Source organism: Hyperolius riggenbachi, chromosome 4, assembly GCF_040937935.1.
Source record: "Hyperolius riggenbachi isolate aHypRig1 chromosome 4, aHypRig1.pri, whole genome shotgun sequence".
In the NCBI taxonomy this organism is placed as follows: domain Eukaryota; kingdom Metazoa; phylum Chordata; class Amphibia; order Anura; family Hyperoliidae; genus Hyperolius; species Hyperolius riggenbachi.
This window is the reverse complement of record NC_090649.1, coordinates 495,065,082-495,137,170: the sequence shown is the minus strand read 5'-3', so window position 1 is coordinate 495,137,170 and position 72,089 is coordinate 495,065,082. Positions and strand designations below refer to the sequence as shown.

The following is a 72,089-nucleotide window of genomic DNA, read 5'->3' as shown; positions in this document are numbered from 1 at the left end:
ATCACCCGAACAGGGTGATGTTCTGCAGAACCTGAACAGTGGCGAACACTGTTCGCCCAACACTAGTCCAAACACAAGACCTGGCCAATCAATATTTGATTAACAATTATTGACAATATTTATCTCAGGTCCTTAGCTTTTAATAGCTTTTTGCAAGATTCAATGTTTTTATTAAATCTAAGGTTTATTAGGTAAAAACCATCTAAGGGCTCATTCACACCTACGGCGTTTTGCGTTTTTCTTTTTTGAGCGCTGGCGATTTAAAATAAATAAATAAAATCGCTAGTGCAATGAATCCTTATGGGATAGTTCATATCAGCGCATTTCGTCTGCTTTCTGCTCATCAAAGCGCTGCCTGTTCCATTTTTAGGGTGTTTTTGCTACAATGGAAGGTATAGCAAAACCGCAAAATGCTCACAAAATCGCTTTGAGTGGTGATTGCGTTTGCGCTTTTGAGAATAAATATATTGTATTTATTATTTTCCGGGTCAAAGACTTCACTTCGTGACTTGTGTCAGAAAGTGAAAAAACAAATCGCTCTGCAAAAGCGCTTTGCACAAAATCGTAGAGCACAGTGGAGCGCCAGGAGGCAGGGGTGTAACAATAGGGGCTGCAGCCCTTGCTCCCATGGAGGGGGGCGGACCTCCACTGGATCCTGTTCAGGGCCGTTTTGGGGGCCTGGAGGGGTTGCAGCATGAGAGGAAAGCCATGGCCACTCATCGGCGGGGAGGGGGGACGGTCCTCCCCCTTCCTCACCTCGGGCTCTCCTCTGTGCGCTCCCCTCTGGCATCAATCAGTGTCTGTGCAGGCGACGGGCAGCGGCAGGAACACATACCTTCCTGCGTTCCACCACGGATGTTCCCCGTTCTAGTGTCTGATGCTACTTCCTGGAAGTACAGGAAGTAGCGTCAGACAGACACTAGAGCGAGGAACATCCGTGGTGGAACGCAGGAAGGTATGTGGATCTGCCGCTGCCCGTCGTTTGCACAGAGACTGATATTGATGCTGGAGGGGAGCGCAGAGAGGAGAGCCCGAGGTGAGGGAGGAGGAGGACCGTCCCCCCTCCCCGCCGATGAGTGGCCATGGCTTTCCTCTCATGCTGCAACCCCTCCAAGCCCCCAACATGGCCCTGAGTGGGCCCGGGAAAGGGGGTCAGGTTGGCCTGTCAGAATTTCTGCAGGGGGCCAGGAAGTTCCTAGTTACACCCATGCCAGGAGGCGGGAAAAAAAACAAGCAAAAAAAAATCAAAAATCGTGGGCGTCAACTATTTCGATTCTATATGTCAACTAATCCTAACAGTGCAGCTATCCTCTATAATAATAGGCAACTGTCCCTGCGTAGCGTCTCAGTGTAGCTGGGTCCGTGCTTTTTGCTACTGCGCATGTGCGCAGTACGGACCCAGCCTCACACAGGGAGGACAAGAGGGACGCAGCCAGGCGGGCGGGCAGCCAGGTGTGCGGTGGGTGCGCGATGGGCGGGAGCGTGCATGCGTGCGACAGGTACGCGGAGACAGACCTAGCCCATTTTTAAGTGGGCTAAGGTCACTAGTATATATATATATATATAACCACCATATCCCTGTCGGGAGTACAAGGCAGAAGTGATCTGCTTGAAGCTTATTTTCTTTGATACAGCTCTATACTTAGAAAATCAATTCTCTCCTATTCCAGAACGGGTTTGTTTGTTCACATTCTTCCCACGGTACGAGATCTCTGTCACAGGAACCAGGACAGGAGAAAGTCTGTGAGCTAATCCAATCGCACCATTCGCTGTATCAGTAACGAGGAAACAAACAGAAAACAGCGATGCGGACAGAAGGCGGGGAGAAGCGACGGATCTCCTATCATGTGTATCCTCTCTGCTCACACACATCAGTCCACACACAAATCACTCTATTTTATGCACTTGAGAAAAGGGCAAAATGACCTGATATACAAAATCATTTATCCCTGAGGTCCGGGTCAAGTGACTGCAGCAGGCAACGCAGAATGTTCAGCGACTGATCTTTCTTTTTCAGTTTTCAATTTTCTTAATTCAGTCATGCCTTGTTCACATTATAAATCGCCAGCGATATTGCAAGCGCTAAAAGATTCATGGAGCGATTTTGAAAGCGCTTTTCTAAGTGCTTTCGTTTAGCGATGTTTTTTTCACTTCCTGACGTCAGTCAGGAAGTGAACTCTTTGCCCCGGAAATTAATAAAAACAATGTATTTATTCATTAAACGCTTGCCGACCGCGTCACGCCAATGGGCGTGGCTGAGGCAGCAGCCCCAGGACCGCTTAAAGAGAACCAGAGACGAAGCACCCTCATGTATTTTACTACATTTATCAGTAGGAACATGACAGTAAACACCTACCCTGCTTTTAGTTTCATTCTTATCTGCTTAATTAGTCTATTAGCAGCTGTGATAAGAATCCCCGACTGGCTCAGTCTAGGTTTGACCTGGAATCATTATAGCGGAGTCACTCTTCTGTGGAGTCTTTTCAAGCCGAAGCCTGCCACCTCCTGGCTCAGCTTTCCTGCTTTGCATACTGAGAGCTCTGATGACATGGGAGGGGCTGCTGCTGCTGAGATAGAATCTCTGAAACAGACAAGTGTGGCTGCAATATGATCTGTGTGCTCTGTCTGCATAGATAATGATGATGACTGCAGTTTTATTCCTATGAGAGACACTTCCTACAGGCAGCTGGACATCATACCAAAATGAAAGCACACAGATGAAAGGCTGCAGCAGCCTTTCTCATATAGCCTAGACAGCACATCCAGAACAACTCATAACCCGGAAGGAGAAGGGATATGAGCCGGCGGCCATATTGGATTATTCCTGGAGCAATAATGGATAAAAAACACTAAAAAAGGCACACCAGAGCGGCGAAATTATCAGGTAGAGCATTTATTCTTTACAAGCTATCGACTGATATGTTTATTTTGTGTGAAACGTTTATCTTTGGTTCCCTTTAACGCTGATTGGCGTAAGGTCCTTGGGACGTGGTTTGCGGAAGATCACGCACACCGATGCGCGCGCATCCCGGCTCTGATGACGGAGCGATCGCCGCTAGGAGACTGTTAGACGGCGAAACCGCCGTCTTTTATTGCTGTACAGCGCTGCAATCTACTGCAGTGCTGTTGCTGTACTGGGGACAGCCGTGTCACACGGCTGTCCCCCTGGGAGGCCCCACAGTGATCCGCTGCCATAGGCTGAGGCCTATGACAACCGATCGCACTGATTATCTGGCGGGGGGAATACAAAATAAATACTCAATTGTATTTAAAAAAAAATAACATAAATTGTTATAAAAAAAAAAAAAAAATAAACACTGGGGGAGCGATCAGACCCCACCAGCAGAAAGCTCTGTTGATGGGGAGAAAAGGAGGGGGGGGGGGGGGAAATCACTTGTGTGCTGAACTGTTTGTTGCTTTAAGTTAAGTACTGTAAATCTTCTGGTGTACAGAGGAGGCAGAAATACATCATTCCTTCTACCTACTCCTATCTGGCACAGTGAAGGGTGATTGGCGAATAAGTAGAATTAACACTGCGAGAATTTACCTTCATGAGAACAGCAGCCCGTATGTCTCTTCCCAGCGCTCACCCCGACCCTGTCAGGTTCCACTTATGACCTTTTTCTTAACACATCTGCGTCTGAACAGTTATAAAATAACCACCATTAGGCGGTTCGCGGTAATTGCTTATCAACAAGTCCCAGGAACGCTGGCATTTTATTTGTTACATACGTCTCTCAAGGCCTCCACTTAGGCATAACTCGATGTACGGTACAGTTAGGAAAATTTGTTCCGCGAAAAATATTGCCCAAATTAATTTGTCAAGGGAAATAGGAACACGAAGATGAAAGTTCAGTTGCGGCTGTCTCCAATCGTTCTTATTTTTATGGATAAGGTACAGAGCGTTTTTCTGATTTGGGGCGAAGTTAAGTGACTACATGTCAAGATAAAAATCTGTTGTATTGAATGATGGTTAAAAAAATCATATTTCAGAGATTTCCCTTCCTTTGCTTACCAGAAGGTGGCGCTGCACCACAGACATCTCTGGACAAGGAAAATCCCAGCCGTGCCCAATAAGGTGAGATATACTCTGTTGCTGTAACAATAAGTGAAATGAAAGAAAATGGCCACAAAATGCTTTCTTAATCAATCGTGCAATTATAATACATGAATGATTTTATCCACTATCCTCCTGCAGTTCATGTGCTCAGTCCGTTTACTCGCAGTCCTTACATCAGTGGCATAGCAGATATAGGGCTTGATTCACAAAGTGGTGCTAAGTGTTGGTACGCTTGTGAAAAGCCCTTCAGCACGACTAAAGTGCCTGTGCGCGCGGTAAGAGTTTTTGCGCGCGCTGTGCAGTGCGGCGAAAACATTGTGTGGTGCGACATTAACCACGCACCGCGCAATATTTTTGGTGCACCGCACGGCGCGCGATCCATAGTCGTGCTAAGTGCTTAGCACCCTAGTTAGCATGCCCAAACCCTTTAGTGAATCAAGCCCATAGAGTATATGACTGCACCAGGGCCCCTGAACCTGAAGGGCCTGCATGAGGGTCCTCCTTCACTCACTGCGTTGGCTCTTTAGTGCTGCTGTAGTGATAATGATCACATCTATATGTAATCTGACATTTAAAGTGTATCCGAGACAAAAACTCTGGTCAAAAGTCAAATACTCACCTAAGAAGAGAGAAATCTCTGGATCCTGCAGAGGCTTTCCACGCTGTCCTCCGTTTCACCGCTGTGGAGCGCAGACCAACCAAAGATTTCTGCCCAGCTCTTGTCAGATTCCAAGCTCGCAACCATGCTTCTCTCTCTCAGCACAAGCAGTAAGCTGGAGGCGCTCATGCACATGGCCAGATTTCAGGCAAGGCCTCAAAGGCCATGGCCCAGGGCGCCAGCACAGCAAGGGGCGGGCTGTGGGCAGCAGGGTGGCAGTAGCAGCTAGCCTGCCGACCATTCGTCCTGCTACACAGAGTTTGTACCTAGCGTATACATACAGCCAGATCTGGCACTCTGGCACTCACGGGCACTTACAGTGATCTCTGAGGTGCCTGTCACTCACTGAATGTGCCATTTGCCAAGGAGCTTACAATCTAATCCCTGCCATCATGTCACCAACTGTCCTCAAAGGAACTTATAAATCTCTGATTTGTTGAGGGGAGAGTGGGAGTTTAGGATGGTGTCGGTCCGGGGTAAGAGTGAGGCTTGGGAGGTAAAAAGTACAAATCCGGCCCTGCTCTTGCATGAAGAGAAGAGTGTGTGCAATGCAGCGGTGCAACAGTATGAGCAGGAACATGCGTGGTGGCGCTTGTGCATAAAGAGGAGCATGCATGTGTCATGCTTGTGAATGAAGAGGAGTGTGTGTGTGGCGCGGGCGCGCTCCAGTATGAACAGGAGCATGCGTGGTGGCGCTTGTGCATAAAGAGGAGCATGCATGCGTCGCGCCTGTGAATGGGGGCGTGTGTGTGTGGCGCGGGCGCGCTCCAGTATGAACAGGAGCATGCGTGGTGGTGCTTGTGCATAAAGAGGAGCATGCATGTGTCATGCTTGTGAATGAAGAGGAGTGTGTGTGTGGCGCAGGCGCGCTCCAGTATGAACAGGAGCATGCGTGGTGGCGCTTGTGCATAAAGAGGAGCATGCATGCGTCATGCTTGTGCATGGAGGAGTGTGTGTGCAGCACAGGGGCGCTCCTGCATGAGCAGGACTGTACAGGCAGCACTCACACATGAAGAGGAGTTTTCTTGCGTTGTGGCGGCGCTCGTGCATGAAGAGGAGTGTGCGCATGCGGTCCGTCGGCACTCGTGTGGTGCTTGTGCGGTGCTCACTGCTACCACCACAATCTTGTTCTCAGTGCCATTGACTCCAGTAGAGTCGTGTGCCCCTCGACAGTGGTGGGCCGAAATTTCACATATGCGAAATTTCGCATCGAAATTCGTAATCACGCATCATAATTAACTTCGTAATTAACTTCGTATGTAATAGTAATATTATTTGTGCCAATTTTAGCGGTTAATAGCAAAGCCCTCATACAAGCTATTGCTACCAAAATTACTACATATGTTAAGGAGAATACTGGGAACAAGTCAAAAAAATAATTTTCCTAAAAGACTTTGAAGTTTTTGAGAAAATCGATTTTAAAAGTGCGAAGAAAAAATGGTTTTTAAACTGACATTTTTCTGAGTTTAAAAACCATTTTTTCTTCGCACTTTTAAAATCGATTTTCTCAAAAACTTCAAAGTCTTTTAGGAAAATTATTTTTTTGACTTGTTCCCAGTATTCTCCTTAACATATGTAGTAATTTTGGTAGCAATAGCTTGTATGAGGGCTTTGCTATTAACCACTAAAGTCATCACGAAATTATGGGAAAATTACGCAAAATTTTATGTGAAATTACGAATGACTACAAAATCAATTGCATTTACAAATCGTAATTACGTATAGGCAGGGGCGGCACCAGGGGGGTGCAAGGGGGTGCTCAAGCACCCACTAGAATTGTCCAAGCACCCCCAAAGCACCCCCTGGCGTGAACTGACTTCAGGCGTCTAAGAGACGCCGAATCAGTTCACAGCGGCAGCCCGAAGCAGCAGAGCAGGGCTACGATAAGATGGCTTCCGAAAGCCTTGCTCTGCAGACTTCGAGTCTGCAGTGCAGGGTTTCGGGCGGCCATTTTCCTGCAGCCCTGCTCGCCGGGTAATGCAGGCTGCAGGCAGGAAGTCACGTGAAAGAAGAGGATCGTGGGAACTGCGCGCCGCAAGGAGGTCGGGACAGGAGGTCTTCTGACTGTAGGTGAGTAAATGGGTTTTTCTTTTCTTTTTCAGATGGTGCTGCTGATTGGGGGTCAGATCTGCTGAGGATTGTGCATATTGTGGTCAGATCTGCTGAGGATTGTGCATGTCGGGGTCAGATCTGCTGAGCATTGTGTATATTGGGGTCAGATCTGCTGAGAATTGTGCATATTGGGGTCAGATCTGCTGAGGATTGTGCATATTGGGGTCAGATCTGCTGAGGATTGTGCATATTGGGGTCAGATCTGCTGAGGATTGTGCATATTGGGGTCAGATCTGCTGAGGATTGTGCATATTGGGGTCAGAACTGCTGAGAATTGTGCATATTGGGGTCAGATCTGCTGAGGATTGTGCATATTGTGGTCAGATCTGCTGAGGGTTGTGCATATTGGGGTCATATCTGCTGAGGATTGTGCATATCGTGGTCAGATCTGCTGAGGATTGTGCATATTGGGGTCATATCTGCTGAGGATTGTGCATATTGGGGTCATATTTGCTGAGAATTGTGCATTTTGTGTCATATCTGATAACGATTGTGCATATTGGGGTCAGATCTGCTGAGGATTGTGCATATTGGGGTCAGATCTGCTGAGGATTGTGAATATTGGGGTCAGTTCTGCTGAGGATTGTGCATATTGGGGTCAGATCTGCTGAGGATTGTGCATATTGGGGTCAGATCTGCTGAGGATTGTGCATATTGGGGTCAGAACTGCTGAGGATTGTGCATATTGGGGTCAGATCTGCTGAGGATTGTGAATATTGGGGTCAGATCTGCTGAGGATTGTGCATATTGGGGTCAGATCTGCTGAGGATTGTGCATATTGGGGTCAGAACTGCTGAGAATTGTGCATATTGGGGTCAGATCTGCTGAGGATTGTGCATATTGTTGTCAGATCTGCTGAGGGTTGTGCATATTGGGGTCAGCTCTGCTGAGGATTGTGCATATTGTGGTCAGATCTGCTGAGGATTGTGCATATTGGGGTCATATCTGCTGAGGATTGTGCATATTGGGGTCATATCTGCTGAGAATTGTGCATTTTGTGTCATATCTGATAACGATTGTGCATATTGGGGTCAGATCTGCTGAGGATTGTGCATATTGGGGTCAGATCTGCTGAGGATTGTGAATATTGGGGTCAGTTCTGCTGAGGATTGTGCATATTGGGGTCAGATCTGCTGAGGATTGTGCATATTGGGGTCAGATCTGCTGAGGATTGTGCATATTGGGGTCAGAACTGCTGAGGATTGTGCATATTGGGGTCAGATCTGCTGAGGATTGTGAATATTGGGGTCAGATCTGCTGAGGATTGTGCATATTGGGGTCAGATCTGCTGAGGATTGTGCATATTGGGGTCAGCTCTGCTGAGGATTGTGCATATTGGGGTCAGAACTGCTGCGGATTGTGCATATTGGGGTCAGATCTGCTGAGGATTGTGCATATTATGGTCAGATCTGCTGAGGAATGTGAATATTGGGGTCAGATCTGCTGAGGATTGTGCATATTGTGGTCAGATCTGCTGAGGATTGTGCATATTGGGGTCATATCTGCTGAGGATTGTGCATATTGGGGTCATATATGTTGAGAATTGTGCATTTTGTGTCATATCTGATAACGATTGTGCATATTGGGGTCATATCTGATAACGATTGTGCATATTGGGGTTATTGAACGTGTTTTTTGTTCAAATCTGCTCACATTACGTGTATTTTCTTGAGAAAACCTGCACAATTATGTGAATTTTCTGGGGAAAGGGTCACCAAAACTTGAGCCCACTGTCTTTGCGTTGCACTTTTAAAGGGAACCCTAGGTGAGAATAATATTTATCTCCTTTTAAGCAATACCAGTTGCCTGGCTGCCGTGTTGGTCCTCTGCCTCTAATTCTTTCAACCATAGACCCTGAACAAGCATGCAGCAGGTCAGGGGTTTCTGACATTATTGTCAGAACTGACAAGATTAGCTGCATGGCTTGTTTCTGGTGTGATTCAATTCACTACTACAGCCAAATAGATCAGCAGGGCTGCCAGGCAACTAGAATTGTTTAAAAGGAAATAAATATGGCAGCCTCCATATCACTCTCACCCCGGGTTCACTTTAAATTACAGTTTGCCCCGCCCTCATCCGGTCATGACCACGCTTTGCGCACCGCAGGTTGTAGCCACACCCATTTTTTGCTGCGCATCAGCTACCCCAGAAATTGGTCCAGCACCTGCATAGCACCCCCTAAAAAAAATTCTTGGAGCTGCCACTGCATATAGGTATAATTGCGAAAATTTATGCGAAATTTAGCATAATCGTGATTAGCTTATTACGATCATCACTACCCCTTGGTACACACGCACGGCTCCGCAATGCATTGCAGCTTCTCCATTGGTCAGATCACTTCTGTCGCATTGTGTCACACTGCAGGTACTGTGGTCTGTCTCATGGACAGTAATGACCCCTGTGACGAGCTGCGGAGGGGGAGCGGCCTGTGACGAGCTGCGGAGGGGGAGTGGCCTGTGACGAGCTGCGGAGGGGGAGCACCCTGTGACGAGCTGCGGAGGGGGAACGGCCTGTGACGAGCTGCGGAGGGGGAGCACCCTGTGACGAGCTGCGGAGGGGGAACGGCCTGTGACGAGCTGCGGAAGGGGGGCGACCTGTGACAAGCTGCGGAGGGGGAGCGGCCTGTGACGAGCTGCGGAGGGGGAGTGGCCTGTGATGAGCTGCTGAGGGGGAGCGACCTGTGACGAGCTGCGGAGGGGGAGTGGCCTGTGACGAGCTGCGGAGAGGGAGCGGCCTGTAACGAGCTGTGGAGGGGGAACGGCCCGTGAAGAGCTGCGGAGGGGGAGCGATCTGTGACGAGCTGCGGAGGGGGAGCGCCCTGTGACGAGCTGCGGAGGGGGAGTGGCCTGTGACGAGACTACGTCAGCATGAAAAGGGCCTCAACAAGCTTAACTGTTATCTCAATTCCTGGAATAGCAAACATGAGTGTTCTGTATAAAATGGGTATATTACTTGTCCACAAGCAATCATGAGCAGAGATAGGTAAATCATTCCAAGTTCAGGCTGTGTGCTCACATCGCAGAAGTGCTAGCGTTTTACAGTATGCGTTTTTAGAATGCTGGTTTTGTGGCATATTATGCAGGAACGCTGCCAAAACCCACATAACCAAAGTCTATGGTGAAGCAGATGCATAGCGTTTTAATGCATTTTCCATGCATTTTTATATGCGTTTTTTTTCTAAAAAAAATAATTTTTCTTTGCTGTATTTCCACTTCATGGTGTCTTCCAAGTGATTTGCATAAATGGATATATAAAAACGCACAGAAAAGCACACAAAACGTATATGCATTTCGTATATGCAAACCAAAAACGCATTAAAACACATGCCAAACGCATGCAAAATGCATGAAAAACGCGCCAAAAATGCACACAACATTAACATAAAAAAATGACATAATACGCAGCCTTTCACGCTATGTCGTATATGAACCCTGCCTCATGCAGGAGTATGCAAATTAAGTAAATGTATGCAGCTATGAATTGATTTCTACCTTGGTGGGATTTGATTGGGCCTGTTTCATGCTGCATACATTTGCATACAAAATTTGGCTAACCAACTTGGATTTTTGTTTGCATCTCATTGACCAATCCTAATCATGAGTAAATCTAAAATACAATACAACCTTGCAAAACCTTACCCACTGCTGAAAACTGAGTGGGCTGTTGCCGCCAATTTAGGGCCTGTTCAGACTATCTGCGTATGAAGAATGCGTTTAAAATAAAAAAACGCAAGTTCAAAAACGCATGCGTTTTCTTGCGTTCTAATGCGTATTCTATTGCGTTTTGCACACACACGTGACCCAGGGGGGAAAAAAGAATTATGGGAACCGCAGAGGAAAACGGACGCTAAAAACGCAATAGTACGCGTTTTTGATACGCGTCCATAGACTTTCATTGCGTCCGTTTCTATGCGTGACGCACAGAACTGCATGCAGCAATGCGGATGAGAAACGTATGCGTCTTATACGCATACATGTGAACTAGCCCATTCAAAAGCATTAGGAGCCGTTTCTATGCGTTTTTGGTACCCAGACACGTTCCCTGAAAACGGCTAGGAACGCGCGGCGCATAGTCTGAACAGGCCCTCAGGCTACCACCATCTAAAAACACAAACACAAATGTATCAAACATGCAAGTGCAACACAAATGCATGCAGTAGCTGTCCCAACATGCAGTTGTGCTAGACCTAACCCTATTCCCCATGAGCCCTCTCTCTACTGAAGCCTAGACCCTCCCCCGCTCCCACCCCCGATGCGTAACCCTAACCACCTCCCCATCACTGATCCCTAACCTCCCACATGCCTAGCATGCAGAAACAAGCATGCAAATAATTTTGTCAGATCTGACAATAATGTTAGAAACACCTGATCTGCTGCATGCTTGTTCAGGGCCCAGGGCTATGGCTAATGCTGGGCATACACGATGCAATTCTGGCTCGATGCCGGCATGTCCCCGCTCGTCCGCGCGGGTGCGTGAATCGATACACACTTGAGATAAAAGTCTTTGGAAAATGAAAGATCACAGACCAATTTTACCCCCTTCCATGTAGTATGAGAGCCATACTCTACACAGTCTATTCTATGGAGCTGAACTCCCCATCAGATAGAAATCTTACCCCCTTCCATGTAGTATGAGAGCCACACCTACACAGTCTATTCTATGGAGCTGCACTCCCCATCAGACAGAAATCTTACCCCCTTCCATGTAGTATGAGAGCCATACTCTACACTGTCTTTTCTATGGAGCTGCACTCCCCATCAGACAGAGATCTTACCCCCTTCCATGTAGTATGAGAGCCATACTCTACACAGTCTATTCTATGGAGCTGCACTCCCCATCAGACAGAGATCTTACCCCCCTCCATGTAGTATGAGAGCCACACCTACACAGTCTATTCTATGGAGCTACACTCCCCATCAGACAGAAATCTTACCCCCTTCCATGTAGTATGAGAGCCACACCTACACAGTCTATTCTATGGAGCTGCACTCCCCATCAGACAGAAATCTTACCCCCTTCCATGTAGTATGAGAGCCATACCTACACAGTCTATTCTATGGAGCTGCACTCCCCATCAGACAGAAATCTTACCCCCTTCCATGTAGTATGAGAGCCACACCTACACAGTCTATTCTATGGAGCTGCACTCCCCATCAGACAGAAATCTTACCCCCTTCCATGTAGTATGAGAGCCATACTCTACACAGTCTAGTCTATTGAGCTGCACTCCCCATCAGACAGAAATCTTACCACCCTTCCATGTAGTATGAGAGCCACACCTACACAGTCTATTCTATGGAGCTGAACTCCCCATCAGACAGAAATCTTTGCAAGATGCTGCACACAAAGATGCTGTACACATGCAACAGATCAGTATCTGCAAAAGATCTGTTCCTGCAAGAGATCCGTTCTTGCAAAATGCATTCACATCCTGGTGGATCTGATCTGCAGATGATTGTCCATTAAACAAGGTGTGTATCAGGGGTATAACTAGGCCCCACCAGGCCCCCCTGCAGATTTTCAGAGCGCCCCCCCCCCCCCCCCCCGGGACCCGCTCGTGGCCGTTTTGTGGGGGCTGGAGGGGTGGCAGCATGAGGGGAAAGCCATAGCCACAGTCGGCAAGGAGAGGGGAAGTCCCCCCCCCCTTTCTCTCACCTCAGGGCTCTCCCCTCTGCGCTCCCCTCCAGCTTAAAGAAGTGTCCATGGGCAGCGCAAACAGTGGCGAGCAGCGGCGGGCAGCAAACAGATACATACCTTCCGTGTGCTCCAGCCAGTGCGTTCCTCTCACTAGCCTCTGACGCGACTTCCTGTTATACCGGAAGTTGTGTCAGAGGCTAGCGAGAGGAACGCAGGCTGGAGCACACGGAAGGTATGTATCTGTTTGCTGCCTGCCGCTGCCCATGGACACACATTTAAGCTGGAGGGGAGAGCTCCGAGGTGAGGGAGAGGGGGGGAACTTCCCCTCTCCCCGCCGACTGTGGCCAAGGCTTTACCCTCATGCTGCTACCCCTCCAGTCCCCACAAAACGGCCCCGTGCGGGCCCCAGGGGGGAGGCCCGGGCCCCCCGCAGGAGCAGGGCCTGCAGGTACTATTGTTACACCAGTGGTGTGTATGAGGATCTGCAGATATCATAGACTATGAATGCATTTTGCAGGAACGGATCTGTTGCATGTGTACAGCATCTTTGTGTGCAGCATCTTGCAAAGATTTTTATCTGATGGGGAGTTCAGCTCCATAGAATAGACTGTGTAGAGTATGGCTCTCATACTGCATGGAAGGGGGTAAAATTGGTCTGTGATCTTTCATTTTCCAAAGACTTTTATCTCAAGTGTGTATGTAGCCTTAAAGTATTAGAGGCAGAGGATCAGCAGGGCTGCCAGGCAACTGGTATTGCTTAAAAGGAAATAAATATGGCAGCCTCCATATACCTCTCACTACAGATGTCCTTTAACTAAACAGCACAAAACGAATGACAGTGGCATCCCATATTTCATTCTATTCCTGTTATAGGCTGACCTGCATGAAGTGGTGAATGGCAACGATCGATAATCCCCCATTGATTCTCGATCAGGTAAATATCGATTGTTCAGTGACATGTACAGTATTAATGCGCAGCAGCCTTCAGAAGACCGTCAGTGTCGCGTTCACACCCGGCGTTCACGGCGGGCTATTTCTTTCCCATTAATCACAAAAGGACATTATTACATCAGACATTTTATAATAATCAGTTGGCGAAGCTGAGCCTCGCATTGAAATCTGTGGTTGAGACGCACAAGGACAGAGACATTCCAGAGAGATAAATGCTGAAATGTTTACAATATGATCCTTTTTCCCCAGACTTTGTGTTATTTCATTACACTCAATGTCATTTTGATTTTCTGCTCTCTTCAAGGCTACTTGCTTGGAAAGTGGGAGATGTGCGATTCTGTGGCGGATTCATTGTGACAAGTCTCAGCCTGGGAGAAGAGAGAGCCCGAGAATCCATATTATCTGGGAAACGCAGTTACATCAATCCTCTTGTCATGACCCTCGCTAACCTTTACTTTTTGGATTACATTATATTTTTTTTTGCCGTGACAAACCGCTGTGGATGTTGTATTTATTGCGCCTGTGTATTCATTGCTGGAGATATATGAGCGGGAACACATGATAAAGGAGGGGGGAAGTGAATAAAGTGCGCGCATATCGTCATAGCGATAGTTTGCGTCTCTTAGGATGTGATGAGGGTTTGATTAATCGGGTCCTGCTCAGAGGAAAGTATTATGGATGGGGCATATATCGCACGGAGCCAATGTTCTCTAGATGCCAGCCTGTTTATGACATTGATCAGAATTACGTCTTATTAAAGGGGGAAAGGCCTGACCTCTGGGACAAACGGCTTCCTGGCATTGTGCTGACATTCAGCGGCAGAGATTGTAATCTGTGTATCAGTGCTTCGATTATCTCATGCCAAATAGATCATTTGTTTGTTGAGGACATGGTCAGGAGAATCTTAAAGGATACCCAACGTGACGTGTGACATGAATAGACAGACATGGCTATGTACAGTGCCAAGCACACAAATAACTAGGCTGTTTTCCTTTTTTTCTTTCTCTGTCTGAAAGAGTTAAATATCAGGTATGTAAGTGGCTGACTCAGTTCTGACTCAGACAGGAAGTGACCACAGTGTGACCCTCACTGATAAGAAATTCCAACTATAACACACTTTCCTAGCAGAAAATGGCTTCTGAGTGCAAAAAAGAGATAAAAGGGAGAATTTCTTATCAGTGAGGGTCACACTGTAGTCACTTCCTGTCTCAGTCAGGACTGAGTCAGCCACTTACATGCCTGATATTTAACTCTTTAAGGCAGAGAAAGAAAAAAAGGAACACAGCATAGTTATTTGTGTGCTAGGCACTGTACATACCCATGTCTATCTCATCATGTCACATGTCACCTCGGGTATCCTTTAAAGGGGTACCTACATTAGAAAAATTACAGTTTGCTTTAAACCTAATAAGTTGCCAAGATATATAAAATAACACATAATAAAGTGTAATTTTCTCACAATACACGCTACTAGTCTTTCCAAACCATAGGTGGTAAGGATGCTGGGGGATTGATGTCATAACTCCACCCCCATGTCCATGTAATCAAATCCAGGACGGCAGATAGACCTGTGGAAAAATACTTTTAGCAAACATACATGGTAAGTCAGGCTGTAAGTCAGGCTATTCTGCTGTGTCTCCTACACACTGTGAAAATATGTGTAATTTGATCAAGACAGGCAGAGAGCAGGGGAGGGAGGGGCAGGGGAGGGAACCAGGCAGGCAGAGAGCAGGTGGAGGGAACCAGTCTGGAGGGAGGGGCAGGGAGGGAACCAGGCAGGCAGAGAGCAGGGGAGGGAACCACTCTGGAGGGAGGGGCAGGGAGTGCACCAGGCAGGCAGAGAGCAGGGGAGGGAGGGGCAGGGGAGGGAACCAGGCATGCAGAGAACAGGGGAGGGAACCAGTCTGGAGGGAGGGGCAGGGAGGGCACCAGGCAGGCAGAGAGCAGGGGAGGGAGGGGCAGGGGAGGGAACCAGTCTGGAGGGAGGGACATGGAGGGCACCAGGCAGTAGTGGTGCTCAAATACCCCTTTTTAAAATTCGAGTTTGGTCGAATTCGAATAGTAAATTATTCGAGGTCAGTCGAATATTCGAGTCGAATAAATTTTACTATTCGATTCGACCTCGGACTTCGAGCTCACTATTCGAGTCGGTATTCGAGCTCATTATTCGAGCTGACTATTCGAATTGGCCTTAAATAGCTTCCAACACTTGTTTTGAGGGTGAATGATGCAAGAAACATCTTTTTTTCCAAGTAACAACAGCAAGTGATTATGTGGGGATGTTCCTTTAAAAAAAAAAAGGTGAAAAGAGAAGTTGTGTCCAGAATTTTGTTCAGTACTGTATATACTTATTCTTCTTCTTCTTCTTCTTTATCTTCTATATCTTCTTCTTCTTCTTCTATATCTTCTTCTTCTATATCTTCTTCTTCTATATCTTCTTCTATATCTTCTTCTTCTTCTTTTATATTGTCTTCTTCTTCTTCTTCATCTTCTTCATCTTCTTCATCATCATCTTCTTCTTCTTCATCTTCTTCTTCTTCATCTTCTTCTTCATCTTCTTCATCTTCTTCTTCATCTTCTTCATCTTCTTCTTCATCTTCTTCTTCTTCTTCTTCTTCTTCTTCTTCTTCTTCTTCTTCTTCTTCTTCTTCTTCTTCATCTTCTTCATCTTCTTCTATATCGTCTTCTTCTTCACTTATTTCTCTTTTCATTTTTTTTTTTAAAGAAATGCAGCTATTTTTGAGCGTAACAAATAGCTGGTGGCGCACGCATGTTGGAAGCGCCATTGTATGTGCTCCCTGGCAGTGGAAACACACAGACAGCAGGAGGTAAATTCAGCAGCAGGAGGAGGAGGATGAGTGTGTGGCAGCAGGCAGTCAATGAGGCAGGCAGCGTGACATAATAGCCCTGGTACCTAGCGGTGATACCAGGGCTGTAAATAAACACAACAGGAGGTCCCAGACAGCGGTCGTGCAGCCCACATCGTGTCCAATACACAACTGGGACAACACAGTTTTCAACCCGGGCACCTCAGAAAAATTACACCTTTTTTTTTTAATGGTTTTGTAGTTTTGGTTTTACAACCAATTACACAGATATATCTATTTTTTTACATAATAGCTGGTGGCAGAGTGGCAGCAGAAGGTAAATCTGTGTACCCTGGCGTTGGGAAACACAGACAGACAGACAGCAGCAGCAGGAGGAATGGAGGAGTAATTATGTGAGCAGCTATTGTTTGACGTAATAGCTGGTGGCAGACTGGCAGCAGAAGGTAATTCTGTGTACCCTGGCAGTGGGAAACACAGACAGACAGCAGCAGCAGGAGGAGGAATGGAGGAGCAGTGTGAGTGTGGCAGCAGGTAGGCAGCGTGACATAATAGCCCTGGTACCTAGCGGTGATAACAGGGCTGTAAATAAACACAACAGGAGGTCCCAGACAGCGGTCGTGCAGCCCACATCGTGCCCAATACACAACTGGGACAACACAGTTTTCAACCCGAGCACCTCAGAAAAATTAAACCTTTTTTTGTAATGGTTTTGTAGTTTTGGTTTTATAACCAATTACACAGATATAGCTATTTTTTGACGTAATAGCTGGTGGCAGAGTGGCAGCAGAAGGTAAATCTGTGTACCCTGGCAGTGGGAAACACAGACAGACAGCAGCAGCAGCAGGAGGAATGGAGGAGTAATTATGTGTGCAGCTATTGTTTGACGTAATAGCTGGTGGCAGACTGGCAGCAGAAGGTAATTCTGTGTACCCTGGCAGTGGGAAACACAGACAGACAGCAGCAGCAGGAGGAGGAATGGAGGAGGAGTAGTGTGAGTGTGGCAGCAGGTAGGCAGCGTGACATAATAGCCCTGGTACCTAGCGGTGATACCAGGGCTGTAAATAAACACAACGGGAGGTCCCAGACAGCGGTCGTGCAGCCCACGTCGTGTCCAATACACAACTGGGACAACACAGTTTTCAACCCGGGCACCTCAGAAAAAATTAAACCTTTTTTTTTGTAATGGTTTTTTTGTTTTGTTTTTAACACAAATTACACAGATATATAGCTATTGTTTGACGTAATAGCTGGTGGCAGAGTGGCAGCAGAAGGTAATTCTGTGTACCCTGGCAGTGGGAAACACAGACAGACAGCAGCAGCAGCAGGAGGAATGGAGGAGTAATGTGAGCAGCTATTGTTTGACGTAATAGCTGGTGGCAGCAGAAGGTAAATCTGTGTACCCTGGCAGTGGGAAACACAGACAGACAGCAGCAGCAGCAGGAGGAATGGAGGAGTAGTGTGAGTGTGGCAGCAGGCAGGCAGCGAGACATAATAGCCCTGGTACCTAGCGGTGATATCAGGGCGTAAATAAACACAACAGGAGGTCCAAGACAGCGGTCGTGCAGCCCACGTCGTGTCCAATACACAACTGGGACAACACAGTTTTCAACCCGGGCACCTCAGAAAAAATTAAACCTTTTTTTTTTGTAATGGTTTTTTTGTTTTGTTTTTAACACAAATTACACAGATATATAGCTATTGTTTGACGTAATAGCTGGTGGCAGAGTGGCAGCAGAAGGTAATTCTGTGTACCCTGGCAGTGGGAAACACAGACAGACAGCAGCAGCAGGAGGAGGAATGGAGGAGCAGTGTGAGTGTGGCAGCAGGTAGGCAGCGTGACATAATAGCCCTGGTACCTAGCGGTGATACCAGGGCTGTAAATAAACACGGTTTTTTGGTTTTGGTTTTACAACCAATATAGCTATTGTTTGACGTAATAGCTGGTGGCAGAGTGGCAGCAGAATTTAATTCTGCGTACCCTGGCAGTGGGAAACACAGACAGACAGCAGAAGGGAAGTACACAGCAGCCCACTGTAGGTGTAAAATGTGTGGCTGCAGGCGACGTAATAGTCAAAGTGAACCAGGCTGGCTTAGTGAGCAGGAGCCAGGAGGTGGTAAAGGGTGGTAAGGCACATTAACGATGGTTCTAAGTTCCGGCAGCCAGTTCATGTCCCCCTCTCGCCGACAACAGGGGCCAGGAACTCGCCTTCCACCCACGCCTGGTTCATCTTGAGACACGTCAGTCTGTCCACAGACTTGTGAGACAGACGTGAGCGTTTCTCGGTGACCACGCCACCAGCTGCACTGAAGCAGCGCTCGGACAGCACGCTGGAAGGGGGGCAGGACAGCACTTCCAGGGCGTACTGCGCCAGCTCGCTCCAGATCTCCAGGCGCTTGACCCAATACTCCATGGGATCAACAGGGGCATCGCTGTCAAGCCCGCTGTAGGACCCCATGTAGTCAGCCACCATGCGGGTCAGGCGCTGGCTGTGACCGGAGGAGGATGCTGCTGCATCATGCACCTCCTCTCTAGTCACTGCTGCCGGAGCCTCTACAGTCCTGTAGAGCTCGTGGCTGAGAGACAGCAGGTCTGTGGGGCGCTTGCTGCTGCTGGATGCAGGCACCTGCTGCTGCCTCTGTGCTGGCTGCTGGACAGTGGGGGTGGAAGGCTGGGGGAAGGCTTCCTCCAAGCGCTCAACAAGGGCCTGCTGCAAGCTCCTTATTTGTTGCGCTGGGTCTCCTCCTGCAGGCGGCAGGAACTGGCTCAACTTCCCCTTGAGGCGTGGGTCCAACATCATGCTGATCCAGATGTCCTCCCTCTGCTTCATCTGGATCACCCTGGGGTCCTTGCGCAGGCACGCCAGCATGTGCGCTGCCATTGGGAAGAGGCGGGCCACGTCTGCTGGCACATCGATGGCAGTGCTGTCCTCATCCTCCTCCTCTGCCTCGTCAGCCTCATCCTCTCTCCACCCCCGCACCAACTCAGCTGCACTGTGCTGCTCCCCCTCATCAGCAGCAAGGTCAGGGACCTCCACCAAGTCCTCCTCCTCCTCCCCCTCAGAGGTGGACTGTGCAGCTGCTTGCCGCTCCTGCTGGTCCAAGGCTGCCGCTCCCTGTTCCAGCAAAGCATCGAGGGCCCTGTTCAGCAGACAAACCAGGGGCACCCACTCGCAGACCATAGCATGGTCCCTGCTCACCATGTTGGTGGCCTGCAGAAAGGGAGCCAGCACTAAGCACACCTGCTGCATGTGCCTCCAGTCATCATCGGGGACGATGGACGGGATGTTGCTGGTCTTGTCCCTTCTCTGAGCGGCGGAAACAGTGGCCAGGGCAAGGTACTGGTTGACAGCGTGCCTCTGTTCAACCAGACGCTCCAACATCGCCAGGGTGGAGTTCCAGCGAGTCGGAACATCAAGGATCAGCCGATGGCGTGGCAGATCCAGCTCCTTTTGCACGTCTTCCAGGCTCGCACAGGCTGCAGCCGAGCGCCGGAAGTGACGCACAACGTTCCTTGCCGTTTCCAGCAGTTCGCCCATCCCCTGGTAGGTGCGCAGGAACTTCTGCACCACCAGGTTCAGCACGTGGGCAAGACAGGGGATGTGGGTCAGGTTTCCCCTGTCAATTGCAGCAACCAGATTGGCCCCATTGTCGGCCACCACCTCTCAGACTCTGAGGCCTCTGGGGGTCAGCCAAATCCTCTCCTGCTCCTGGAGTTTGGCCAACACATGGGCTGCCGTCAGCTTGGTCTTGCCAAGGCTGACCAAGTGCAGCAGCGCTTGGCAGTGGCGGGCCTTCACGCTGCTGCTGAGGCGGGGGGTTTGGCCAGGTGTGCCGGAGGATGGCAGAGGATCGGAGGAACCTGCTGCAGTTCCCCTGACCCTGCAGGGGGGCACCACCCACTGTGTTGCTGCTGCTGCTGCTGTGCCCGCTGCTGCTCTCTCATCCTCACCCCCTTCCACCAAGCTGACCCAGTGGACAGTGAAGGACAGGTAGCGGCCTGTCCCGAAGCGGCTGCTCCAGGAGTCCATGGTGACGTGGACCCTTTCACCAACCGCGTGCTCCAGCCCTCGCTCCACATTGGCCATCACAAAGCGGTGCAGTGCAGGAATGGCCTTGCGGGAGAAAAAGTGTCTGCTGGGGAGCTGCCAGTCTGGGGCTGCACAAGCAAGCAGCGCCCGCATGTCGCTCCCCTCCTGCACGAGCGTGTACGGCAGGAGTTGGGAGCACATGGCCCGTGCCAGCAAGCCGTTCAGCTGCCGCACGCGACGGCTGCTGGGAGGCAGAGCCCTAACCACCCCCTGGAAGGACTCGCTCAAAAGGCTCTGGCGTGGCCTTTTGCTGGCACAGGAATCAGCAGACACAGCAGAGGAGGCCACTGAGGACTGGCTGCCAGAACAGGCCTCAGTGTCGGCGGCAGGAGTTGCAGAGGGGGGAGGAGCAGTGCGTTTCCGCACTCCTGCTGGTGCTGCTGGAGGAGCAGGAGGGCGGGTGGCTGCTGTTGCTGCTGCTGCTGCTGCTGCTGCTGCTGAAGGCTGTGCAGTGATGGGTGTGGTGCCACTGCCAGCACCAGATGCCTTCAGCCTCTGGAACTCCTCATGCTGGTGGAAATGTTTAGCAGCAAGGTGGTTGATGAGCGAGCTGGTGCTGAACTTTAAGGGGTCTGCACCTCTGCTCAACTTCCGCTGACAGTGGTTGCAAGTGGCGTACTTGCTGTACACAGTGGGCATGGTGAAAAATCGCCAGATTGGTGACAAAAACATCCCCCTACGGCATGGAAGCGCTGCTGCCTGTCTCCCTGTGGTGGTTGGGGGGGGGCTTGGGTGCGGCTGGTGGTGGTACCGGCAGATGCTGCTGCTGCTGCTGCTGAGCCTGAGACACCAGCAGGCTGTGGGACCTGCCCACTGCTGCCAATGCTTGCAATGATGCGCCTCCTTGCAAGGCCCACAAGCGCATCCTCCTCCTCCTCCGAGCTGCTGAGGACGACATCCCCTGGAGGTGGTGGCACCCAGTCTCTGTCTGTCACCGGGTCATCACCATCATCCTCCCCCTCCTGAAACATGTCCTGCTGGGATGATGACCCCCCAAACTCCTCTCCTGATGCATGGATGGGCTGCTTGACTGTCGCCACAGTCTTGCTGTCCAATCCCTTATCCCCCAAAGTGCCCATCAGCATCTCCTCCTCAAAATCGCCAAGAACAGCAGACAATACCCTGATGGTGCCTGGGGTAAAAATACTGCTGAGTGACAGGTCGCCAACTTGTGAGGGTGAACTGGCCTCCTCCTCCCCCCCAGGCCCTGCTGGGCGGCTGCTGCGAACAGGGGTGGTGGTGGTGGTGGTGGTGGTGAGGGTGGAGGTCTCGGATGCAGAGCTGATGGTGGGCTGCTCATCCTCTGTCATCAGTTGCACCACAGTGTCTGCATCCTTTTCCTCAATGGGACGTTTCCGACCCGGCTGGAGGAAAATCGGAGCAGGTGCTACACGCTGCTGCTGCTGTGTCTCTGCAGCGTGAGTTGCAGATGCTCCTGCTGGGCGGCGCCCAAGGCGTCCACGGCCAGTGGCTATGGGAGGAATGTTAGCCACTGATGCTGCTGCTGCGGAACTGTGCATGGTGGCGCGGCCGCGGCCTGCCGCAATGCTGCTCCCTCTCCTCCTGATTCCCTTGCTGCCCTTCCCCTTGCCCAAACCGCGCTGGCTGCCACTTCCAGACATCTTCGATGTTTTGGGCGTATAGACAAAAGTTTTTTAAAAGGGCGGGTGAAAAGTGGGGTACTTTAATGGAGTGGGTTGGTGGGTGAGGTGACTGAGTGAGTGTCCCTAGTACAGTAAGTAAGTAGTAACAGTCAGGAAGTACAACTAGCAGTTACAATAATCAGTAGTAATCACAAGTAAATTTAGTGTGTGTACACTACAGACAGTGAGTGCACGCACGCGCAAACACGCGCAGGAGCTAGCCTATGAACAGTGACTGAGTGAGTGTCCCTAGTACAGTAAGTAAGTAGTAACAGTCAGTAAGTACAACTAACTAATTACAATAATCAATCAGTAATCAGAAGGAAATAGAGCGTGTGTAGTGTGTACACAGACAGTGAGTGCACACACGCAGGAGCTAGTAGCCTATGAACAGTGACTGAGTGTCCTAGACTCCTAGTACAGTAAGAGTAAGTAGTAACAGTAAGTACAACTAACTAATTACAATAATCAATCAGTAATCAAAAGGAAATAGAGTGTGTGTTGTGTGTACACAGACAGTGAGTGCACACACGCAGGAGCTAGTAGCCTATGAACAGTGACTGAGTGTCCTAGACTCCTAGTACAGTAAGAGAGTAAGTAGTAACAGTAAGTACAACTAACTAATTACAATAATCAATCAGTAATCAGAAGGAAATAGAGTGTGTGTAGTGTGTACACAGACAGTGAGTGCACACACGCAGGAGCTAGTAGCCTATGAACAGTGACTGAGTGTCCTAGACTCCTAGTACAGTAAGAGTAAGTAGTAACAGTAAGTACAACTAACTAATTACAATAATCAATCAGTAATCAAAAGGAAATAGAGTGTGTGTTGTGTGTACACAGACAGTGAGTGTACACACGCAGGAGCTAGTAGCCTATGAACAGTGACTGAGTGTCCTAGACTCCTAGTACAGTAAGAGAGTAAGTAGTAACAGTAAGTACAACTAACTAATTACAATAATCAATCAGTAATCAGAAGGAAATAGAGTGTGTGTAGTGTGTACACAGACAGTGAGTGCACACACGCAGGAGCTAGTAGCCTATGAACAGTGACTGAGTGTCCTAGACTCCTAGTACAGTAAGAGTAAGTAGTAACAGTAAGTACAACTAACTAATTACAATAATCAATCAGTAATCAAAAGGAAATAGAGTGTGTGTTGTGTGTACACAGACAGTGAGTGCACACACGCAGGAGCTAGTAGCCTATGAACAGTGACTGAGTGTCCTAGACTCCTAGTACAGTAAGAGTAAGTAGTAACAGTAAGTACAACTAACTAATTACAATAATCAATCAGTAATCAAAAGGAAATAGAGTGTGTGTTGTGTGTACACAGACAGTGAGTGCACACACGCAGGAGCTAGTAGCCTATGAACAGTGACTGAGTGTCCTAGACTCCAAGTACAGTAAGAGTAAGTAGTAACAGTAAGTACAACTAATTACAATAATCAATCAGTAATCAGAAGGAAATAGAGTGTGTGTGTACAGTACACAGACAGTGAGTGCACACACGCAGGAACTAGTAGCCTTAGCCTATGAACAGTGACAGTGAGTGTCCTAGTACAGTATAACTACAATACTAAATACAGAATCAATCAGTAGTAAAGGACAGCAGAAATACTGGTATAGATGAGAGAAATATACTAACAGAGGACAGGAGAGAACAGCTGCCCACACAGGCAGGCCCTGAGGCCTAAAGCTGTGTAAGCTTGCCTGCAGCAGCTGTCTCTGTCTATGTAACACAAAAGCTACTAACTAAAATACAATGTCTATCTAACTAACAACAATATAGGTGTATATAGGAGGTGTATGTGAGCAAAAACGCTAGGTAAATGACCACAATAGAGCTCTTGCTAAGCCAAAGCACAAAGGAGCAACTCTCTCTCTGTACAAGTCTCAGGCAAGCACGGAGAAACCTAACATGGCGGCCGCTATTTATAGGGTAGGGGCTGGCCAGGGTCCCCCTCTGTGATTGGCTGCCGTCAGAGGGCCTGGGAGCCCTCTGATTGGCTCTAAGGACATCAATCTGGCTATGACGCTATTCGAGCTCGGTACCGAGCTCGAATAGCGCCGTTTGCTCGAATAGCTCGAATAGTGAATGGGCTATTCGAGTGTACTCGAATAGCCCATTCGAATAGCTACAGCTATTCGGAGCTCGAATACCGAGCTCGAATAGCTGAGAAAGAGCTTGAATATTCGAGCTACTCGAATATTCGAGCTCTGCTGAGCACCACTGCCAGGCAGGCAGAGACTTGGAGAGGGAGGGGCAGGGGAGGGAACCAGTCTGGAGGGAGGGGCAGGGGAGGGCACCAGGCAGGCAGAGAGCAGGGGAGGGAGGGGCAGGGGAGGGAACCAGTCTGGAGGGAGGGCACCAGGCAGGCAGAGAGTAGGAGAGGGAGGGGCAGGGGAGGGAACCAGTCTGGAGGGAGGGGCAGGGGAAGGCACCAGGCAGGCAGAGAGCAGGGGAGGGAGGGGCAGGGGAGGGCACCAGGCAGGCAGAGAGCAGGGAAGGGAGGGGCAAGGGAGGGAAGCAGTCTAAAGGGAGGGGCAGGGAGGGCACCAGGCAGACAGAGAGCAGGGGAGGGAGGTGCAGGGGAGGGAACCACTCTGGAGGGAAAGACAGGGGAGGGCACCAGGCAGGCAGAGAGCAAGGGAGGGACAGGGAAGGGCACCAGGCTGAAAGGCAGGACATAATGCTGAGGGTGTACTTGCAAGGCATCAGCATGAAGAGAAATAAGTAAGTGCTACTACAGATATAAATGTGGACCTGTTCTATCCAATATGATGTACCAGATGTAAACTTTATATATTCATCTAACTGTACACAGTGCATAGACTACATATATGCATTAGAGGGTACCCCAACTGAAATGTGACATAATGAGATAGACATGTGTAGGTACAGTGCCTAGTACGCAAATAACTAGGCTGCGTTCCTTTTTTTCTTTCTCTGCCTGAAAGAGTTAAATATTAGGTATGTAAGTGGCTGACTCAGTCCTGACTCAGACAGGAAGTGACTACAGTGTGACCCTCACTGATAAGAAATTCCCCTTTTTTATCTATGTCTTGCTCTCAGAAGCCATTTTCTGCTAGAAAAGTGTTTTATAGTTGTAATTTATTATCAGTGAGGGTCACACTGTAGTCACTTCCTGTCTGAGTCAGGACTGAGTCAGCCACTTACATACCTGATATTTAACTCTTTCAGGCAGAGAAAGAAAAAAAGGAACACAGCATAGTTATTTGTGTGATGGGCACTGTACATACACATGTCTATCTCATTATGTCACATTTCAGTTGAGGTATCCTTTAATGAACAGAGGGGCGAAAAGGATGAACGTAGCTAAAACTTAAAAAAAAATGTGTGAGGCAGAGGTGGACTTACCTCCTCCAAGCAGACACAAAAACAAGCAAATGTATTTATATAAACACTCCAAAGGGTCAAAGCAACGTGTTTCGCAGGTGTGGCCCTGCTTCATCAGGCAATAGGGGATGGAGCATACAGCAACATGTGTCTATGACTCAGCCTAGTGCCTCTGTCAATAAGTACATATATGTATTACCATCCATACCTTTTTTTTGGCTGGAGGTGTTCTTTAAGTTTTGAGCTATAATATTTTACGGGTGGGAAGTTTTACTCGTATCGGATAAAGTAATGGGTAAATCCATGTGTTACAGCACAATGCTGCTTAGTGAATCATTGCCTATGTGTGATCCCGTCCTCTTGTTTGAAATGAAGCCTCCCTAATCGGTCTCAGGTATCAGGATTGCGGACAGAGGCATGCTTGCGTATTGCGGACAGAGGTATGTTTGTATTCGCCCAGTCATGACTATGAGGCCAGTGAACAACTATTTCATCACGATGATTTGTAGAGTAAATATAAAAGCAAGCCTCGGCAATAGTAAATATAACTTTTGGCAATCTTTGGAGGTGTTTCTGAGGCTTTTATTGGCTGATGACAGCTTGACTTCAATCCTTCCTTCTTTTAGCTCTCTTGGCTGTCTGGATGGTGCCCTGAGCTGCTTTCTCTTTGTTCTTGGCTGATCTCTTATGTTCTGGATCAGCAGTCATATTCTCAGAGACTTCTTGCACAACAAAGGTGTTTGTTTACCACAACTTCATAAATAACATTTATGGATCAGCCATGTGAATGGAGCAGGAATGCAGCGTCTTGTCTCTCACAATGTGGCAGGAATAAAGCTTTTCATATGCAGAAGCTTTCATAGTAAAGACTCTTTGTAGGTGTCTTCCAGCTAGGAAGGTGCATATATATGGGGTCTTATCTGAGGAGGTCATGAATATTGCATACAGTCACCACAAGCAGAGTAGAATCATAAACTAGGCAACCTAGAAGGGTGCCCGGGGCCTAGTGGGTGTCAAGGGGTCCTGCTGCCACCTGCTTTGACCCAACTCTCACCCTTGCTTATCGGAAAGTCTATCAGGGGGAGCTGGAGCTACGAACTTGCCTTGGCCCTGTTTATGCTTAACCTCCCTATCCCTAACGAGCTGAGCTCCTCCAGAGACGCTAGAGGGCACCGCTCAGGCCCCGCTGGGCCAATTTTGAGAATTTTTCTTTTCAAACACGCAGCTAGCACTTTGCTAGCTGCGTGCTTGCCCCAATCGCCGCCGCTGATCCGCCGCTACCCGACGCGAAAGAGTGCCCCCCCCCTCCCCTGCAGACCCTGGGTGCAGCCGTGCCAATCGCCGCCAGGCTGCGCTTTGGGGTGGATCGGGAGTCCCTGTGACGTCACGATGTCGATGACGTCACTCCGTTCATCGCCATAGCGACGGGGGAAGCCCTAAAGGAAATCCCGTTCAGAACGGGATTTCCTTATGGGCTTGATCGCCGGCGGCGATTGGAAGGGTGGGAGGGAGGCAGCAGAAAGGGGACAATCATATAGCTAGCGCTAGGCTAGCTACATGATGAAAAAAAAAAATCGGGCGCGAAAAAAACCCTCCCGCAGCAGGTTAACCTCCCTGGTGGTATGATTATTTCCAGATTTTATTGTCCAAAAGCGGTGCAATTTTTTCACAAGCTTTTAGAACCTAAAAATTATACTGCTAGATAGATCTGTGGCAGTCCTGCACATTACTCACCTCAGATGGATCCAACTCGGGAACACCACTCTGAGCTGCTGTTTTCCATCCCGAGCCTGACTCGGGGTTACCGCGAAGGAGGTTGAAGTAACACTGAAGCGAATATAAACTTACCGTACTTACTCGACTGTAAGTCTAGAAATGTAGGTGTGACTCACTAATTACTTACCGCACGCTGTGCAGTATATTGACGGCCTGGGAAAGGTCACCGGGGGCACCAGAGCCGTGAATACAAGTCTGCAGCGGCATGCGGCTCCCGCTTGCTCCTGTGTGCGCACGATCATTTGCCTGTGATTAGTAGTGATTAAGTTATTGGCGAAAGAAAGGGAGGAGCACTGACAGGTGAAAATTGCTCTGGTCCACAAGGGTAAAAAACCCTCAGTGGTCAAGTAGCTAAATAAAAGTTTAGGGGTCAATTTAGCAGGACAGCCAGGCAACTGGTATTGCTTAAAAGGAAATAAATACGGCAGCCACCATATCCCTCTTAGGTAAGTTAGCCCCCTCACACCTTCTCTCCGTGCCCAGTCTTTTCAAGCATCACTACAGGACACAGCACTTGGGGAGGGGTAGAAAGGCTGGGGGTAGAACAGGCTGGGGGTAGAACAGGCTGGGGGTAGAAAGTCTGGGGGTAGAACAGGCTGGGGGTAGAACAGGCTGGGGGTAGAACAGGCTGGGGGTAGAACAGGCTGGGGGTAGAAAGTCTGGGGGTAGAACAGGCTGGGGGTAGAACAGGCTGGGGGTAGAAAGGCTGGGGGTAGAACAGGCTGGGGGTAGAAAGGCTGTGGGTAGAACAGGCTATACACTGAATAGGGACTGTCTACAAATATTTGTCTGCAAAACTTTGTATGATTCCTTAGCAGTGGCTGAGCAGATGCAGTCATTAGAACAATTGTGCAATGAGCAGAAAGTTGTTTTCTCTCCTTGTCCTTAGGTGTCAGTCTCACAGAACGGGACCCCCTGTGGCTTCTGGGCCCCCCTGCAGCTGCATCCCTTGCAGGGTCTATTGTTACGCCCCTGCTTCCTGGCGCTAGGACCCCCATGGATCTTTATTGCTTTATTATGAAAACTGGTGGTCCTGGGAGCAAGAATAAGAGAAAGCAATAGAAACACGCCAGTATAGGGATGATCAATGAGTTGCAAATACTTCTGAGTTGCAGGATTATGCATATTGTGTATGCAAATAAATGCATCGTTACAAGGGACTTGGTGTCAGGGACGGATCTAGGGGGGGCAAGCGGGTATCTTGCCCAAGGCGCAGTTTGTTGAATTCTTAAAAAGGCGGCAAAATGAATGGCAGTTTAGGTGCCAAAACCTGATCTTTAGGCGCCAAAACCTGACCTTGCCCCAGGCGCAACTTGGTCTTGATCCGTCCCTGCTTGGTGTGACCACACATCCTATTTTGATTGGTTAATCATTGGCTAATTTTACAACTTCCATGCAGGATAAGGGCCAACAGATTTTGAATACTATGCACAGGTTGTGTAGGTTAAGTTTTCATGCTACACGCAGGTGAAAAAAATGCCCGATAATTGGGTAGCAGGAAAAAAGGGCGCCGGCTAAGGGTGAGCGAAAAAGGCGTCGCCATAGACTTTAATGCAATTATTGTTAATACAGTGAAAAAAGCAGAAAAAAGGGTGCCGTGATAAATATCAAGAACATTAACGTTTTTGAAGTATGTTATTGTTTTAGAAGCTGCAACGTTATAGTTTTTGTCAAATTATTTTGTTTGTATGTACTGATTTTATGTTATCAGAGATATTATCATTTCTATTTGTAAAAGGGTGTTTCTGCAGAGGGAGTGGCTAGGGTTAGGCAACACCAGGGGGGTGGTTAGTTTTAAGCAACACCTGGAGAGTGGTTAGGGTAGGGTTAGGCACCACCGGGGGGGTGGTGGTTAGAGTTAGGCACCACCGGGGGGGGGGTGTGTGATTAGGGTTAGGCACCACCGGGTCGTGGTTAGGGTTAGGCGCCACGGGGGGGTTAGGGGTAGGCACCACCTGGAAGTAGTTAGGTTTAGGCACCACCGGAGGAGTGGTTAGGGTTGGGCACCACCAGGGGAGTGGTTAGTTTTAGGCACCACTAGGGGAGGGTTCTGTGTGAGAGTAGGGTTGGGTTAAGCTGTATTGTTGAATTAGGTAACTATTTTTAACATTAATATCTTTTCGTTATTATTTCCCGTCTATTTTTACAACGGTATTTATTGTTAACCAAGTTTGACAACGATGTTTATCATTATCAGATTTAGTTATGCACCAGCGCCATTTCGTTATCCAGCCGGGCCCTTTTTTTCACTGCGCCCTTTTTGCATGCACGCAATAATTGAATGTGTGTATGAATCATTACTCTTCATCACTCTTCAAAAAAAAAATGTTTTTTTTAAAAAAAAAGCTCTCTCTGTTGCCGCTAGTGAGATTACCACACTTCCTCTCTAGACAAGAAGTGGGGGTATGACGGACACAGGAAAGTAATTTTTATATAACCCCCGTTCAGGAGATCAGCTTCAAATGTCTCTTGCAGGTGATCGAAACAAAAATTGACTGTGATAAGTTACATTTTGATTCCGTTCTATGGGATTACCTCGTAAAAATGCCCATTCAGCCTTTGTTATTTATATTAAGTTAAATGGAGTAAAACAATGCAAAACCATTCAATGAAACGCTACGCTGAGGAAGAAAAAAAATCAAGAAATTGACAATCGTTCAGAAGTAATTCATTGTAAGCTTCTATAAATCTCCCAGCGGACTTCACTAAAGTTCTCCGACTCTTGGAACAATAATAAAGTACGGGCATAATTGGATAGTTAGTACACAGAGAGTCATATGTTTATTTTGTCAATAGCATCGGGCTTGAGGGAGTTATTAAAGCCAACTTAATATCCTTTGTAAAGAGCCTTCTGGATGGCGTTCGATATATTATAACAGGTAATATCAGTCAGTTGTCAGATGGACTCTGCAGCTCAATCCGTTTTCTTCATTATTATCAATCTGCTCTAAAACCATCTCTAGAAGATGCTGCAGCAGATTCAGCAGAACAACGCGCCGCTCCCAGCTCTTAACTGCTCCATTGCACAGACATAAAAAGACTTCATTTAGAGAAGGCATGTTAAGTATCCTCAGGCTAATATCGCAGATGATTGTAAATTAAAAGTCCAGCAGCTTCTCTGTCTCCTCCGATACATAGGACTCTGGTGCGAGATGGAGGGACAAAGATGTTGTTTCAGGAAACAGAAATGGGGGACTTGTCTGCAGCAGCCAATCAGTATTTAGCTTTAATTCGCTAACCAGCGCTATAAACATAACCATAAAATCTGATCAAGGCAAGCTATGAACATAAAGATATACACATGAATTTTCAGCAGCAAAAAAGCCTGTAAAAATGTTTCCTCTACTGGGCCTAGAGGCATAACTATAAAGGGGGAACAGATCATGCAGCTGCAGTGGGGCCCCAGGCAGTAATGGACTACAACTACTCAACCTCCTTCCCCTTGATCAGAATGCGGGGAAGGGGGGGGGGGCTTGCTGCACCGGGTGTCACCATTGGAGGGGCCACACCTAGGCAGGAGCGGTCGAGGCTCCAGCCGGCAGGGCTGATTAGTATTAGGGAGTCTGGGGATGTGAGGAGGGAGGCTGACGTAATTTATCCCTCCCTCTCCTTGTGCCCCCCTCCTGTGTATCCCTGTAGAGTAGGGTACAGCGGTGTGGCTTGTGAGTGAATTTCACCTGATCTCCATGTGTCCATGCTCATCCGCACCTGGCCGCTAACTCTACGCAGAGATCAGGGGTAGCAGGAAAAAAGGGCGCCAGCAGAAGGTGGACAAAAAGGGCGCCGCCATAGACTTTAATGCAATTATTGTTAATATGGCGAAAAAAGGCACCGCAATAAATATTGTTAACAACATTAGAAAATTAAAGTTTTTGAAGTAGTTATCGTTTTAGTTAACGTTATAGTTTTTATCATATTGATTCGTTTGTATGTACAGATTTTACGCTATCAAAGATATTTTCGTTTCTATGTGTAAAAGGGTGTTTCTGCAGAGGGAGTGGTTAGGGTTAGGCACCACCAGGGGGAGTGGTTAGGGCTAGGCACCACCCAGGTGGCGGTTAGGGTCAGGCACCACTGGGGGTGGTTAGGCACCACCAGGGGGGGGAGTTAAGGTTAGGCACCGCCTGGGGGGTTAGGGTTAGGCAACACGGGGGGTGATTAGGGTTAGGCACCACTGGGAAGTTAGGGATAGGCACCACCATGGGAGTAGTTAGTTTTAGGCACCACCAGGGGAGGGTTCTGTGGGAGAGTAGGGTTGGGTTAAGCTGTATTGTTGAATTAAGTAACGATTTTGAATATTAATATCTTCTCGATATTATTTCCCATCTGTGTTAACAAAGTTATTTATCGTTAACCAAGTTTGACAATGATGTTTATCGTTATCAGATTTCGTTATCCACCAGCGCCATTTTATTATCCAGCTGGGCCCTTTTTTTACGACGCCCTTTCTTTATGCACGCAGATCAGGTGGGCAGGCAGCTGGGGGGGGAAATTGGAAAACATGAATAAGAAATCCATGGAACGACGCATTACCAAGACATGGTATTTTTAAGCCAATTGCAAGACTTGGAAGTATTAGGCCAATCAGAGATGTGGATTATGGTTAATAGCATACATCTGCAAACTATAGAGAATTACACCCCCCCCCCCCCCAAAAAAAAAATAATAATAATAACAATATTAACTGTCGTTATTGACAAAAATTGCAAAAACAAAAATAAAAAAAAAAAACATTCTGCGGCTATTGGATAGATACTTCTTGGAGTGAAGAATTCTGTTGGGATCAGAAATCAGCATTTTCAACCATCCTTAAAGTGTACCACAGATCAACACATCTAAAGAATTGTTACTTACCGGGGCTTCCTCCAGCCCCATAAGCACATGTGAGTCCCTCGCCGTCCTCCTGCGGTCTGCCGATCAGCTGCAATCAGCCCCGGTTACAGGCTCAGTTGGGTCCAGCCTGGGTCTTCTGCGCATGTGTTTCCCGGGGCTGATTGCGGCTGAACAGCAGACCGAGGCAGGGTGGCGAGGGATGCAGCCATGTTTATGGGGCTGGAGGAAGCCCCTGCTAAGTATTGATTCTTCAGATGTGTTGATTCCAGGCTTACTTTAATTTACGGGCCAAACGAAAGCCACCCAGCAAGGAAACAATGAAGCAAAAAAAGATGATGATATAATTAATTGGTTGTGTAGTACGGATTATTAATAGAACATTAGTAGCAAAGAAAATATTCTCATATTTTTATTTTAAGTTATATAGTGTTTTTTGATAACATTGCATCATTCTCCCATATTTACAGTTTACACACTACACTCAGCATTCTAAATGTTTTTACAGAGCAGGTCAGTGAACTATTGACCTGTCCTCTGGGGAGAAAAAGAAAATACAGTGACTGACAGTTGAGATAACAAGCTTCAGAAGACAGAGCTCTCTGCGGCTTTGAAAGTCGTGGAGCTCAATGGCTCTTTTGCATAGATAACAACTGGAGTATCTTAACTCTTCCTGTACTGGAAACAATATTAGACTTCTGTCTCTGCCCCTAATGTTTTATTTCTTAGCTGTACACATACAAATCATTATATCATAATTTTTATTTTTGGCTTCAGTGTCTCTTCAAACTATGGAAGAACAATGGTTTCCTCTTTTTTGTGTGTGTGGAACAGACACTGACTTTCTGAACTAGTAAAGGATATGAAAGATCCATTTAGCAGTTCACACTGTAGCGGTGGCATTATGGTTACATTTTTAATTACATAGTAAGATTGTCTCCTGACAGAACATTCCCAATTAGATGGACTGGAAGATAAACAGCTGGAGGGACGGCAATATGTTCTCACCAGCCGTAGTCTTCCCGTTAGGTGGAGCTTCATCACCTCTCTGCTGTAAAGTTTATGTTGGTTGACCATAAATCTGCGGCCATCGATCTGCAGTCACCCGGATGAACACAAATCAAAATGGCGTGCAATAAATATAAAATATAAACTTTGAATTACTTTTTCTCAGTTTAAATCTTAGCTCAGCCTTCTGCTGTCAGGAAAAAAAATGCTACTGAGATCTATGCCAAATTCTGTACACGTTCGTGAGAAATGCCCGAGTGCCTTCACAGGTGTGACTAATTTGGGGGGCGGGAGGCACTTTTGCAATAATAAACATACAGTTTATCTATTTCCATACTTACATCACCACTACTGTGCTTGTATATTTCTTTTTTATGGGTCAAATGAAAAAGCTTGCCTCATATACAGGATCTTCTCAAAAAATTAGCATATTGTGATAAAGTTCATTATTTTCTGTAATGTACTGATAAACATTAGACTTTCATATATTTTAGATTCATTACACACAACTGAAGTAGTTCAAGCCTTTTATTGTTTTAATATTGATGATTTTGGCATACAGCTCATGAAAACTCAAAATTCCTATCTCAAAAAATTAGCATATTTCATCCGACCAATAAAAGAAAAGTGTTTTTAAAACAAAAAAAGTCAACCTTCAAATAATTATGTTCAGTTGAGCACTCAATACTTGGTCGGGAATCCTTTTGCAGAAATGACTGCTTCAATGCGGCGTGGCATGGAGGCAATCAGCCTGTGGCACTGCTCAGGTGTTATGGAGGCCCAGGATGCTTCGATAGTGGCCTTAAGCTCATCCAGAGTGTTGGGTCTTGCGTCTCTCAACTTTCTCTTCACAATATCCCACAGATTCTCTATGGGGTTCAGGTCAGGAGAGTTGGCAGGCCAATTGAGCACAGTAATACCATGGTCAGTAAACCATTTACCAGTGGTTTTGACACTGTGAGCAGGTGCCAGGTCGTGCTGAAAAATGAAATCTTCATCTCCATAAAGCTTTTCAGCAGATGGAAGCATGAAGTGCTCCAAAATCTCCTGATAGCTAGCTGCATTGACCCTGCCCTTGATAACACACAGTGGACCAACACCAGCAGCTGACATGGCACCCCAGACCATCACTGACTGTGGGTACTTGACACTGGACTTCAGGCATTTTGGCATTTCCCTCTCCCCAGTCTTCCTCCAGACTCTGGCACCTTGATTTCCGAATGACATGTAAAAGTTGCTTTCATCCGAAAAAAGTACTTTGGACCACTGAGCAACAGTCCAGTGCTGCTTCTCTGTAGCTCAGGTCAGGCGCTTCTGCCGCTGTTTCTGGTTCAAAAGTGGGTTCATGCTTCCATCTGCTGAAAAGCTTTATAGAGATGAAGATTTCATTTTTCAGCACAACCTGGCACCTGCTCACAGTGCCAAAACCACTGGTAAATGGTTTAATGACCATGGTATTACAGTGCTCAATTGGCCTGCCAACTCTCCTGACCTTAACCCGATAGAGAATCTGTGGGATATTGTGAAGAGAAAGTTGAGAGACGCAAGACCCGACACTCTCGATGAGCTTAAGGCCGCTATCGAAGCATCCTGGGCCTCCATAACACCTGAGCAGTGCCACAGGCTGATTGCCTCCATGCCACACCGCGTTGAAGCAGTCATTTCTGCAAAAAGATTCCCGACCAAGTATTGAGTGCAGAACTTAACATAATTATTTGGAAATATTTATTTCTTTTATTGGTCGGATGAAATATGCTAATTTTTTGAGATAGGAAATTTGGGTTTTCATGAGCTGTATGCCAAAATCATCAATATTAAAACAATAAAAGGCTTGAACTACTTCAGTTGTGTGTATTTGAATCTAAAATATATGAAAGTCTAATGTTTATCAGTACATTACAGGAAATAATGAACTTTATCACAATATGCTAATTTTTTGAGAAGATCCTGTACAGTACAGTGGGAAGCGAAAGTTTGGGCAACCTTGTTAATCGTCCGTTAAATATTTCACATATGAGACACACATGGAGATATTTGAGGAGTTAAATGAAGTTTATTGGATTTACAGAAAGGGGGCAATAATTGTTTAAATAAAATTAGGCAGGTGCATACATTTCGGCACTGTTGTCATTGTATTGATTCCAAAACCTTTAGAACTAATTATTGGAACTCAAACTGGCTTGGTAAGCTCAGTGACCCCTGACCTACATACACAGGTGAATCCAATTATGAGAGAGTATTCAAGGGGTCAATTGTAAGTTTCCTTCCTCTTTTAATTTTCTCTGAAGAATAGCAACATGGGGGTCTCAAAACAACTCTCAAATGACCTGAAGACAAAGATTGTTCACCATCATGGTTTAGGGGAAGGATACAGAAAGATGTCTCAGAGATTTCAGCTGTCTGTTTCCACAGTTAGGTACATATTGAGGAAATTGAAGACCACAGACTCAGTTCAAGTTAAGGCTCGAAGTGGCAGACCAAGAAAAATCTTGGATAAACAGAAGTGACGAATGGTGAGAAAAGTCAAAGTCAACCCACAGTCCAGCACCAAAGACCTACAACATCATCTTTCTGCAGATGGAGTCACTGTGCATCGTTCAACCATTCGGTGCACTTTGCACAAGGAGATGCTGTATGTGAGAGTGATGTAGAGGAAGCCTTTTCTCCATCCACAGCACAAAGAGTCGCTTGAGGTATGCTAAAGCACATTTGGACAAGCCAGCTTCATTTTGGAATAAGGTGCTGTAGACTGATAAAACTAAAATTGAGCTATTTGGGTATAACAAGGGGTGTTATGCATAGAGGGAAAAAAAACACAGCATTACAAGAAAAACACCTGCTACCTACAGTAAAATATGGTGGTGGTTCCATCATGCTGTGGGGCTGTGTGGCCAGTGCATTGGAATATTGTCAAAGTTGAGGGACGCATGGATTCCACTCAGTATCAGCAGATTTTGGAGATCAATGTCCAGGAATCAGTGACAAAGCTGAAGCTGTGCCGGGGCTGGATCTTTCAACAAGACAACGACCCTAAACACTGCTCAAAATCCACTAAGGCATTCATGTAGAGGAACAAGTACAACGTTCTGGAATGGCCATCTCAGTCCCCAGACCTGAATATAATTGAAAATCTGTGGTGTGATTTAGAGAGCTGTCCATGCTCGGAAGCCCTCAAACCTGAATGAACTAGAGATGTTTTGTAAAGAGGAATGGTCCAAAATACTGTCAACCAGAATCCAGACTCCCATTGGAACCTACAGGAAGTGTTTAGTGGGTGTAATTTCTGCAAAAGGAGGATCTACTAAAAATTGATTTCATTTATTTTTTGTGGTGCCCAAATTTATGCACCAGCCTAATTTTGTTTAAACAATTATTGTGCACTTTCTGTAAACCCAATAAACTTTCACAAATATCACTGTCTGTGTCTCCTATATGATATATTTAACTGTCATTTTTTCTCTTAACAACCAACGGTTTATACAGGAAAATTATTATTATTATTATTATTATTTTTTATTTATATAGCGCCAACATATTCCGCAGCGCTTTACAAAGCACAATAAGACGACAAGGGGAACATAGATACAACTAACAAATATACAGCAGAGTTCCAAGCAGCACAAATATTGTTACAAAAACAGTAAACATTAGGAGGATGACCCTGCCCTTGCGAGCTTACAATCTAATGGGTAGTGGGGGACACACTAGGTAAGGGGGTGGAGGATGGATGAGGCAGTGATTCTTTGCCTCTGATTACATTGTGACAAATAAGTAAATAAAGGGCTATAGAATGTTATAAGCTTGTCTGAAAAGGTGTGTTTTAAGAGTGCGTTTGAAGATGTCCAGGTTTGGAGCATGACGTACAGGCTGTGGAAGAGAGTTCCAGATAAGGGCTGATGCTCGTGTAAAGTCCTGGATGCGAGCATGAGAGGAGGTGATCAGCTTAGAGGCCAGGAGAATTTCTTGGGAGGAGCGAAGGTTGCGGGAGGGACAATATCTTGAGATTAGTGAGGAGATGTATGGAGGAGTCAACTCGTGGAGGGCTTTGTATGTTAGAGTCAGGAGTTTGAACTGGATCCTCTGGGTAATGGGTAACCAGTGGAGAGAACGGCACAGTGGGGCTGCATCGGAAGAGCGTGTGGAAAGGTGAATGAGGCGGGCCGCTGCATTTAGAAGGGATTGGAGAGGAGCTAGCCTGTTTTTTGGTAGGCCACAGAGCAGGGTGTTGCAGTAGTCTAAGCGGGAGATGATTAAGGCATGAACAAGCATTTTGGTGGCCTCTTGTGTGAGGAAGGGACGGATACGGAATATATTTTTGAGCTGGAAATAGCAGGTGGTGGTTAAAGAGGCAATGTGAGGTTTAAAGGAGAGCTCTGAGTCAAGTATAACCCCCAAGCAGCGGGCCTTAGTGGTTGAGGTTATTGGGGTGTTGTCTACCGTTATGGTTGCAATCATGACGATTAACAAGGTTGAACAAACTTTCGCATCCCACTGACAGTATATTGTATATACTGTATGTATCCCATTATTTCTTTTGCTTTACCTTTTGTCCAATTTTAGATAATTAATTGTATTGTAGCGCAGAATCACAGAACAGGCCCTGACATGGCAGCACAGCCTCCTCTATGTTTGCAGATGCATGTTATACAATTATCTCTGTTATCAATTAGCTTTTGAGATGGTTATTTTATGCAGCGTTAGTGTGTATTTGAGCTGAAGGTTGTCTTTGTTTTTCATTATTTGACTGCCCTTAACCGCTGACTGAGTACATTGCTTTGTGTTTTTAAGGTTGGGTCTTTTTAAACACTTCCCTATATATATATATATATATATATATATATATATATATATATATATATATATATATATATATATATATATATATATATACTGTATATATAAAACACTTAAAAAGAATTTAAGAAGGAGAGGTAGTATTGGTCTTACCTCTCCTGAAGAAATAGGCCAGAGTTTACTGGAAAGAGGTTTTTATTCCAGCACTAAAAAATTAATGATGAAAAAGTAACATATTTCTCCGGCATTTATCCCCCTATAACATATAAGCAAAACAAAAGTTTGCTTTTTTTAAAACAGAAAGAATTTGTGATAATTCAGGTTGGAGTGAGCTTGAGATGTCTCCCACAATGCACCACTGCTGACTATATGCAAATTAACCATTGTACCCTTAGAAGCTAAACACACCTCCAGAACCGCTGGCATGCAATGATGTGTCAGCTTGTTAATTTGTAAGCAAATAATCTATTATCACGGATATAATCAAAATACCAAATTTTTATTGGAACAACAGGCTAAAAGATTGTACTGTACAAACCCACATTTCTACCCTTTGGGTTTGTACAGTACAATCTTTTAGATTGTTGTTCTAATAAAAATTTGATATTTTGATTATATCCTTGAAAATAGATGAATAAGATGATATGCTTAGATGTTATAGGGGGGATAAATGCCTGAGAAATATGTTGCTTTTTCATTATTATATATGGGCATCCTCCCCCATATGACTTGCTCTTTTTGATATTGGTTATGATTGATTTTGAGGTTTCCATATAGAGACATACTGCCCTCTCGTTTCCTCTAGTTAATTTTCCCACTAAAAATGGACAATGCATTTCGTGGGAGCTCGCCTGCTTCTTCAGGTCAGTCTGACAACAGTGCCTACAAAACAAATATATACAAATTCTAGAACTTACCTAAATTGAACAATTAGCCCTAACCACACAAGATTTTCAGACTTCTTGGTGTATCTCACATATATCTTTCCTATGTATTTTCGTGTCTCTGGATTTATCTAACAATAAAACTATCCTTTGAAACAATCTGTGTTGTCTATTTTAGTGCTTGTATTAACACTAGCCTTTTTCTTCAGGAGAGGTAAGACCAACATGCCTCTCCTTCTTAAATTGTTTTGAAGTGTTTCATATATGTTGGTTGTCTCCACCAGTTCTTTTCATAAATTGTAACTTACCTCAGTTGGGATGTTGTAGTCAAAAATTGGAGGAAAGCGTCTGGGCATCTCCAGAATAAAATGCAAGTTTAATAAATTCCACTTAAATACAGCAAATAATTCAATGGCATCAGATCGCAGAGAGAAAAGGTATAAGCAAGCAGCTGTTTCGCACTCTCAAATGGAGTGCTTCATCAGGACAATATCCTATTTTTATGACATGATGGATCTTGCAAAGGCTTAGAGCACTCCAACGAGCCTCATCGTTTACTCCTGTGCATCAGCTTCTACCTAAATCAAGTTGGGATGTTGTAGTTTTTTTAGTTCAGCTCTAAAGAACCCCAAAGGAGTGCGACCGACCAGTTCCTGTGCTACGGACCTGAACAAACTGGGCAGTTTTATTCCCACAGCCTGTTATGATGATTACAAGTGTATGCAACCCACCTTTGTGTTCACAAAAGTTTACTTTTACAAAATGACCACATTACCCAGAGCTACTGAACCATCGGACTCCTGGGCCCATATGCAATTCGTTTTTTTCTCCTAGGCATGGCCGTTTTTAGGGCCGTGCGGGGCGTGCAGCCGCCCGGGGCGCTGTGTGGCAGTGAGGAGAAGGGGCGCAGGCAGAAGTAGGAGTGAAAGATGGTGACGCGCGGTGCAGCCTAACTGAAGAAGACCAGCGCGATCACCTCTTAGCTGCACTCCTCCTGGGCGTCCTGTTGCCTTGGCTGCGACGTCAAGTGAACACCACATGACCAGCGTGTGTCTGACGTACAGTAGCGGTACTGCAGCTGTTGGGGTGCCCTAGGAGGGAGATAGGACTTGCTGTGGAGTGCGGACCACGTGTGTGTTTTCCTACCCAGGTTCCTTCTGCTTCTTCTCTCCTCCTGGACTTCCGAGACTTGTGGAAACAGAGGCAGGTAGTTAGCCCAGGTCTTCCCCTGTCCCTCTTCTGATATGGCTGCTCTCAGTGGGAAGGGGGGCGGCGCAGGTTCCAGCTAGCAGCTGGAATGAATGATAGTGAGTGTGGTCGGGCAGGGGGCTCACAAGTGCAGGGAAGCTGGGTGGCCAGTAATAACTGACGTGGTGGAAGAGCAGTGGGCAGAGCAAACACACAGGCAGCTGCAGGCATGACACTTGCCCGCAGCTCGATCTGACAACCTGGGATAACTTCCTGCAGAGAGGGTCACAGGCTGCTTCTCCCTTCTCCCCTCCCCCCTGAGAGTCCGAGGCCAGACTGCAAAGCATGGTGTCGGGGAAGGGGAAAGTGCTCAGCTGAACGAGCAGGATGTGTCTGTGTCTCTGCTGCCTGTGTCCCTGCCTGGCCTGCATGCTGTGAGTAGGTGCCCTGCTTCTGAGTCCTGACAACCCCTCCTCCACCCCACAGCATTAGGGGGCCTATTTGTCCCCTTCTCCTCCATTAAGGTAACACTGCTATCAGCAAGCCACCCTCCCCTTTCTATAAAGGTACCACTGCTCCCAGCAAGCCCCCCTCCCCTTTCTATAAAGGTACCACTGCTCCCAGCAAGCCCCCCTCCCCTTTCTATAAAGGTACCACTGCTCCCAGCAAGCCCCCCCCCCCTTCTATAAAGGTCCCAGTGCTTCCAGCAAGCCCTCGTCCCCTTTCTATAAAGGTACCAGTGCTCCCAGCAAGCCCCCTCCCCTTTCTATAAAGGTACCACTGCTCCCAGCAAGCCCCCATCCCCTTTCTATAAAGGTACCACTGCTCCCAGCAAGCCCCCCCCTCCTTCTATAAAGGTCCCAGTGCTCCCAGCAAGCCCTCGTCCCCTTTCTATAAAGGTACCAGTGCTCCCAGCAAGCCCCCCTCCCCTTTCTATAAAGGTACCAGTGCTCCCAGCAAGCCCCCCTCCCCTTTCTATAATGGTACCACTGCTCCCAGAAAGCCCCCCTTCCCCTTTCTATAATGGTACCACTGCTCCCAGAAAGCCCTCCTCCCCTTTCTATAAAGGTACCAGTGCTCCCAGCAAGCCCCCCTTCTACAGAAGTACAGCTCCCAGCCTATACAGGTACTACAGCTTCCAGCATGACCTTTTCCCCTTCCCTTTATAGATGCATTATACTGTAGCTCCTAGCATGCTCCTTTAATCCATAGAGGCACTACAGATCCCAGCATGCTCCTCCGTATAGTATTGTGATTTCCTTCAGGGCCCCAGAGCCGGCTAGGGAAAGACTCTGGAGGCGCGCTCCTCTGTGAGTTTTTCTCTTTAAATCTTCACATGTGCCTCATGAGGCACCCACAAGGATGAAGCACACAGAGGAGCAAGCCAGCTGGACAGGTGAGTGCGCTCCCCTGAAAATGTTCTGCAGGGGTCCCAGGTGACCACATTTCACATTGGAGGCGAAACACTGCTGTGAACGCTGGTTTATTAATACAAAAGTATAAAATCACAGTGCAGTCTAGCAAACATGGGGAAAGAGATGAAACATATACCAGAGTGAGAGGAGGCACAAAGGTGGTGATGGGTGATGGGTACTGGATGCCTGACGTCCGTTTCACACTAAATTGCGCTTCTACAGAGGCTACACAACTTAGCGTAACATGGCCGTCAGACATCCTGTACCCATCACCCACCACCACCATTGTGCCTCCTCTCACTCTGGTATGTCTACCATCTCTTTCTCCATGTTTGCTAGACTGCACTGTGATTTTATACTTTTGTATTAATAAACCAGCATTCACAGCAGTGCCAGCCTCCCATCTTTTCTATATGTTCTTGGATCTACTTCACTGCTTGAGCACGCTTGTGAAGCTGCACATGGAGGAGTGCACACTATAGAACCTATCGTGCACAGCCCTACGCATCCGGTGTTTACTGTAGTGCAAACCCAGTACTGCTTCCTTGTTTCTCCGATCACATTGGAGGCGGCCTGAGGGGCCCTGCAGCCATCTCTTGAGGCCCTGAGGGACAATCCAATACTATATGGGAACTGTGTTGCCTCTATGGGAGAGAATGAGCATGCTGGGGGCTGTGGTGTCTCTATGGAGGGAAGGAGTATGCTGAGAGCAGTGGTACTTCTATAATAGGGGGTAGGGCTTGCTGGGAGCTGTGGTGCCTCTATGGAAGGAGAGGATAGTCCAGGGGTTTCCTGTATCTCCCTATACCCCACCTTTCCAGTGCTGGGTTCCTCCCTAGTTGAATAGGTTTTTCAGTATGCAAACAAGCCTGGGCAAATGTATCTGTACTGGGCATGCAAGTAAGGTCCATACATGACCAGTAAAATGAAGTGCTTGTGCACAGAGTAAAAAAAGGATTGCACAAGTGCCATAGTTCTACCAGGTATGTGCAGACCTTACTTGTGCATGCCCAATACGGACACGCTTGCTTGCGCTATGAAGAAACCTACGTCAGCAAAGAGGGGCCTAGTACTGGAACAGTAAGATGTAAAAAGCTTTCTTTGGTAGTTTGATGTACTGTTCTTTTTCTGCTGGTGTGGGGTGGTTGGAATATGTGTTTTGGTGTGTGGGCGGCTGGTGACAGAGGGCCTCGGGTGTTAAAAAGTACAAATCTGGCCCTTGGTGTGTCTTAAAGGGAAACTAAACTGAGAAGGATATGGATGTTTCCTTTTAAGCAATACCAGTTGCCTGGCAGTCATGCTGGTCTCTTTGGCTGCAGTAGTGGCTGAATCACACACCTGAAACAAGCATGCAGTTAACCCAGTCTGACTGATCTGCATGCTTGTTGAGGGGCTGTGGCTAAAAGTATTAATCTAAAGATACAGTGTCAGCAGGAGAGTCAGACAACTGGTATTTCTTTTAAAGGAAAAATCCTAGTCCTTCTCAGTTTAGGTTCCCTTTACAGTGTCCCTCTTTCTCATCTCAAAAAGTTGGGAGGTATGGCTGCAGCTTCTAGCATCCCTGGCCCAACACCCCTCCCCTTGCAGGCAGGAGCCAATCACCACAAGTGTCGATTTCTCCCCTCACGCAATGCTGTGCTTGCCCACAACACGTCACTGAAGAGGTGGGAACAGTGTCAGCGGCCCAATCTCTTTAGGGCCTGTACATACTAGTGCACTTCTGTCTGTTTTTCAGCAACGCGTAACAATCTGTAACATCGATGTGCTGATAAAAGGCGGACAGAAGCGCACCAAGTGCAGCTGGCAGTGTTTTTTTTTCTTTTTTTGGCCGGAGGGGGGGGGGGGGGGGCGTATTTTTTGATACTCGCCCTGGGAGCAATTTTATCTAAAAACTGCACTGCTCCTAGGTGATATATTTTCACACTTTATCATAAAATGCCTTTTAACCACCAGCCAGCAAGAAAATGCTGAAAATAATTTTGATAATACTTTTTCAATGACTTTTATTTTTCAATTCTAAAACGCTGAAAAGGTATTTTAAAGACAAAATGAAAATTATCTCCTAGGAGAGAACTCAAGAGGAAAGGTTCATTGCACAAGGGCCCTGGTCCTTTTTCTCTCATAGAGGCTCTTGAGCTTTCTAGAAATGAACAGAAACAATCACCTTTCATATTACGATATTAAAAGAGGAGCTGGGAAAAAAGGGCGCAGGCCGCTAGTGGACAAAAAGGGCGCCGCCATTCACTCCCATAATAAATAACGTTTAATGGGCGCCGAGCAGGAAAAAAGGGCGCCGGAGCTAAATAAAGTTTACAAACGGCGCCCGGAGCTAAATAAGGTTTACAAACGGCTCCCGGAGCTGTTTAATGATTTATAACTGAGCTTGTGGTGATTTACGTTTATAAAATGCACCCGTGCCGAATAACATTTATGAAAATACTAAATATATTTATCTAATTTAAATAATTAAAACATTATTTAAAGTTTTATCCCTTACTGTTTTTAAAACATTATTCGCAAAATAAAGCGATCAGTACGTAATGTAAATTGCAATATATTTTTTTATTTAAAGTTTTATCCCTTACTGTTTTTAAAACATTATTCACAAAATAAAGCGATCAGTACGTAATGTAAATTGGAATATATTTTTTGGAGTCACAATTTGTAAAACATTATTATCCACATAATAAAGGGGGGTCTTAGGTTTAGGCACCACCAGGGGGGTCTTAGGTTTAGGCACCAACAGGAGGGTCTTAGGTTTAGGCACCAACAGGGGGGTCTTAGGTTTAGGCACCAACAGGGGGGTCTTAGGTTTAGGCACCAACAGGGGGGTCTTAGGTTTAGGCACCACCAGGGGGGTCTTAGGTTTAGGCACCAACAGGGGGGTCTTAGGTTTAGGCACCAACAGGGGGGTCTAGGGGTTAGGGGTAGGTACAGGGAGGGTTACTTAGGCACCAACAGGGGGGGTCTTAGGTTTAGGCACCAACAGGGGGGTCTTAGGTTTAGGCACCAACAGGGGGGTCTAGGGGTTAGGGGTAGGTACAGGGAGGGTTACTTAGGCACCAACAGGGGGGGTCTTAGGTTTAGGCACCAACAGGGGGGTCTTAGGTTTAGGCACCAACAGGGGGGTCTAGGGGTTAGGGATAGGTACAGGGAGGGTTCTGTGTAAGAGTAGGCTTAGGTATAGTTTTAGTCAAATTTTAGTAATAATTACTAATGTTTTACAACACTTATTACGAACGTACTTATATTTATATCATCGTTATAAAGAATATTTTCAGATTTTATTATAAGAACAAACCATAAATGAAGGTTATTCACAATAATATACAATTATAACAATTAAACATATATTATTGTTTTTTTAATAAACGTAATTATAAGTTTAACTTTAGAAATAGGGAAGATTAACGTTTTCACAATTTCCGATTTTATAAACATTATTTAATGATTTATAGTTTTGTTAAACTTTATTTGTAAACGAAATATAGCACACTATTTTTATAAACCCTATTAATGATTAATTATTATTTAGAGTTTACACCCCGCGCCCTTTTTGTCCAGGCGCCCTTTTTGTACGTACGCATTAAAAGAACCATTCACAGTATTTTGCTATAAAGCTTGGAAAAAGAAGAAGTTTAGAATCAGGATGGTACCATTTACTGGCTAACTTAGAAGAAAAGGAGTAAGCTTTCGGCAAATCAAGTCTGAGGAAAGCTTCATAACCCGAAAGCTTACTCCGTTTCTTCTAAGTTAGCCAATAAATGGAATCATCCTGAACTTCTTTCTTTCACTGATGGCTGACACGGTACAACACTCCACTGCTACTGCTATAAAACTTACAAATCCATTATGAAATGTTGGAAACAACACAAGCATTTTAGTAGCTGCAACTCACATGATTAACTGCTACAATGTAATGAAAGAAGGAAAAGTTTTAAGCAATCGGCGTTTAATAGCAAGAAAGCAATGTTTGAGAGCTCTTTCCTGACTACTGGAGGTCACATCGTCCTGCAAGTCTCTGCACTCTCGCTATACTTGCTCTATGCTCTACTAATTAGGTCATTAAGTGAAGAACAAAAGAAAGTTTGTCCATAGAACAGGGATGGATCTTAAAAATGAAAAAATAAATAAATAAATAAAATAAACCTCTGTCCTTTTTTGTGTGAAATGAGCCAGAATCTCACTTGCGTTTCAGTTATAATAGCTACTTTCGTTGGAATTAAATGATATATATATATCTTTAATATCTGTGTTTGTGTGTGTGGGTGCGTATATAATTGAGATGACTGCTTTTCTAATGACTTTAGGATCAATGATGAGCTGAGTTTGGCCCGCAGCTGCAGAACTGTGTGAAGCAGAGATTAGGAACTGAACAATAGAAACTTTTGGCCCAGATCTCGGCGATTGTTTTCTCTTAAAGCAGAACTCAAGACAATCAAATAAAGAGAATAGCTCAGCAAATAATAATACGGCAGCAAGAAGAATGTTAAAGCCCTGCCTTTTATGAAGTGAAGGTATACACATTACACAAGGGATCTTGTCTAGATACATAATTAGTTTGGCTGAAAACAAAAAGATAGCCGTCTATCAAGTTCAACCAGAAGAAAAAAAAAATCGCACCATCCTGAACCTGCAGGAATTCCAGTTGATCCAGGGAAAAGTGAAAAACCTTACAAGGCCTGGGCCAATTAGCCTTAAAAGGTAGAAAAATACTTCCCGACTACCAGATGGTAGTTGGATAAATCCCTGGATCAACTTTCCTGGGAATTACCTAATAATGATAGCCGTGGATGCCCTTCAATGCAAGGAAAGCATCCAAGCCCTCTAAAAATGCAGATATAGAGTTTGCCATAACTGTGAAGGACCCCTTTCTAAATAGATGGCAAAAAAAAAAAAAAATTTCCATACGCAGATCAAGTCCCCTTGTCCCTCATATAACCCTAGGGACAAGTCTAAACCCTATGGCTAGGTTCACAGTGGGACGTTGCGTTACTATGCCACTTTAAGGTGGCAACGTGAATTGTAACGCAGCGCATTTGGATTCACAGTAGTTCACGTTGTTGACACGTTGCGTTAGAACTGTTGACGTAATTTGCGCGCGTCTTTAAAGTCGCACATTACTGACTATAAATAGGTTTTTAAAAAATATGATTAGTTAGTGGTTTTGAAGGCCTGTGATCATCATGTAGGATGAGGAGTTTGTGTTTGGTGGTGGTGCATTGTTATTTTTTATGCACCTTTTGCGGCGTCGCTGTGGGAGGCGAAGGAGACACTGGGTGCATCCCCTTCTTACTGTGCGTCCAGAGAGGGGGCATTATGGATCTTTGTTTCCAGATTTATTAGCTCATCCTGAAAAGTTTTACAATTACACCAGGATGTCAGTTGAGAGGTAAAAAGTTTATTTATAATGTTTGTGATGTATGACTTCTGTGTTTGTTTCAAGTACAAATGGTTTGTATTTTTGTTTTTAGTTTTCAAAAATTCTTGGCTATAGTTGGTGCAGATCTTGAAAAGAGTCCCATTAATTTTCGGTCTGTGATATCAGCTGAGGAAAAGCTGTTGTTAACTTTGCGGTATGTACTGTTATATTTTTTTTTCTTGTATTGTGTTTTGTGGTTTTATAATTAATTTTTTATTTCTTATTTTAGATATCTTGCTACAGGACAATCCTTTGCTTCATTGCATTATAGTTTTCAGCTAGGTAAGTCTACCATCTCTTACATAGTAAGAGATACCTGCCGAGCAATATGGCTGCGTCTTGCACCTATTTTTTTACAGCCTCCTGACCGTGCCACAAGTGGGAGGAGATAGCTGAGGCTTTTTGGCAGAATGCAAAGTTTCCAAATTGTTTAGGTGCCATAGATGGCAAGCATGTTCGGCTTGTTATGCCTCCACATAGTGGCAGTCGTTTTTATAACTATAAGAAGTTTTATTCTATAGTTTTGATGGCAATTGCAGATAGCAACTCAAATTTCATTTATGTTGATGTGGGTTCTTATGGTAGTTCCAGTGATGCCTTTGTTTTTTCCCATACCAATTTGTTCCATAAACTGCAGTCTGGAGATTTGGATGTACCCCCGCCAAAACCTTGGCCTGGAACCCCTGGTCCTCCTCATCCATACACCTTTGTGGCTGATGAGGCTTTTGGTTTGAGCACGCATGTTATGCGTCCATATTCATCAAGAACAATTACCCCAACAAGGACAATATTTAATTTTCGTTTGTCTTGTGCTCGACAAGCAGTGGAGTGTGTATTTGGCATTTTAGCCAGCAAGTGGCGTATTTTGCACACTCCAATAAATTTGAGTTTGCACAATGCTGTGGCTGTGGTTAAGGCAGCTTGTGTGTTGCATAATTTTGTTAGACACCACGAAGGAGCTAGGCCTGATGAACCTGATCGGTCTATGATGCGTGGTGTGGTGCACAATCCACCTAGGGGAGACCTTGTTTCCCTAGGTGTTCGCAATGCTTTGACACATTATTTTTTGAATACTGGGAGAGTGGTTTGGCAGCTGAATTTATAACTCACATTTGTAGATATTTTGTTTTTCATGTATCTTTGGTTAGTGTAGGGTCCCCTCTATGAGATTGGCCTTGTCGTTGGCAGAGGGGCTTAACCACATTCCTTTGCATATGTGGGACTAACAATCTCTCATTGCATGTAAAAACATTTTTTTTTATAATTTTCACTATTGGGTAAGGCTATGGGTTTACATGTGCAGAATCCTTTTCCGCCCAGTAGATATCTACTGAGTTGTATGTACCAATGCAGTTGTGTAACGCACAGCTTTAGTTACTCCCATTGCAGTGCAAACCAATTTTAATTTCCGGTTTTGTGAAAAACAACCATTCCGCAAAGGTTAAAAACCTATAATAACATTGTTTGTTTATGGCTTAATCAATACAATGTGTCTACTGTCAATAAAGGAAATCATTACAATGACAATGATGTTGCATCACATACATAACTGCAATGTTTATTGTAGGTTTCCATTAATGTAATAAAATTAAATTTTTTAATGATTTAATTGAAATCATGTATTATATTCATCAGATGTTATATTGTCATACACAAACTAAATTAAATGTAAATCATACATTTGTTGTTTATTGTTGGAACACAACATATCGCACATCACAGTTCAGTAGATTCTATGTTGATGACCAAAATTGGGCATGTTGGGCCTCACAATCTTTGTGGTATGTGTTTGGTTGAGTGTACTGTGTATTTGTTGTTTGTGGAGGTATTTCACTGTATGTGTGTTGAATAAGTGTGTGTTGGTCTGTTGTGTTTTCATCATTTGATGCAGGAATGGGTGGGCCATAGCGTGTGTTTAATTGCGTATATGTTAGTGTTTGTGGTCTGAAATTACACATTGTTGTTGTATGCATAGGTACTGGTGCATGGTAAGTAGATGTTGGTGGTGGGTATGTAGAGCTGTGCACTTGAGTAGAAATCAGTGGAGGTTGATATGAATGTTGTGGAGGTTGAGAGGAATGTTGTTGAGGTTGAGAGGAATGGTTTTGAGGGTCAGAGGAAGCCATTGTGCTATCATCGTTTGCAATGTTTTGTGGCCAATGCTGTTGGTTATCTGTGTTGTTTTGTTTGTTTTGATATGATATAATGACATCAATAATGTCTTTAGTTACATATGGCAAAAGGTGTTTTTGAACTCCATCCAGAAATGGAACTAATCCATTACAAATTTTTTGTCTGGGTGTCATCTGGCTTTGACTTTGCTTCCATCGATTCATAAGTTCTTCAAATGCAGACATCATACTAAGATCCATTTGTCGCATAGCAGAAGTAGTTTCCCTACTATATCGTTTAGGATGTGATGGTTGTTCTGTAGTATTAGATGTTGTGCTATCTGATTGTTGTGTTTCCTGACACATATCCGAATCCGTTGTATGACACCTGATGTCAGCATTGTTTTCGGGTGTGTTTTTTTTCTGGGAAAATACTATCCTCAGTCCTGAAAAATAGACAATACATTAAATACTAATCAGGTGAAATATAAATTCTTTCATTTAATGCAAGTCAACCATGAAAAATACTTACTCTCTCCCTTCAAAGCATGGCCGTAAGAATTCTAAATTCATAGAGTGGCAATATGTGTTTGTGCTGGATGTTCCTGCACCACTACGTTCGGATGCCTTCTGTTTTTCAAGTGCTCGTTTATAGTTATCACGTAGTGAACGCCATCGTTCTCTTATGTCCCAAACTGTAATGAAATAATGGTGGTGCAATCATTAGTGTCATGTGAAATAAATGATCAAAAAACAAAAAAAAACAATTTTCGATATAGTTAGAACAATAAAGTGGCATAGCGAGTAACACATATGTAGGTCAATACGCTATACTGTGACCATTTCACTTGAATGACAACAAAGCCATTATATAGTGGCATACAGCACTACCAATAGCACACATCATGTGATGTAAAATGCCCACAATTCTATGGAAAGCACCCACAATCCAAGTCAACTGTATTCTGAAGTGCGCACTTCCTGTGGGAGAGTACAGACGGGGAAGGCGCAGCCAGCAGCAAAATGCTGAAGGCAAAATTCTCTGACCAGGAGAAGGAATTCATAGCCAAGGTATGACTATAATGACGCAACACACACACCAATAATATACGATACACCCAGGTGTTTGCATTACAACCATCTTAGTAATGTTCGATATATAATTATAGTACACATGAAGATTATGTTAAGGCGGAAATGTTGACTGATGGTGTTTAACTTTTTTATACCCTATACAGACGATGCTGCGTCACAACTATGACATCGTGCGGACACGATTCCAAAAGCAGCATATAATGCTGACCATACAGGACCATTTCCTGCAGACCAACAGAAAATACCACCCCATTACAACCATTAAAAAGAGGTGGATCGACATGAAAAGGTGCAAGGGAGAGTGGCTCATTGAGAAAAAAAAAGAAGTGGAAGAAGGTAGGTGATGCGCACTTACACAATACATGCACAGAAGTTGACCCAAGTAGCTTATACATTATAACAGATTTTTTGACCATTGTATGTGTTTATATTTCAGAAATCAGAGAAGAACACCGAAGCAAACTCGGAGTTCTAGACCAAGGCACATCCACACCCCATACTCCGGAAATGGCAAACACACCACCACCACAAATAGAGGACACAGGTTCAGAAGGAGAAAGTACCATTTGCTTTTCGCCCATACCACTGACGCCTATCACATCTGCAAATGATTACTCTTGTGAGATAGATACACCGGACAGCACTTTCACATGGGAAGTGTCTCCAAACAACACAGACAATGAGGCCGAAAGTGAGCACATACAAGATGGCAGCAACACCCAAGACAACGACGAAAAAACGGCCGATCAGTCACACATAGGACAACCACAGGTGATGGAAACACAACAGCCATTAACACAGACAAGGATTGGAAACAATATTGTCGGCCAATTACAGCAACACATGGATGAACTGTCTCGTAAGTTCCCTAGGCAATAAATAACAACATATGACAATAACTGTGCGCGCACAAACCATATTATAATGTACATTGATTACTATCCTCTTTTTTCACTGATGTCACTTCGAACACAGAAGTCCAATTTACATTTGTGGTGGACATGTTAAAAGGCATTATGGTCTGCCTTCAGGACATACAGCAGCAGCTAGAGGCCATGGCTGCACAAAGACATTCGTTTTTTATAATTTTACTGTACCCATTTTATATAGTTACTTTTATCGTTGTTATTTGTTGTAATTTTAAATAAAGTTACTTGAAATAAAAGACAAAAAACTCAAAAATATCAAACAGAAAAGAATGCACCATCAGTAACATCAATAGCGCTAATGGTATGCGGCCATAAGGTCGCATAGACTACATGACGATCTCTATTAAATAGTACATCATGCCACTATAAAGTGGCATAGTCATTAGTATGTTAAAAAAAAAAAAAAACTTACTTTTACGAGATTTATCGGTTTCACTGGGCCAGTCTTCATAAAAGGATGACGTTATTTTCTCCCACACCACACGACTGGCCACATTGTCTTGATATTTGGGGTGTTGTTTGTCATACAGTTGTGGGTATGATTGCACCCTTGCTATTAAATCGTCCACATCAAACAAAAACCGCTTTCTACGCCCACGACCACGGCCACCAGCAGCACCACGTTTCCCACGACCAACCATTATTAACACCACATAAACAAACACACTCATTTTACCTTTATAGGTGCAGTTAACCACATAATCAAACACACATGGAGTTAACATATTCATATGCCTCCCCTAATTAAGTAAATTACCAACTATATGGTGTGCACCTTCAACAGAAGCATCAAAACTTTGATGTGTGCATGCGTCTTTAAGTAAACCGAAAACCCATGTATGGGTTAATTAAATACAACAACCCATTCTCAAGACGCATGCGTCACTTACACACACAAAATACCCTTATACTGAGCATGCGCTAACACTGCAACGCACATAATAGCGTGATGAACGCACTGCATGCAGTACTTTCACTTAACGTGCCACGTTACACTTCAACGCAACGTCTGCACTGTGAACACACTAATGCTTTTGCATTGCAGAGCGTTATTGAGCGTTGTAACATTCTTTAACGTGCGACTTTAACGTCCCACTGTGAACTTACCCTATAGGTTCTGCCAGATTTTGACTGCTTACTGGAGTAGTCCTTTAAAGCGGATCCGAGATGAAAAAGTAACTATAACAAGTAACTTGTCTATATATCTTATCTAAAGTTTAGATAGTTTACACAGCAAAGCTAGCTGCAAACAGCTATAATAGATTATTTCTTCCTGTGATACAATGAGAGCAGCCATGTTGTTTGTAAACATTACACAGAGGCAGGCTTATCTGTATCTTGATCACTAAGCCTGTGAAAAAAAACTAATCCCCCCTCCTCCTCCCGCCTCCCCTCTGCCTCTGAAATCAATGGCTAGTAACATCTCCTCCTCCTCCTGCCCAGACTGGGCTCCCATGAGCCCTTGCTACTGCCAAGGTTCTCTGAAAACCTGTGGGCCTGGTTTATTTAGTTTATAGGGAATTAGATTATTAAAACAAAAACAAAAAAGTATTTGGCTTGAGGAATGCCCTATAAACAATAGGAAAGGAACACAATTATGCAATGAGTAAAAGTTCATCTCGGATCCACTTTTTAAGTCAGAAAAGGGGCCTGATGTAGGAAAAGGGCAGTAGTTTTGTCACGTGCGGGCAGCACATGACAATTTACTGGTCTGAACGTCAAGGGAGCTCCACCTCTTACTCCCTTAGCACCACGCGTTTTCAGGGTAATATGTGCATCGCTATGGTGTTGAGTGTTAGGCTATGCATTACCATAGCAATGCACCCCTCACCCTTACAAAAAAGAAAAAACTATACTCACCTCTAAGGATCTTCACCTTTGGGTAACACGATGCTGCTAGAAGTCAGGATATGGAGCCAATGCACCTCCAAGGTACTTTCGCTTGTATCTGCAATGTCCACTCTCTTCCACAACCCCCAAGGTCCAAACTACGTCACAGTGTTGCCCCTATGCCCCTCCTACTCCGCTGCTTGATATTCCATGACTGTAACACCACGCCTCCATCTCATCATGGATTGGACCATCCCAACTCCAGAAACTGACAATGACCAGGACCAAAACCTCAGCATGATCTCATCAGTGGAACCTTCAGTCTTGGTTGTAGGTTATCACTTTCCAATAATAATTAAAGGAAACCTAAACTAAATTTTAAAAAACCCTGTTTAACTTACCTGGAGCTTTTTGTAGTTTAACTTACCTGTGGAAAAAATCTCATACTGCTCGTGCACAGGGCGCTCCCGGCAATGGGAGCATGATCGGGGACGGGCGTGGCCAAAGCCGAACAGGCGCAGTGGAAATCGACTGGCTGAGTCGGCAGAATTAAAACTGGGTCGCTGCTGGAGACCGGAGGATCTGATTGCCCTGGCGCGTGCACAGGGCGGCTGCGGGGGGCTGGACATTTTTTTTTCATTTAATTTAGGTTCACTTTAAGTTGCACATGGGAAACACCAAGCCATGTTGTAGGGGTTGGATACATGAGTTTAAGTTATCCAGCCTAGGAGTCGGCTGTATCTCCAATATGAACTTACATTACCAAGTATGGGAAAGTAAAATGTTTATTTTAAACTTCTGTGTTTTGATTTGGTTTATTTGCATTTTTCTTTTTCTAGCGAAACATTATTTGTGTGTTTTGTTACTTTGGCATCGGAAAGAGATCTGCAGACTGGCAAGTAACATTCCCTATGTTGTGATATTTACGACAGATCAGCTGGGAAACAGCTGTGCTCGTAAAGTGTCTATTGCAATTCAAACCACTCGTTTATTACAAGCATAAATTATCGGTAAAGTTTCAGGAGAGGGATTTTACTGCGTGTGTCTGTTTTATTAATAAGTATGTACCAGTATATGATTGTACCTTAAAGCAGACTAGCCAACACATCAGCTATGCATGGCGTAAAACAAAGAAAATGGTGGTTAAAGCAAAAGGCATAAACATATTGATTCTTCCTGGGGGGTACGGCCATAGTATGTGGACACATATCTATTCTTCCAGGAGGGCACGGCCATGCTATGTGGACACATATCGATTATTCCAGGAGGGCACGGCCATAGTATGTGGCTCCAAGGGCAGGCACCATTGGGAGTTTGCAAACCCTTTCATTTCTGTGATCACTTAAGTGTTCCAGACACGGGCCATACATACCTGGGGCTTCCTCCAGCCCACATCCAGCCTGATCGCTCCCACACCATCCTCTTCTGACTTGCCATTCTTCCACAATTGGACCCGGAAAGTCCTCCGCATGCGAGGCCAGGTCAGTAGTGCTGTGCAGTTGCAGAATGAGCCAGGTATAGGTGCCTGCAGTATAGGTTAGCCAGGTCTAGTTGCACTCAGTATAGGTCCACCCAGTATAGGTAGCCAGGCATAGGTACCCCAGTATAGGTAGCCAGCTATAGGTCCCCATAGTATAGGTAGCCAGGCATAGGTGCCCCAGTATGGTTGCCCCCAGTATAGGTTAGTCAGGTAGGTGCCTCCAGTATAGGTAGCCGGTATAGTTGCCCCCAGTATAGGTTAGATAGGCAGGTGTCCCTGGTATAGGTTAGATAGGTAGGTGCCTCGAGTACAGGTTAGCTAGGGGGGTGCCTCTAATAGGGAGCCAGAATAGTTGCCCCCAGCATAGATTAGTTAGGTAGGTGCCTCCAATATAGGTAGCCAGTATAGTTGCCACCAGTATAGGCTAGCTAGGTAGGTAGGTGCCCCCAATACAGGTTAGATAAGTAGGTGCCCCCAGTATAGGTTAGATAGGTAGGAGCCCCCAGTATAGATTAGATAGGTAGGTGCCCCCAGTATAGGTTAGATTAGGTAGGTGCCCCCAGTATAGTTTAGATTAGGTAGCTACCCCCCAGTATAGGTTAGATTAGGTAGGTGCCCCCCAGTATAGATTAGATTAGGTAGGTGTCCCCCCAGTATAAGTTAGATAGGTAGCTGCCCCCCAGTATAGGTTAGATTAGGTAGGTGCCCCCCAGTATAGGTTAGATAGGTAGCTGCCCCCAGTATAGGTTAGATTAGGTAGGTGCCCCCCAGTATAGGTTAGATAGGTAGCTGCCCCCTAGTATAGGTTAGATAGGTAGCTGACCCCCAGGGTAGGTAGGTAGGTAACCCCCCATATAATGGAGGGGGGAGCCACAGCCGCGGTGAGGGCAGCCCGACCTTTCCCACCCTTCCTCTCCCTTGGCCGCCCTCCATGCTCCCCCCTCCGATGCAGAGTAAAGCACAACAGGAAGCGCTGGAAATAGTAACTCACTCCCCTGGTTCCAATCGCCGCTTACTAGCCGCCGGTCTTCTTCTCTGCATACATGCTGATACACACGCTGCTTCCTGTTTAGCAGGAAGCAGTGTGTGTATCAGCGCGTATGCAGAGGAGAAGACCGGCCACGGGAAGCTTCAGAAGTCCTTCCAAAGACAGGCAGCTGTGTTATGCTCCTGCATGAGTGAGTGAGAGAGCGTGCTCGCGTGTGTGCAGTACGGAGCGGCCCATCTTCAGGAGCACTTGGGCTCCCAAAGATTTCAATAACCTCCTGCATTGGCAGAGAGCAGTCTACGCCCCATGGGAGCCAGTGCTTGAACGAGAGGACGTGAGAGGAGCGGGAAGGCTCTATAGGACATAGAGCCTCCCCTCTCCTTAGGTGAGTATCTGTTCTTTGTTTTTGTTTTTTGTATGAGGCTTTAGACTCCCATTAATCCTGTACATGCCATCATGGAATGGCTTTCTGAACCTGTTGGCCCCACCCTGGAGGCAGCTGTGCCAACAAACTATTCCGTGATATACTGCAACAGGAAAGAACGCAGGGGAGGAGGGGTTGCACTTTGCTTTAGATCAGCTTTGAAAATCAGACCACTTACTGTAGGTCCTACCAACTCGTTTGAATGCTTGGGGATGCAACTTTCAGCTGAGGAAAACATTAACATATTGCTGATCTACCGCCCACCAGAAAAATGCTCAGACTTCCTTGAGGAACTTGTAGACCTCCTATGCAACCTAACACTGGAACACCCCAGATGGATTGTTCTTGGAGATTTCAATACATGGGTGGACGACTCCTCTTCAAAACTTGGAATAGAGCTACCTCGTGCCTTACATGAACTGGGCTTCCTCCAATCAATCAGCTCTGCTACTCACAGGAAAGGTCACACTCTGGACCTTATATTCCATACTGGGCTGTCAATAGCCAATGTGGAAATTAATCCTGTTGCTTGGTCAGACCATCACACTATCCACTTCTCCCTCTCAATACCAGCCGTCAAACACCAGGTCAAGAATCAAATAAAATATCGCCGCTTAAAAGGGCTAACACCTCAACATATCCGAGATAACCTTAGCTTTGATGAATTGACGGACTCCAGCTTGGACCCTGATACTCTGGTGTTTAAATACAACAAATGTGTGTCCTCCACCTTTGAGACCATTGCTCCTCTGCGCACCAAATATCTTACTCCACACCATCATGCACAGTGGTTTGATAACGCTATAAAAGAGCTGAAAAGACAAGGCCGAAAACTTGAGAGGCTGTGGCGCAAATCTCAGTCCCCAGAAGAAAAACATGCCTTAATCTTCCACTTGAAGAGCTACCAAAAGGTAATCACGGGAAAAAAATCATCCTTTCTATCACAAGAGATTGCAAATGCAGTTAACAAACCAGCCCAACTGTTCCGCACAGTGGAAAAACTCTGCAACCCAGCATGTCAAAAACTTAATATCGAGTCTTCAAAGGACCTCTGTGACCAATTTGCCCATTTCTTCACAGACAAAGTCTCCGCTATAAGGTCCGCCATCCAACTTACAGCATCTGAGCCTAATATAGCGCCGAAGACCATTAGCAGAGACAACGTAACACCTTGGTCAAACTTCAAAGAAATTGATGAAGAAGTCACATCAAGCATCCTCCTTCACGTCCGCCTAACTACCTGTGACCTGGATCCTGGCCCAACACAGTTCATGTTGAACTGCCCCGACCTGTTCGTACCGGTATTCCTAAAAATTGTTAACTGTTCCTTACAATCAGGGATATTTCCTGCTTTACTGAAGGAAGCAATCATCAGGCCTGTCCTCAAAAAACCCTCCCTGGACCCAGATGCAATGACCAGCTACAGACCTGTCTCTAACCTCCCCTTTCTGGGCAAGCTAATTGAAAAAGCTGTATACCTCCAGCTAGAAGCCAGAATCCTACAAAATAACAGTTATGACCCATTCCAGTCTGGCTTCAGGAAACACCACAGCACTGAAACTGCCCTCATCCAAATATGCAACCACCTGCTCATGGCAAGAGACAGAGGAGAGTGCTCGATCCTCATACTGCTAGACCTTTCTGCAGCCTTTGACACAGTTGACCATGACATCTTGATAAACAGGCTACAGGAACACTGCGGCATTGATGGCATAGTACTTCAGTGGTTCCAATCCTTCTTGAGTGGCAGAACCCACAAAGTGTCTATGGGGCCCTTCCTGTCCACCCCTGTAACACTTAAGTATGGGGTGCCCCAGGGCTCAATCCTCTCTCCCCTGCTTTTCACAATTTACATACTACCGTTGGGAAAACTAATCCAAAAACATGGCCTGACATACCACTGCTATGCAGACGACACCCAACTATATCTTTCCTTCAAGCCTGGTGTGACAGACCCAACTCTAACTATAAACGCCTGCTTACGTGAACTACAGCAATGGATGAATGACAACTGGCTGAAACTAAATGCAGACAAAACTGAAGTCCTTCTGATTGGAGGGCAGAGCATGATAACAAAACAACTTAACTTGCAGTCTTCACCACTGGGAATAGGAGGCACGGATCTACGCAGCTCTGATCATGTGCGTAGCCTGGGAGTTCTAATTGATTTGATTTAAACTTCAGAACTCAAATCTCTGCTGTGGTGAAATCATCCTATTTTCACCTGAAGAACATTGCAAAAATCAAGCACCTCATACCCCCAGAAGATCTGCCAACCTTAGTCCACGCCTTCATCACATCCCGACTGGACTACTGCAATGCTCTCTACACTGGCCTTCCAAAAAAGGTCTTGCACCGCCTACAGCTGATACAGAATACTGCTGCCAGACTGCTAACCAACCAACCCCGTCACTGCCACATAACGCCAGTCCTGCATTCCCTTCACTGGCTACCTATAGAATGGAGGGTCCTATTCAAGATCGGCCTACTGACATTTAAATCACTGAATAATCTGGGCCCTGGATACATGAAAGATATGTTACAGCTGCGTAGCAATCCCCGCATTCTCAGATCCACAGGTTCTAATAATCTAGTCATACCCAGAGTCCACTTGGAAACTTTTGGTCCCAGAGCCTTCTGTCATGCTGCTCCTACGTTTTGGAACTCCTTACCTCAACAGATCAGGACAGCCCCATCCCTGGACGTGTTTAAATCCAGACTGAAAACCCACCTGTTCAGTCTGGCATTTGCAGAAATATAACTTTTGTTGTGTGAATACTTCATCCTACTAATTACTGAATCTGAGAGAGCCTAAGCGCTTTGAGTCCTATGGGAGAAAAGCGCTATAGAAATGTTATTGTATATTATTGTATTGTATTATTTTAGGATTTCCGACAACAGCACAGTGCATTAGTAATGCATACCTTGCTCTACATATCAATTTATTTATTTGTAATACCTTTTTTGTACACAACCCCAGCAGTCACTCCCAAAAAACTTGGGAGACCTCACTTGGGTTTAGAAGTTGCTATCTGGGGTAGGAAGGGGTCACGACCCTCCACTAAGGGTGGACAAAAGCAATAAATAATAGGGATAACAGAGGCATCAACAGGTGTACAAACGGGATTCATGGAACAAACCCACAAAATACAGACGGGGATGAGCAAGCGAGATAATGTAAGTTCGATCTTGTGGTAAATGGGGCCTTTCTCGTTTACTGAAGTTTTTTTGTGAGAAAGGCCCATTGATTCGCCATGCGTTTGTTTTTTCCCTGAACAATCACAGGCAAATCGGGAGGGGGGAGGCACAGGACACCAAAATGTAATTGGGAAAGGCGGAATTGGCGTCCCCGATTGCATCATTTGCTCCCAGGATACACAGCAGAGCCCAGCAGCCGTTGAGACAAGATCTCACCATAGGTGGCATTAGGGGGTCAGTGGGAAGTGTTTGTCACTCCATTGTGTGTTCTCTGTGTGATCGAAGGTTGAGGCAAAGTTATAATTCTGGAAAAGAATTTCAAAAATGTTTAAACAGTTAAGATGATAATTTGCCAAAAAAATGATAATTGTCAAAAAAAATTTGAACACAATATTTTACAAACCACTAATTCTCAAAACGAAAAATGTCCCACTATTTAACAGGTCCACAAATCGTCCAGTTTTGTGCCCAATAGCCGATAATTAACATTAGAGTGAATAGCGGTGCCCGATTTGTCTAATTCCCATATGCGCCCAGTTTTCATGCAAGCAAAATGTTAACTTCCTAGTGATCTCAGAAAATAGCAGCTGGTTGGAAATCAAAAAAGTATTTTTTTGCATCAATAATATGTGCCAATGAATACATTGGATCGGAAATAAAAAACAAACTAAAAACTATTATATACGAGTATTAAAGGATTATGCAATCCCAGACTACTTAAATGTTGCATCATTTGTAAAAGTTCACGGCACTGTCACAATCGCGCAGTGATCAAATATCAGGGCAGATAAACATAAATCCCCGAGAGACACATTACCACGGACAGCAGAATAAATAGTCGGAAGGAAAGGATTTGGCAGGAAGAACAGAGATTGAAGAAAGGATTGAGTGTCTTTCTAACGAAATCGGCCCAGCAGAAAATATAATACAAGTATCATTAATTACTGCATAACACGAGGTATCAATCAACGCTTAGGTGATGAAGTTCAGTTTCATTAAAAGCAGCTATGTGTCCATCATCCACTCAAGTCCTTTTCCACCTCTTTTTTTCTTTTGATCATCGTCTCCACCTCCCGTGTGCCAGGAGTTATAAAAAGATAGCTATTTACCTTAGTTTAATGATAAGCCATGTGACAACTGACAAGTCATGTGCCTGGCACAGCGGCACTGATTCCGCCTCTACTCTCTGATGAGTGGAGCGTTACCGTCTGGCAGGGTAAGTGGGGCCATTCTCCACCTTTCCCGGATAGTACAGAGTGATGTGACCCTTTAGCAATGCCCTATTTTCATTCTCTGATCCCGACACCCTTTTCTGTGGTGTAAACGAGTGTGTAGTCTTGTCACTTCCAAGTGACGGTTATTATTATCGGAATTACTGTAGGTTTGCATCATTGCTATGTAATTACAGACAGTCCTAGTTGGCGTAGACTAAAATTAGAGCAAGAGTTATAGTACCTGATGAGTAATACTAATGACCAAAACACGTACAGCAGAAACCAGGCGAGCAGTGATGTAATTTCAATGGGGCCCACCAGAGAAACTTAGATGGGCCCCCAATGGTCACACCCCTTTCTTTGCCTCCCCCTGGTGACCCTCACAGCCTGGGGGTCCATCTCACAATGGTCATACAAAAAGTGTGGCCATCATGATCCTCCTCACACCCATGACAAGTGTAGCCACAAAACACATGATCTGAAGGATGGGCCCCTGTATGGGAGGAAGGGAAGGTTACAGGTTAGTAGTTGGGCCTCACAGCTCCGGGCCCCCCTGCGATCACAGGTGCTGCCCTCTTCCATTTATGCCCCTGCATACAAGTTTAGTACAATATAAAAACAATTATCTCATCATGTAACTTTACAGTCAATTCAAAGTGGGTTCTCTTGCAGATGACAGAAAGATGGGCAATCTTGTGCTGCTCAAACAGGTGTACCGACACAAGATCAATGTTCAGTCACACTCTAGCGACTCCAGCAGGCTGGGCTGTGCAGCTGGGCTTGTCTCCTTCCCGCTTTCCCTATACAGAGTCCTGATGAGAGTGTAAATGAGAGGTTACTTAGTGCTGCTCGGATACCCCTTTTCAAAATCCGGATCAGAACCGGATACCCAGATATCTGATCCGGGTCAGATATCCGAGTTCAAAATTTTCCAATCCGAATCCAATATCTGACCCTACTATCCGGGATATCCGGCCGGATTCGAATATCTGGATAGAAAAAACGGAAGTGGCCTTTAAATTGCTTTAAAAACGTTTTTTTAGGGTAAATGAGGCATGTAGCATCATTATTGTGTAAAGGGAAACACTAATTGATGATGTGGGGACTTTAAATCCCCCCCCCCCCCCCCCCCCAAAAAATGGCTGTCAATTGACATTAGGCCTCGGTTCCAGACAGCGGTCGTACAGCCCACATTGGGCTTGATTCACAAAGTCGTGCTAAATAGTTAGCACGTGAGGTGCCGCTCGCGGACTTTTGCGAGCACAAAAGTGAGGAGCGTCACCTCACCTTTTGCGAGCACAAAAGTCCGCGAGCGGCACCTCACGTGCTAACTATTTAGCACTCCCGTGCTAAACAGTTAGCACGGCTTTGTGAATCAAGCCCATTGTGTCCAAAGTCCAACCACACAACTGGGACATGACAGTTTTCAGCCCAGACATCTCCAAAAAATTACGCAGCAATTGTGTTTTGGGTTAAATATAGGTGGTATCGGCACAGCAGCAGTGGCCTGTGGCACCCTGGCGGTGGGAGCAGCAAAGGCAGCAGGAGCAGGGCAATGCAGCAGCAGCACCAGGTGTAACGTCTGCCAGGAGCATGCCGACGTGGCACTTGGCACTTTGCATTTGGCACTTTGCACGTGCCACCTGCCACCTGACACGTGCAAAGTGCCACGTGCAAAGGGCCACGTGCAAAGTGCCACATGCAAAGTGCAAAGGGTTACCCGGATATCCGGAATCCGGATGAGCAGCCCTGAGGTTACTCACCCGGCTCTCGGCATTCCACTGACGAGATCTCCCTTCAGTCAGGAGCACCACTAGCTACCTAATACTGAGGGTACCTCTGGCTACCTGTAGCTACCTATGATGGGCAAGGGAAGTAAAGGAAAAGTGACAGCTTGGACAGCCAGCACACTTGCGGTGCGGTTCGGCTGGGTTGTAAGATCATGGAGGGCAAAGTTAAAGGGGGCCAGGATATCTGTGCCTATAGGCTCCTGTGATGTAAATCCAGGCTTGAGTATAAGTGATTATTATGAGCACAGGACCAATAGAGAGTTAATACTGTGATTGAGGGAAGGCCCCTTGGGGGCCCTCTGGCCCAAGAGCCCCAATGTGGTCGCAACCTCTGCAGCCCCTATTGCTACACCACTGTAAGGAGACACAGGCGTATATCTGCACTCACAAGCCCTCTTAACAGGAACCAATGGGAGAGACCTGGAAACTGCTGTGACCAGTAGCGGTTTGGGTCCTGATGGATGGAAAGACCAGAGGTGTCTCTTGCAGATGCTTCACTTATTTCCTTTCACTATATCCCACCACGGTGTACCTCCTTCTGCTCCAACATGTTCTTTTTTTTCTAATTAGGCACAATTCCCCGTGGTAATCATATGCAAGCAGATGTGCTGTCAAAACTGCCAGGCTATCCTGTCACATCTGCCCTATCTCCTACACCAATGCAAGGTACAAGAAAATAAAGACAAATAACATTTATATTGCGCTTTTCTCCTGGCGGACTCTAAGCGCCAGAGCTGCAGCCACTAGGGTGCGCCCAGTAGGTAGTAGCAGTGTTAGGGAGTCTTGCCCGAGGACTCCTCACTGAAAATGTGCTGGTTTGCTGAACCCTGGTCTTCTGTGTCAGAGGCAGAGCCCTTAACCATTACACCATCCAGCTAATGCTTCAAGGCAGTGATGGCTGGGGACTCTTGTCCTGTGGAGGCAGAGAGTTAAGTGGAATAAGAACCCCAGACACTTCTGCAGCAGGGCATCCATGGATAAAGGGAGACGGAAGAAGACTCATGTCAAGTAAAGAAGCCATTGGTAATATAGACCTTTCTTCTCTTCCGGCGTGGCTCTTCAGTTCTGGAATGGGACACACAATCCATCCCATTCTTAGTAAAGATTGCCCACCTTCCGGACGTGCCTTCTCAGGTGGCTGCAGAACTCTGCCTCTCTGTGTAACTGACACTATAGAAAAGTGAGGGAAGCTGCTTTGTTTGATGAGGCTACTTCCCACTAGAGATGGCCCGAACGGTTTGCCGGCGAACGGTTCCAGGCAAACTTTAGGTGGTTTGCGCTCACCGGCGAAGGTGAACTTTTGCGGAAGTTCGATTCACCCCCATAATGCTCCATTGAGCAGAACTTTGACCCTCTACATCACAGTCAGCAGGCACATTGTCGCCAATCAAACTGCATTCACTCCTGGAGCCCCACCGAGCATTCCCCCACTGTAGCATTCAGTCTGGCTTTGCTACAGAATGATTATAGCTGAGTCTGTCTTCTCTGGTGTCTTTTCAAGCCCAAGCCTGCCCCCTGTGGCTCTGCTATAATGACTCAGCAATAATAATTCCTGGCAAAGCTAGACTGAATGCTCAGTCCGGGATTCTTATCACAGATGATAACTAGAGTTGGGCCAAACCTCCGATTTTAGGTTCGCGAACCTGGTTCGCGAACTTCCGCGGAAGGTTTGGTTCGCGTTAAAGTTTGCGAACCGCAATAGACTTCAATGGGGATGCGAACTTTGAAAAAAAAAATAATTATGCTGGCCACAAAAGTGATGGAAAAGATGTTTCAAGGGGTCTAACACCTGGAGGGGGGCATGGCGGAGTGGGATACATGCCAAAAGTCCCCGGGAAAAATCTGGATTTGACGCAAAGCAGCGTTTTAAGGGCAGAAATCACATTGAATGCTAAATGACAGGCCTAAAGTGCTTTAAAACATCTTGCATGTGCATACATCAATCAGGTAGTGTAATTAAGGTACTGCTTCACACTGACACACCAAACTCACCGTGTAACGCACCGCAAACAGCTGTTTGTGTAGTGACGGCCGTGCTGGACTGGTGCGCACCATGGCGAGAGTGCAGGTTTTGGTGGCTTTACAGCCCATATGGTCGCCTGGCTGATGTAGCTGAATGACAGAACAGTGACTGTCCAGCTGATCAAATTTGGTCTGACCACAATGAAGCAATGACCTTATTATCTTTTGTGTGCCCCCCGAGACACTCATCTAGGCGCCGGTCATTGCTTCATTGTGATACGCAAGCCCCTTCAACATGGCAAGGTAATGATCACGAAGGGGAATGGGCGCATGTACATGCCTTTTTATTTTGTTGTTGCAGCTGCCCGCAGTGCAGCCAGAAAAATTAGGCAGTCATGTACACGCACCAGAAAAATTATTACAGCGGCCGCTGCTAGCAGCGGCCTAAAAAATTCAGCAATCCGCCTGGAGTCCCGGACCCTGTTGGTGGTGGCGGAGAAGGTAGTCAAGCGGCCTGCAGGCAGACATGCTGTGTGGAGGGACTGGGAGCGACTTAGTCTTCTTGGGGCAGGCCAGGCAGCCAGTCACACGGCGTGCAGGCAGAGATGCTGTGTGTGCGGGGACTGACTTAGTCTTGGGGCGTAACGTGAAAAGAACAGAGGCGCCAAAAGGATAAAAACACGATTTAAAATATTTAAAATTGCTTAGGAGGCAGTGGTGGACTTACCTCCCTCAAGCAGACACAAGGAAGCTGTGTAATTCAACAAGGTAAATTTAATGGTACACTCCAGGGATTAAATACAACGCGTTTCGCAGGCTTACACTCGCTTCATCAGGCAGTAAAAAGTAGGAGCACACAGCAGCGTAATGTCAGAGATGCACCTGGCGCCTTTTTGCCTTGAGGTTTTTTATACGGGGGTCCCTCAACAGGCAGGACAGCATAAAAGACGACATCTGCACAAAGTCGGATCCAGTACCCTCCATCTCCTCTTGCTCTTCCTCAGTGACGTCAGGTAAGTCAACCTCCTCCCCCCAGCCGCGAACAATACCACGGGAAGGTTGAGCAGCACAAGCCCCTTGCGACGCCTGCTGCGGTTGTTCTCCTGCCGCTGTCCCCTCCTCCTCCTCCTCCTCCTCCTCCCCCAAAGAAACACCTTGCTCATCATCCTCTGAGTCTGACTCGTCTTCTGCACACGACTTCTCTTCTTCCTCCTCCTCCCCCCTCTGTGCTGCCGCAGGTGTTGAGGAAACAGCTGGGTCTGATGAAAATTGGTCCCATGCCTGTTCCTGCCGTAACGGTTCCTGGTCACGCTCATTCACAGCTTCATCCGCCACTCTACGCACAGCACGCTCCAAGAAGTAAGCGTAGGGAATTAAGTCGCTGATGGTGCCCTCACTGCGGCTCACCAGGTTGGTCACCTCCTCAAACGGCCGCATGAGCCTGCATGCATTTTTCATCAGTGTCCAGTTGTCGGGCCAGAACATCCCCATCTTCCCAGACTGTTTCATTCTACTGTAGTTGTAGAGGTAGTGGGTCACGGCTTTCTTCTGTTCTAGCAGGCGGGACAACATGAGCAGGGTCGAGTTCCAGCGAGTCGGGCTATCGCAAATGAGGCGTCTCACCGGCATGTTGTTTTTGCGCTGAATTTCCGCAAAGCGTGCCATGGCTGTGTAAGACCGCCTCAAATGCCCACAGAACTTCCTGGCCTGCTTCAGGACATTCGCTAAGCCAGGGTACTTTGCCACAAATCTTTGAACCACTAGATTCATGACATGTGCCATGCAGGGTATGTGTGTCAGCTTCCCCATATGCAAAGCGGCAAGCAGATTGCTGCCATTGTCGCACACCACGTTGCCTATCTCCAGGTGGTGCGGGGTCAGCCACTCATCCACCTGTTTCTTAAGAGCAGCCAGGAGAGCTGCTCCAGTGTGACTCTCCGCTTTGAGACAAGACATGTCTAAGATGGCGTGACACCGTCTTACCTGGCATGCAGCATAGGCCCTGCGGAGCTGGGGCTGTGTAGCTGGAGAGGAGAACTGCCACTCAGCCAAGGAGGAGGAGGACAGCGAAGAGCATGTAGCAGGAGGAGAGGAGGTGGCAGGAGGCCTGCCTGCAAGCCGTGGAGGTGTCACAATTTGGTCCGCTGCGCCCTGCTTGCCATCGTTCACCACCAGGTTCACCCAATGGGCTGTGTACGTAATGTAGCGGCCCTGCCCGTGCTTGGCAGACCAGGCATCCGTGGTCAGGTGTACCCTTGACCCAACGCTCTTCGCAAGAGATGACACCACTTGCCTCTCAACTTCACGGTGCAGTTGGGGTATGGCCTTTCTCGAAAAATAAGTGCGGCCTGGCATCTTCCACTGCGGTGTTCCGATGGCCACAAATTTACGGAAGGCCTCAGAGTCCACCAGCCGGTATGGTAACAGCTGCCGAGCTAACAGTTGCCAGCTGTCAGACGCCGGGCAAGGGGGTGACTGGCCGAAATTGGCTTCTTCCGCTCAAACATTTCCTTCACGGACACCTGACTGCTGCTGTGATGACAGAACAGGTATGCAGTGGCAGGTTCACTGAACAGGTATGCAGTGGTGGGTTCACTGAACAGGTATGCAGTGGTGGGTTCACTGAACAGGTATGCAGTGGTGGGTTCACAGAACAGGTATGCAGTGGCAGGTTCACTGAACAGGTATACAGTGGTGGGTTCACAGCACAGGTATGCAGTGGTGGGTTCACTGAACAGGTATGCAGTGGTGGGTTCACAGCACAGGTATGCAGTGGTGGGTTCACAGCACAGGTATGCAGTGGTGGGTTCACAGAACACGTATGCAGTGGTGGGTTCACAGCACAGGTATGCAGTGGTGGGTTCACAGCACAGGTATGCAGTGGTGGGTTCACTGAACAGGTATGCAGTGGTGGGTTCACAGAACAGGTATGCAGTGGTGGGTTCACTGAACAGGTATGCAGTGGTGGGTTCACTGAACAGGTATGCAGTGGTGGGTTCACAGAACAGGTATGCAGTGGCAGGTTCACTGAACAGGTATGCAGTGGTGGGTTCACAGCACAGGTATGCAGTGGTGGGTTCACTGAACAGGTATGCAGTGGTGGGTTCACAGCACAGGTATGCAGTGGTGGGTTCACAGAACAGGTATGCAGTGGTGGGTTCACAGCACAGGTATGCAGTGGTGGGTTCACAGCACAGGTATGCAGTGGTGGGTTCACAGCACAGGTATGCAGTGGTGGGTTCACAGAACAGGTATGCAGCCAGACAGGAACAAGTTAAGCCTAACTAATCTTTCCCTGAGAGACAGTCTGCAGCAGCTCGCCCTACTCTCACTAACGCAGGCAGCACACGAGTGACCGTAATGGCCGCCGCTGCCTGCCTTATATAAGGGGGGGTGGGGCTCCAGGGGCTAGTGTAGCCTAATTGGCTACACTGGGCCTGCTGACTGTGATGTAGAGGGTCAAAGTTGACCCTCCATGTGCATTATGGGGCGAACCGAACTTCCGCAAAGGTTCGCCTGCGGGACGCGAATGCGAACCATTGAAGTTCGCATGGAACCGTTCGCAGGCGAACCGTTCGGCCCAACTCTAATGATAACAGACACTTTTAGCAGTGAGGATGAAACGGAGAGCAGGGTAGGTGTTTTCTCTAATGTTCCCACTGATATATATGGTAAAATACATGAAGGTGCTTCATCTCTGGTTCACTTTAAGGATTTGTAATATGTCGAAAGCTAACTCACATTGGCTAGGAATAGAACCTTGTCTTCCAGGGAATTGTAGTATTTCAAAAGCCAGCTTACATACCTTGGCTGGGAATTGAACCCAGGTCTGAGTGCGTGGTAGGTAGCTCACTTCACCACTATACCACCAGCAACACTATATGCTGAAGCCAGCCTTGCATGTACCATTATGATATAGCCAAGATAAAATTGCTTAAGGATTTGTAGTATGTCAAAAGCCAACTCATATAGGCTGGAAATAGAACCTTGTCTTCCAGGCAATTGTGGTATTTCAAAAGCCAGCTTACATACCTTGCACACAATTTTCTGTTGGATATATCATAATGGTACATGCTAGGCTGGCTTCAGCATGTAGTGTTGCTGGTGGTATAGTGGTGAAGAGAGCTACCTACCAAGCACTCAGACCTGGGTTCAATCCCCAGCCACAGTATGTAAGCTGGCTTTTGAAATACTACAATTCCCTGGAAGACAAGGACCTCCTCCCTCCGGGAGGAGGGAGGAGAGAGGGATTACACTTCCTGATGTTGTAAAGCAGTGTAGGCCTGCAATTGAACATTCAATGAGATTTCTGACCTTAAAACACTGCTTAGTATTAAATTCAGAATTTTTTCTGGGACTTTTGATGTGTATTTCACTCAACCATGTATTCCTCCATGTATTAGACCCTTTGAAAGATTGTTTCTATCATTTTTCTAGTCAGCAGAAATTTTTCAAAATTTTTAAGTTCGCCTCCCTATTGAAGTCTATTGCGGTTTGCGAAAGTTCACGAAAACCGAACCTTCCGCGAAAGTTCGGAGGTTCGCGACATCTCTACTGCCCACTTACCATCATCAGAAGAAGCAGTAGGAGGCAGTTCTGGAAGGTTGAAGAAACACTTGCTGAAGACCATCAAGAGCCCTCTTGGGAGAATAAGCATGGATTACTCTCCTTTTTCTTTCCATCGATAGTACATTACATTTACATTATTATTCACTCTGTCAATCCAGGGCTGTTTATGGGCACTGGCCCTCCAGACAAATGTGTGTAATCTAACTAGCACAATATTGGACCTCTGTATCAATGCAGTTCTGTTTCCATCAGTCTGTAATGGTCAACACAGTTTAGTTTGTTTTTTGTGGAGCCCTCTGTAGTGCCATTATTGGCTGATGCTGCCACACTCATCTTCGCCCCTGCCTACTAAGTATGTGGAGAAGGGGGAGGGGGTCACAGGTTTTTGTACCTGGTGCATCAAATAATTGTCAAATGTCCACACAGAGGTGCTTGGCTTCCTGACCTAATCACAATCGTTTGCTCCAGTTACTTCCTGATGAAGCAGGATTGAACCTGCGAAACACGTTGCACTGTGGAGTAATTGAATACATTTATTGTTGACTTTTAATCAACAGAATCCGAGTCTACGTTGAAGCGGCAAGTCCTCCACTTCCTCCTCTTTTAAACGGCTTTTAATACATTGTATCCTGTATTGGTGCCTCCGTTCAAACTATCAGTATATTGCTAAGTCCTCCCTCGGTGGATGGGTGTTACTCCTTTCTGTCTGATCTGCAGAGAGCAACGTCTTAAAGGACTTACGAGGCGAATATCAGAAAAAATGTTAGTTACCTTATTGTAATATCACACCTCAGGGCAGACGATCAGTGCCTCCCCTGTCAGTTTCAGGCGTTCTGTTACCTAAATCCAGGATTCATTACAGGCCCGACCCTCTGCAGGGTCACCTGAACTGATGAGCTAAGAATTGCCGCTTTAAACAGCAATGTGAGAGTTACTCGTGGCCGCCACATAGCGGCTCCCTCCCCCGCTGTGAGCCGCTGCTAGGAGGGAGCCGCTGCTATAGTAGGCAACCCTGCCGGTATCATCCATTCACACGCCGCGGCCTCCCTTCCCCAACCCGCCGAGCAGCCAGCACATCTATTCTACCCCCTTTTGCGGAGGAATTCTGGTCACGCTGACATGCGGTCACTGAAGAGCCGCTGGCTCGTATTGAGCAGAGAGTCACTGAGGAGCCGCTGGTGAGCCGGCTCACGTACGAGCGGAGTGCGGATAACAAAGAACCGCTGGTGAATCAGAATTTGTATTGGCGTGTGAATGGATGATACCGGCAGGGTTGCTTACTATAGCAGCGGCTCCCTCCTAGCAGCGGCTCACAGCGGGGGAGGGCGGCCACGAGTAACTCTCACATTGCTGTTTAAAGCGGCAATTCTTAGCTCATCAGTTCAGGCGACCCTGCAGAGGGTCGGGGCCTGTAATGAATCCTGGATTTAGGTAACAGAACGCCTGAAACTGACAGGGGAGGCACTGATCGTCTGCCCTGAGGTGTGATATTACAATAAGGTAACTAACATTTTTTCTGATATTCGCCTCGGAAGTCCTTTAACATGAGTGGGGTCAGGTCTATTCTCCCCACCTGCCTACAAAGTGGTTGCCTAATTGGTAACCCTTGTTTGTGAGTATATTTCATTTGTGCTACATCTCAACATGAACATACTACACCATGATGGCTCTCAGTGTCTCCTTTTGTGTAGTGTGGCCAATACGCCTTTCTCTATTTATATTGCTTAAAAGTCAGGATCACTTCAAAGCACTGAGAGGCTGTTCACATTTGTCTGCATTTGTTTTGCATTTTCCTGTATGCATGCAATGTTACGTATGCACAATTCTGTGGACTCTACTCGAAGAAGGAAGTATTGTACTTTGCACTGCTCTTATGATGGCTCCGGGTCGTCAAAAGTTAATTACATAACCTGCATCTCCCCTGTTAAAATATATAATCCTATCCAGGGATACTTTTAAGAAGGGCCTCAGGGAAGAGTAAATGTGGACACCTTACATTTTCATACTGTATTGACAGTAAACTAATCCCTGATTTGTGGAACCCCAAGCAGCTTGGGGCTCTGGACAACTGCCCAGTTTGGCCATATGGAAGCATCAGCCGGCCCTGATCCTACCCCACCATTACACAGGATGTACCCATTGTGTCCAGAGCTACAGAAAAGAACCGTCTCTGGAAGAACTGGCAAGTTTATTTCCTTTAATTTATTCTTTCATTTCTAATAGACAAAAATAACTTTTCCTTGAACTTGGAATAAGGGAAAGCCATCTGTAATCCGCTGCTTGCGCTCGGCCCTCACCTGACACACACAGATAAAGCCAGCCCCAGGTGAGGATTATTATGTGCGTTGGCTGTTATACATATTGGCTCTCTCAGTATTTTATCAAGTCTGTACAAGAGGCAGCCTTTCAGCAATCGATGAAGACCGCTGTCTGAGAATTCTTCCCGCTCTGTAACATCCTCCTCAGCGGCCTCTATAGAGCAACAACTGACGTTCCTTCATTCAAGAGGCACAACGGATATCATACAAGTCTCAGGAACCAAAAGGAATACCGGCGAATGCATTAAGTGAGCAGCAAAAACGGAAACATATGTTTTTTGTATCTCTTTTAAAAAAAAGTTGCTGTTTTTTTTTAAGAAAAACAAGCTCGCTAGTCTTTTCATTTGAGAGTTACTGTATTTCAGCACTCAAATGCTGCACATCACGTCAGTCACTATATCTCTCTAACAATACACCGGCCAAAAACACTCTCTTCTGCGTTGTTTGGAATTAAACATTTGGATACGTTTATTAATAATAATAATGGGGCCCATACACCTACCGATTTTCCCACCGATATACAGCCGATCCGATCACAGTGATCAAATCGGCTGTGAAATTGCAGCGCACACCGCTGACAGAACGATCGATTTCCGTCCGAAATAGATCGTTCCCATCGATTCCCATTGATCCGTCCATGCAGAAGATTTTTCTCGATCGCCGGCGGGTCAGGAGTGCGTCGATAGCGGCGTTCGAATGCCCGACGACCGACGCAATACAGCGGGGATACATTACCTGTTCCAGCCAGCGCGACTCCCCTGGTCCCCACTGTCTTCTTCTCCACTCTGGGCTTCGGACTGTTCCTGCAGCTACATAGAACTTCCTGTCCCGGCAGGAAGTTTAAACAGTAGAGCGCCCTCTACTGATTAAACTTCCCCTGGACAGGAAGTTCAGTAGCTGCAGGAACAGTCCAGAGCCCAGAGTGGAGAAGAAGACAGCGGAGACCAGGGGAGTCGCGCCGGCCGGAGCAGGTAATGTATGCGGGGGGGAGGGGGGGTGGCAGCAGCAACAGCTCCACAGATTGTGATCGGTTTCATGCTGAAATCGATTCACAATCTGTTTGCAGTAAAGGCAGCCATACAATCCCTCTCTGATGAGATTCAATCAGAGAGGGATCTATCTGTTGGTCGAATCTGATGGCAAATCGACCAGTGTATGGCTACCTTAAGACATTTCTTAAAGCACACCTGAGGTGAAAAAAAAAACGTATGATATAATGAATTGTATGTGTAGTGCTAAGAACAAATAGAACATTAATAGCAAAGAAAAGAGTCTCTAATTTTTTATTTTCAGTTATATAGCTTTTTTTTTTTAAACATTGCATCATACCGTCATATTTGTGGTTTACAAACCACACTTTGTATTTTAAACTATGAAACAGAGCAGAGCTAATGACCCTTTGAACTTTCCTGCAGTAAAACAACCAAGAACAGTGAGAGAAAGGTTGAGATAAGTGCTTCAGAAAACAGCACTGCCTTCCACCCACGTTGGGTCTAAGAGCTCAGAGAAGCTCTATTGCATGGATAAG

The 72,089-nt window shown here is 46.2% G+C and overlaps 1 protein-coding gene and 1 long non-coding RNA gene across 2 annotated transcripts; one reads left to right on the top strand and one right to left on the bottom strand.

The window, feature by feature from the left end:
- Positions 1-29,862: 29,862 nt before the first annotated feature.
- Positions 29,863-40,043, bottom strand: LOC137504534 (uncharacterized). The gene is made up of 2 exons (XR_011019499.1): positions 39,775-40,043; positions 29,863-30,254 (listed from the first exon to the last, which is right to left on the bottom strand). It is a non-coding gene; the product is annotated as an uncharacterized lncRNA (long non-coding RNA).
- Positions 39,955-50,980, top strand: LOC137504533 (uncharacterized). Its single transcript, XM_068233080.1, has 3 exons — positions 39,955-40,250; positions 50,003-50,195; positions 50,296-50,980. Exons 2-3 carry the CDS (start codon positions 50,006-50,008, stop codon positions 50,736-50,738), a joined length of 633 nt encoding a protein of 210 aa, XP_068089181.1. The 5' UTR covers positions 39,955-40,250; positions 50,003-50,005; the 3' UTR covers positions 50,739-50,980.
- The last annotated feature ends 21,109 nt before the right edge of the window (positions 50,981-72,089 follow it).

What these genes read in the sequence shown, in the direction of transcription:
- LOC137504533 (XM_068233080.1), top strand. Translation starts at nt 50,006, where the DNA reads ATGCTGCGTCACAACTATGACATCGTGCGGACACGATTCCAAAAGCAG. An exon ending in AAAAAAAGAAGTGGAAGAAG is followed by an intron (nt 50,196 to 50,295) that starts GTAGGTGATGCG and finishes TTTATATTTCAG; the next exon opens with AAATCAGAGAAGAACACCGA.